The sequence below is a fragment of the Podarcis gaigeae genome (assembly GCF_964106915.1).
Source record: "Podarcis gaigeae genome assembly, chromosome: 16".
Taxonomy (NCBI): domain Eukaryota; kingdom Metazoa; phylum Chordata; class Lepidosauria; order Squamata; family Lacertidae; genus Podarcis; species Podarcis gaigeae.
Genome location: NC_139693.1, coordinates 3,479,882 through 3,549,224, shown reverse-complemented (window position 1 = coordinate 3,549,224; position 69,343 = coordinate 3,479,882). Strand labels below are relative to the sequence as shown.

The 69,343-nt window shown below is 44.7% G+C and overlaps 4 protein-coding genes and 1 long non-coding RNA gene across 24 annotated transcripts in view; 4 read left to right on the top strand and 1 right to left on the bottom strand.

Moving 5' to 3' along the window:
- CTSK (cathepsin K) overlaps positions 1–2,007 on the top strand; it is a 9,148-nt gene extending 7,141 nt beyond the window's left edge. For both annotated transcript variants that reach the window (XM_083716016.1, XM_083716017.1), the window contains exons 7-8: positions 434–539; positions 1,736–2,007. In XM_083716016.1, the coding sequence (XP_083572142.1) occupies positions 434–539; positions 1,736–1,835 (206 nt within the window). In that variant the 3' untranslated portion in view covers positions 1,836–2,007. The remainder of the gene's footprint in view (positions 1–433; positions 540–1,735) is intronic.
- Positions 1–15,169, bottom strand: part of LOC310833507 — a 25,902-nt gene extending 10,733 nt beyond the window's left edge. The window contains exons 1-4 of one of the 2 annotated variants that reach the window (XR_014558722.1): positions 14,822–15,169; positions 13,679–13,948; positions 11,546–11,650; positions 7,480–7,601 (exon numbers count right to left, since the gene is read on the bottom strand). This is a non-coding gene — a long non-coding RNA (uncharacterized lncRNA). Of the gene's footprint in view, positions 1–6,526; positions 6,714–7,479; positions 7,602–11,545; positions 11,651–13,678; positions 13,949–14,821 lie in introns of those variants that run through there. The other variant, XR_014558723.1, reaches the window with a different exon arrangement.
- CTSS (cathepsin S) lies at positions 6,625–15,650 on the top strand. The gene is made up of 8 exons (XM_083716018.1): positions 6,625–6,768; positions 7,505–7,640; positions 9,553–9,675; positions 10,725–10,874; positions 11,179–11,403; positions 11,941–12,106; positions 13,710–13,812; positions 15,176–15,650. The coding sequence occupies exons 2-8, from the start codon at positions 7,506–7,508 to the stop codon at positions 15,273–15,275; spliced, it is 1,002 nt and encodes a 333-aa protein (XP_083572144.1). The 5' UTR covers positions 6,625–6,768; position 7,505; the 3' UTR covers positions 15,276–15,650.
- Positions 15,651–16,907: 1,257 nt separating this feature from the next.
- On the top strand, positions 16,908–35,060 carry HORMAD1 (HORMA domain containing 1). Of its 8 annotated transcripts, none has more exons than XM_083715946.1 (14): positions 16,908–17,101; positions 20,846–20,901; positions 21,120–21,264; positions 21,683–21,746; positions 23,400–23,436; positions 23,700–23,726; positions 25,599–25,666; positions 26,356–26,507; positions 26,611–26,840; positions 27,000–27,066; positions 27,891–27,967; positions 28,264–28,347; positions 29,809–29,898; positions 33,967–35,060. In XM_083715946.1, the coding sequence occupies exons 2-14, from the start codon at positions 20,869–20,871 to the stop codon at positions 34,045–34,047; spliced, it is 1,155 nt and encodes a 384-aa protein (XP_083572072.1). In that variant the 5' UTR covers positions 16,908–17,101; positions 20,846–20,868; the 3' UTR covers positions 34,048–35,060. The 8 variants fall into 8 exon arrangements, with proteins under 8 accessions (XP_083572072.1, XP_083572073.1, XP_083572068.1 ...); XM_083715947.1 differs by lacking the exon at positions 16,908–17,101 and adding an exon at positions 17,414–17,509; XM_083715942.1 differs by lacking the exon at positions 16,908–17,101 and adding an exon at positions 17,772–17,994.
- Positions 35,061–38,589: 3,529 nt separating this feature from the next.
- Positions 38,590–60,030, top strand: GOLPH3L (golgi phosphoprotein 3 like). 11 transcript variants are annotated; one of them, XM_083716044.1, is made up of 5 exons: positions 38,590–38,689; positions 46,268–46,466; positions 55,459–55,590; positions 55,707–55,821; positions 58,998–60,030. In XM_083716044.1, the coding sequence occupies exons 2-5, from the start codon at positions 46,284–46,286 to the stop codon at positions 59,423–59,425; spliced, it is 858 nt and encodes a 285-aa protein (XP_083572170.1). In that variant the 5' UTR covers positions 38,590–38,689; positions 46,268–46,283; the 3' UTR covers positions 59,426–60,030. The 11 variants fall into 11 exon arrangements, with proteins under 11 accessions (XP_083572170.1, XP_083572173.1, XP_083572178.1 ...); XM_083716047.1 differs by lacking the exon at positions 38,590–38,689 and adding an exon at positions 39,378–39,409; XM_083716052.1 differs by lacking the exon at positions 38,590–38,689 and adding an exon at positions 39,435–39,558.
- Positions 60,031–69,343: the final 9,313 nt, after the last annotated feature.

The following is a 69,343-nucleotide window of genomic DNA, read 5'->3' as shown; positions in this document are numbered from 1 at the left end:
ACAAGTCCTTTGCTTTAAGTTATTTACAGAGAGGGAAGGCGAACTTCCTGTTTAGACCTTCCCTGATCGTGCCGAATTTAAAAATTTTCCTTTAAAATTCCAATTTCCGTACTACTCACGGGTTGTTGTTTAAAAATCCGAATGTTCACAAGAAGAGGTCAGCTGTCTCCGTTAACGGCTGTGCGGCATCGCTCCGCGGAAGAAGCAGTCGACTCTCAGCACCGCGCCGCTCCTTCGCAACTTGGGGGGGGGAGCAAATGGTGCCCGCCGAGTCCCCACGTTCACAGGCTTCACCCGCCTGTGATTTTTAAAGGGTCCCCGCTTTGCCGTAGCGGTAGGACCCGATCCCGCGGAGCTGGTCCCTCTGAGACTCAGAGGGAGTCCGCCATTAACGCTGGTGCTAACCCGGAAGTCCCCCTTCTGGTTTCCTTAGGTGTGTATTACGACGAGCAATGCGATGCCAGCAACATGAACCATGCTGTCCTGGCCGTGGGCTATGGGACTCAGAAAGGCACCAAGCACTGGATTGTTAAAAACAGGTACATATCTGAAGTTTTCTAAAAGTATCTCCAAGAATGGTGGGTTTGGGGAGCTCTAATAGGTGGCTAAGAGACTTTAACTGCGAGGCTGGAAGGAAGACAAACATCCACCATCTATCAGCCAGTGGCCTGAATATCCCCTTGCCCTTTCTATATTTAGACTTGTGGTTTGTTAAGGACTTGCTGGGAATTGTAACTCTGAGAGGGGTAAACTACAGTACCCAGAATCCTTTGGGTGAAAGAATGTGCTTCAAATGTGCTTTAAAGATACAGCGTGTACAGAGCCTCAGTATAAGGCAGATTCCTATGTTTCTTCGACAGTCAGAGGCAGATGCTTGTGGCTTTCCAAAAGGAATCTGGGTGGCCACTGTGAGAACAGGTTGCTGGACTAGATGGGCTCCCAGTGGCTTGATCCAGCTTTTTTGATATCATAGAATAAAAAAATTGGAGTTGGAAGGTACCCCAAGGTTCATTTAGTCCAACCCCTTGCAGTGCAGGGATCACAGCTAGTTCATACATCATGACAGATGGCCTCCCAACCTCTTTTTAAAAACCTCCAAGGAAGGAGAGTCCACCACCACCTTTCGTGGGAGTCTGTTCCGCTGTCAAACAGTTCTTACTGTCAGAAAGTTATTCCTGATGTGGAAGCCCTTTAGAAATTTGAAGATGGTTATCCCATCTCCTCTCAACCAGGCTAAACATAACCAACTCCCTCAGCCGTTCCTCATAAGACTTGGTTTCCAGAAGATCAGCCCTCCTCTGGACATGTTCCAGCTTGCCAGGTCCAGAGGCAGGCAGTCTAGATTCCAAGGTTCTTGGGGGCCTTCGGTCGCTGTGAACACAGCTTGCTGGACTAGATGGGCCCCTGATAGGCCTGATCCAGCACCCGGCTTCTTTCGTACTCATGGGCAACTCCTGCACATGAAAATTGCATCTCTACACTCCTGACGTTACTGGTCCCAGGCGATTTTGGCTTTTGAAAGCAGTCACCACCGCTTTAAGTAGAAGCAGGAAATGAATAGATACCCAGAGCAGATGAAACAAAACAGAAGTGACATCTCACCTGCCTGGTTAGCTGAATTTTCTAATGTGTTGGCTGACAGAGAATGTTCATCCATGTTCTTTCTTTCTTTCTTTCTTTCTTTCTTTCTTTCTTTCTTTCTTTCTTTCTTTCTTTCTCCCTCTCCTCCCTATAGCTGGGGGGAAGATTGGGGCAACAAGGGCTACATCCTGATGGCCCGGAATATGGACAACGCCTGCGGGATTGCCAACCTGGCCAGCTTCCCAAAGATGTGACCAGTCCATGCATGCACTGCCACACCAGAAGTGGCCCTCGTGTCAGCAAATGGCTGGCTTCCTGAGCTGACATTAAGGAGCACTAACAAGGGACTTCCGTGAAAGCTGTTTTGCTGCAATGATATAGGCAGTTGTCTGTGACAGAATATTAAAAAGCTTTCTTTCATTTTCATTTTTTAAAACACAAAATGTCTCTTGGTTCTTCCTCTGCAAGAAAAATGGGAAACTTGCTAATATTAGGAACACATTCTCTCTCTACCTCAGCTTCAATGCCAATACAAAATCCAGCATAGATTAATGCAGATCTTTTTATTGAGCCGATTCTTGGATCCCAGAATGAAAATTTTCCCAACGCGAAAGAGCCAGGGTCTCTACACATGGGTATTCCTCTCTTATCCAGGCAAGTGAGAAGCGTTTTCAGAGCGTAAGGACACATCCCAGCAGGGCAACAGCCTACAAGGGGAGGATGCAAAGCAGGGGCTGATGAGGGGTGTGTGACTTGGTCTTGAGGGCCAGATAGAGAGGGCTGAAGGGCCGCATTTGCTCACTGCATCGGAGCCTGAGGTTCCACATGCCTGGTGTGTGCAAATCAGGGCATCAGAACATCCTCAAGCAGAGAAAGCAGGAAGGAACACACAGAGTAGATCACTCAAGCAAGTGAGCCAAGCCACATCCTCCATGAATGACCAGTCCTGGTGAGGTGGAGCCCACAGGAGGGTGCAAGATCCAGCAGGCGTGCTAGGTCATATTTTGGGTATGAAGCAGCCCAGCAATCAAGTGAACAAAGGTGGTCAAGGACAGAATTGTAAGGGACTCAGAGAAAGCCCTAGGAGCAGGCAACTTGCTAAAAGCAAGTCTCAACGGAGTCCTTTTTATACTCCATGAATGCTTTTTGTGTGCATTATCTGCTTTGGCGAGCAGGGCTAGGGGGAGTGTGAGGCCTGGAGGTGAAGAGGTGGTGCTTCAAATCTTGAAGGGGGCAGTAGTCTCTTGGGGAGGGAGTAGGGGAGTGGTCTCAGGTTGACTCAGTTGCTGCCACTGGCTTTCTATGTCTGGATTGCTGCTACAGCTATAAGTTGGGATCATAATGACAAAGAGGAATTGGGGTCCAGTCCATCTAGCATCCTATTTCCAATTCAGGTCAGCCAGGTGCCCCTGGGAAGCCCCCAAAGCAGGGCACAAAGGGACCAGCTGTCACCTGCCATCTGCCTGGTATTCAGGGGTATAGTGCATCTGGACTTGGAGGCTTGATTTCAGTCTTGGCAACTGGCCATGGATTTCCATGAATTTGCTCAACCTTTTGGATTTTTGAAAAAGCCATGTGAAACAGTGGCCACCAACCATGGTGGGGTGGGGGGATTTCCCAAAACTAGCAATGCCTTGTGTCAAAGAGTTTTCTTTTGTTCTGGATTTACTAGCAATTAGCTCAGTAGCAGAGCTTCTGCTTTGCATGCAGAAGGTCCAATCCCTGGCATCTCTAGGTGGAGCCAGGGAAATGTCCCACCTGAAACCCCAGAAAGCTATTGCCTGTCACTGAAGACAATGCTGAGCTTGTGGGACAAACTGCCTGACTCAGCATAAGGCAACTTTCTCAGTTCCTATTCAAACTTGCCGTTTCTTCAAAACCATGAGGTTGTTGCTTTTAAAGGAAGGGCTGTAGCTCCGTGATAGAACACCAGCTTTTCATGCAGAAGGTTCCATATTCAAATCCTTAGGGCTGCGCTCCTAAGTGAGATTCAAGTACCAGTCCTGAACATGAGTGGGAAACAAGCATGCCATCCTGTCCTTCGCTGCAGGGAGCAAAACTTCTAGACTTGGTCCAACTTGGCCTGGCTTTTTGAAATGTTTGTTGTTGTTTAGTCGTTTAGTCGTGTCCGACTCTTCGTGACCCCATGGACCAGAGAACGCCAGGCACCTCTGTCCTCCACTGCCTCCCGCAGTTTGGTCAAACTCATGCTGGTAACCTCAAAAACACTATCCAACCATCTCGTCCTCTGTCGTCCCCTTCTCCTTGTGCCCTCCATCTTTCCCAACATCAGGGTCTTTTCCAGGGAGTCTTCTCTTCTCATGAGGTGGCCAAAGTACTGGAGTCTCAGCTCAGTAGCAGAGCTTCTGCTTTGCATGAAATGTTTACCATTTATTTATTTTTTTAAAAAATTCTATACCACTATGCCATTTAAAAAGAAATCAAAGAGGTTCACAGCAACGATACATGAAACCATAAAATAATTTTTTGTTTTGTTTTTTTTAAAAAGAGAGTTAAAAACAGGCATCAATTAACCATTGTGCAATGGCATATTCTTAATTTCCTGCAGAGGCCTGGCAGAATAGAAAAGTTTTCAGCTGGTGTTTAAAAGTTGGCACAGAAGACACCCTGGTTTCTTCTTGTTGTCAAATGAGCCTTGCCCACTTGGGGGATGACCAACAACATTCCTGCAGATGATCTTGGCGATTGAACTGGGATATATAAGGGTTCAGGTGGTCCCTGAGGTTTCCTGGACCTGAATTGTTCAGGCCTTTACAAGTTAAAACAAGGACTTTGAACCTTCGGAAAGGGTGCAGAAAGCATCAGTGAGCGCAGGAAGAGAAAACTGGCAGCAGCTGGGTCAAGTTTTGGTTCTCCTTTCTGGTGATTTCAGGAAGGGAACCAGCTGAATTTTGTTGAGTGCAGTGACTTGGGCCGCTTTCAACTCAAGAGTCAGGCCCCAGTGCATACGTGTGGGCGAAAGAGGACCTTTCGCTGTGGCAAGTGTCAAAAACCACTTGTTCCCTCAGCCCAGCTGCTTCTTGTACAGCAAAGCCAAATTCTTACAGTCTCTGGGTTCGACATGAGCCAGCTCCCTCCATGCCACACTAAAGTTAAACCAGTTTATATTTTCATGGCCCACCAAATTCTAGGGACTCCTTCCTGCTTCAGGTTTTTGAGAGGGGCTAGAGATCTTTTATGGGACACGGGTGGCGCTGTGGGTTAAACCACAGAGCCTAGGACTTGCTGATCGGAAGGTTGGCGGTTCGAATCCCCGCGACGGGGTGAGCTCCCGTTGCTCGGTCCCTGCTCCTGCCAACCTAGCAGTTCAAAAGCACGTCAAAGTGCAAGTAGATAAATAGGTACCACTCCGGCGGGAAGGTAAACGGTGTTTCCGTGCACTGCTCTGGTTCGCCAGAAGCGGCTTAGTCATGCTGGCCACATGACCCGGAAGCTGTACGCCGGCTCCCTCGGCCAGTAAAGCGAGATGAGCGCCGCAACCCCAGAGTCGGCCACGACTGGACCTAATGGTCAGGGGTCCTTAGAGATCTTTTATAAAGGCTTCTCCACATTCCAGCAAAGTCAATTGACTCCTTGCCTGACCTCCTGATTGGTTTCTTTAGCTGTGATTCCTGCACTGCAGGAGATTGGACAAGATGACCATTAGCGGTACCTTCCGACTCTACCATTCTGTGATTATAGGCTTGGGAAGCCTGGCTGGATCAGGCCAAAGTGGGTATATGTTACTCAGAATCCTGCTTCTCACAATGTCCGGTCAGATGCCTCCAGAAAGCTTACCAGTGTGGCTGGATGCCAACAACCTTTTCTCAATGTGTCTCTCCAGTAACTGGCATTCAGTGGTAGGCTGCCTCTAGACCTGGAGGCTTCACATAGCCATCATGACTCACAGCTTCTGAGAGATGTCTGCATCCTAAATTTGTGCCATCTGTTTACATCACAAATAGCAAACTGAAAGAAGGAAGGCCAAGGAAGAATCATGGCTCAGTGGAAATGCGCGTGGTTTACAAGCGAAGGTTTTGGGTTCGATCCTTGATGCCTCCAGAAAGGGCTGGGAAAACACCTCATCTGAAACCCTGGGGAGCTGCTGCCAGTCAGTGTTTACAGCACTGAGCTAGATGTGCCAAGGGTCTTATTCAGTATAAGGCAGCTTCCTCTGCCCCTAACAGATTGACTCAGGGAGGACAGATCTGTTACTGGTTACTTGTACAGTACTTTGTACAGTACAGTACAGTAACTTTACTTGCCTTACTTGGATTAGGGATGGGGGAAGAATTTGGATTGGGTCACATTTTTTGGTGAGCTCCCCAGGTCACACTTCCCAAACTTAGTACACAAACTGAAATGCACCTGTCTTTCAGAATCTGCCCATCTCCAAATTTTGCAGTGCAGTTCTCCAATCAAAACTGTGTGCATTAGGGGAAAGTATCTGCCTACAAATTCAAATATTAGTAGGAAATGACCAACAATGCATTGTATTATGGAAAATTGTATTTTAAAAATGTATGTATTAAGAAAAATGCTGACAGATATTATTAAAAAAACACCATTGCAATTGATGCAAATAATTACAAATAATTGTAAACTAAATTCAATACAGGGAAAAAGGAGAGACACTGAGAGGAACTGAAATTGACAGATTCATCCATTTCTAATCTGGCTTGATCCAGATCATCTATCCTTCAATGTGTTTCGCAACTAGTTTAAATCTTAATAATATAGACACACATCCAGCAGGGGAAAGCAGCCCAGGTACTGGTTGTGTGAGCACAATCTGTGAAGAGAGAGATGCAGATGCAGAAAACAAATGCAGGGCATCCTGTGAAGTGGGGAAGCAATCTAAACTTTCCTTGTTTCATAATCTCCTAGCAAGCCTGAAGATGTAACAAATCAATTCACAGTCATCTTGCATGCTCAGATTGCTCACCATTGTAATGAAAGCAAGGCACTTCCTTTATTGGGGTGGGGAGGCTCATGTGACATTGAGCATAAGAAATCGAAAGTAGCCTTTTTATCAACAGCATGCGGGTGAAGCAGGAGCACTGTTGTTGAAAGGTTCAGCCAGAGAAACGAAATAAGAAAGGGGCTCCTGGAACAGGAAGGTTTCTTACACTCTAAAGAAGAGGTCAAGAGAGAACACCCAGCCTCAGCTTGCTGAAAGGCATTCAGGTAGGTATTTATAAGGAGAGACTTGGAGAAAGAGATTTTTTTCTCACCTTTACTGATCTCTTTCGGAGCAATTGAGGAAGTAACTTTATTTTTTCTTTTAGAAAAGGGTGTAGGTCCATAAGAGGGGAGGGGACCCTCCAAAAGGCTGATACACACACACACACACACACACACACACACACACACAGGGGTTTAGAAATGCTTTTAAATAAGTAAAATAGGGGTAACTTTTATTAGGATCAACAACAACAAAAAACCCATAAACTGTGGCCAGCTTTTAGGCACTGCAGAACTCTTTATTGGGCAAAATGTTATGGAAAGGGGAAGACTATTCAGGTGAGGTAGGTAACAAAAGGAAAGTTGGAAAAGGAGGCTAGAGGTTGTTGTTAATTTTATTTAGTACCTGCCCTTTGCCCTAAGGTCCTATGGTTGCTCACAGCAATTTAAAATACAACAATTTATAGCATATTAATATTTGAGGAATAGGGTGGGTCCTAAAATATACACATAGCCACGAGGGCTGGATATAGACTGAGCTTACAATGAAGACTGCAAGCTATGTTTCTCCCAGGTGCTGAAATACCAGATTAAGAACAGAAGAATGGCATCCCAATCTCCAAGTGGTGAGAGATTCCAGGTGCTTACCCAGGGTTCACCTCACCCTGGAAGCCACCTGTCTTATTGCCATGACACCAGCAACCCCGTACTTACCAGCTTTCTGTGTCTGCCTCAGCAGGATGGAACTGTGGGCCTGTGTTTTCCTGGCATTTGCTGCTGCTGCTTCATCATCTGCATACTGGGAGAAGGACCCCACACTCAACAGGCACTGGGAGCTTTGGAAGAAAAAGTATGGCAAAACATACAAAAATGAGGTATGGGCACAAGCTGTCAGCATTGGAGCTTGGGTGTAGAAATTCCAGTCCACCTTGGAAGCCGAACGCCTTGCCAGTGGAACGTTTTGGCTCCCGAATGTTGCAAACCTGGAAGTGATTGTTCCTGTTTGTGAACATTCTTTGGAATCCCAACGTCCGTTGCAGCTTCTGATTGGCTGCAGGAGCTTCCTGCAGCCAATCGGAAGCCGCGCCTTGGTTTCCGAACGTTTTGTAAGTCTAACAGACTTCCAGAATGGATTCTGTTCGACTTCTGAGGTACCACTGTAGTTGTAGGCCCCACCAGTTCTAGGAGCAAGCAAGTAGCAGGAAATCAAGAGGTGTCAGAGGGTTGTCTCCAATGCTAGTTCTACTCAGGGCAGACCCACTGAAAGCAATGAACCTAAGTTTGTCATGTCCATTAATGAGTCTGAGTAGGACTAGCACTGGATACAACACAGAGATGGATGCCATCAAGGGCTAATTTAGAACTGCTATCCAGAGCCTTTTGAGGACTGAGTCTGAGGAAGATGCTTCAGCAGTTGTGGCCCTACAGGTGGGTAGAGTGAGGCAGTTACCTCTGGTAGCAGACAAAGAGGTGGTGATGGTGAGAAGCTGCTGCAAGGTGGTGGGAGGACACAGCTGTGTGTGCCACACAACCCACCTAAGAGAGCCTGCTGCTGTCAGTGTGATAAAGACTATGCAAGTCCAGGTGGCCTCTGTACATGGGGTGTAGTGAGGGAACCATCTTGTCCGTCTCCATAGACAGGAAAATGTGCTTAGCATAACCAAGTCTGGGTCAAATGACTGAGCCCACACAGAAGGCTTTGAAAGCCTTGAGACAGAATAATAATCCCAGGGGTATCAGGCCAGGTCTGCAGCAAGGCCAAGTAGTCAAGGCAGCTGGAGTGAGAGCCAAGATAGTCCTAATGCAAAGGCAGCCCGGTCTGATAATGGAGTAGGGGAGGCAGACTTGGGGCCCTTGAGATGTTGCTAGACCCCAGTTTTCACCAGCTCCAGCTGCTAATTCGGGGGGGGGGGGGGCAGGCACTTGAGTTCCCCATTCCTGTCCTAGAGAATACAAGCAGACACTAAGGAAATATAACAGTTCTTTGATCAGTTAGAAAACCGAAGCAGAGGTCAATAAACAGCACATATCACAATAATAAGTATAAACTTCTGCAACATCCTCCACCGTGGGCTGGCTGTGGGCAGAAACCAACAGACCCAAAGGACCGATTCTGTTTGTACAGATAGTAATCAGCAACTCTGATGTAGTGGGATACTTAGGACTCATCCATACTTACCTTTTGCCCTGTGCTTTTTTAGGCACAGGTCCACACTTTCCTATTACCTAGTCTGTGTCTGAGCGTTTTCCCTCACCTGCCACTGTTTTCCCCAGGAAAACCCCATCTTTAATGCTGAATCAGAGCAAATGGTAATTTGGGCTTTCTGTGGATTGACGTTTGTTGATTCAGCACTAAGTGTAGATGTGACCTTAGTTGCAGGCATTGGGATAAGTTTGGGTTGTTCGTATAGATATGGCAGTATTGACCCAAACTTTAAATTGAAGGGTGAAAACAGTCTTATGTTAGTTTAAATAATAAATACACTTTGGTATGTTTTAATTATTGATAGTTTGCCTTATGACAACCTTAAAATGTTATTATCTTCACATAATCAAACTCAAACTGAGTGATTTGTGTGATTGCCGTGTTATGCTTTGAAATGATGTAGCATTTGGTTCTTATTGGAATGATGTATAAATCAGCATTTTTGTTTTTCTGTCATGTGAGCCACTTCCAGCACATCTATATGAAAAAGTTGCATATAAATTTATAAAATGGTAATAATAATAGATAATTTTACCTTCATAAACAATGTGAGCTTCTGCATTTTTTATTTTTTTTTTAAGAAAGAGGAAGGTGGTCGACGTATGACTTGGGAAAGGAATCTGCAGTTTATCATGTTGCATAACTTCGAACATTCGCTGGGGTTACATTCCTATGAACTTGGCATGAATCATCTGGGAGATATGGTTAGTAAACAAATGTTTAACATGATTGATGGGTATGTTGGTAATTCTGTCATATTAGAACAAATATGCCACTGCTTGAAACCAAATAACTGGAACTGGTTGAATCAACTTCTTGCTGGGATTGAGGAAAACTACAGCAATGAAATTTTGAGAGAGGTGGAAAATTTTCATTTCTAGGGTTCCTCCTAAACATTACTTTTAAAATGTGAAATAGGGGAGGGGAGTCCAATTCATACGTAGATTTCAGTATTAACATTTTCATCTTACTGAAGGAGGGTGCTTTAGCTGTGTTACAGAGCTAGCACCAAGTAGTGGTGGGTTGAATTTAATGAACTTCAAAATCCCTTCCAACTGTGAAATATAGTATGACAGCAAAATTCTGCATATTACTAAGGATGGAGGAGAAATGCAATTCAGTATGCATTTAAGGGTGAATCTATGAAATTCACACCTTCCGAAATAATATGCTAACTAAAACAGCTATCCTCCAAAATCTGCACTTATGCGAATGTTGTCATATAGTTCTCCAACGAAACAATGTTTACAAAAATGCATATATCAGGGGTAAAATGTACTGAGAAAAGAAGATGTGAATGAAAATAACACCAGAGAAATTGTTTGCAAAAATGTGTACTGTAGTAAACAAAGCATATAAAAATGTGTTTATTAGGAGGAATTTGATCTAAAATACTAATGAATTTTTATGAGGATTTAAAAAATAAATAAATCACAAATTGCTTGCAAAATGTGGAGAACTGAATTTAATATTGGAAAAATGAGAAACTAAGAGAAACAAAATTGACAGGTCCTTCTATCCCTAGTCCTTACCCACGTGAGGGAATGAACCCTTTACAGAAAAAATGTGACTGATTCTTGCTTTTTATTAAGTGCATCTATGTTCCTTTTTGCATCTTATTGAAATCCATGAAAGTTTTTATGCCATACTAAAATTGGTAGTCTTTAAGTTTCCACAAGACTCTTGGTTGCTTTTGCTTCATGAAGCTATCACCTAACACAGCAACATCTCTGGAATATGTTCCTTCATGTAGACCAGCGAGGAGGTGACTGCTATGTTGACTGGGTTGAAAGTTCCTGACTCACGCATGCACAATTCAACATATTATGTGCGAAGTCTGGGAGTCCTCCCCAACACTGTAGACTGGAGGCAGAAAGGGTGTGTCACAAATGTTAAGAACCAGGTAAGAGAGCATCTTTCGGCATTTCCAGATCATCACTGTCTTTGGGTGGGATTCAACCACACCTCAGCAAATTCAAATTGTGCAATTAAAGCTGATTGCGAGGACTTGCACAACAACCAGCTTCCAGAAAAATCAGACTTTTTGCGATAAGGAAAGTGATTGGCAGGTGCACTGGAAAGTGTGGGGAAATGCCTGCTACAATGTTGTCTAATCTCGCCACAAGCAAATGAGAACGAAGGCTCAATGAACGGGTCATCTGGAACTTAGCAATTTCTTCCTTTGAAACTCATTCTCTCCATTTTAGGGTGCATGTGGTGCATGCTGGGCCTTTAGTGCTGTTGGGGCCCTGGAAGGCCAGCTAAAACTCAAAACAGGGAAACTGGTGTCTCTCAGTACACAAAACCTCGTTGACTGCTCCAGTAAGTATGGAAACCATGGGTGCAATGGAGGCTACATGGAGGCTGCCTTCCAGTATATCATAGACAACAAAGGCATTGATTCGGAAGCTTCCTACCCATATGAAGCCAAGGTTTGTATCATTTAATTTAGATTGAATGTAAGCATAAAACACTACAGAGTGCATCTGCAGATTTATTTCAGAATATATCCTGTCATGATTGCTAGCAATGCATTAGAGACTGCCGCAAATAAATTATATTTATTGTACTTACATACAAAGACGTACCTCTTCTAAGATGATATTTGCTTATTGTATGCGTGCATCATCTGAAACAAAGTTGTTCTTTTTTCTTCTTCAGGAACATGGTTGCCTTCACCTGAATATTTGTGTAAATTAAAACCAGTGCCTTAGTTGCCAAATCAGCTAAAATTATTTGACTTATTTAACTAAGATATAGATTAATATTGTTATAACAGCATTAAATAGGTCAGCGTAGATCCAGCCCTGGTGTCAGCAGTAGTCACTACTGCACACCTTTTAAAAACCTGCTACCCACAAGGCGGGCCCCTTTGATCTGATCCAGCTTCAGAATTCTTCTTAAGATCTTATACTGTTAGAGAAACCCATGGAGGCCAAAGAAGCAACTTTATCTTCTTTTTCTTTCAGAATGGAACGTGTCACTACGACCCCTCTGCACGAGCTGCTACCTGCTCTAAATATGTTACTCTCCCATATGGAGATGAAGCTGCCCTGATGGATGCCGTAGCCAATGTTGGCCCTGTATCGGTTGGTATAGATGCAAGTCTAATGTCATTCTTCCTATTTAAGCGAGGTGAGTTCTACCGTGCTTCCCTGCAAATATACTCTGGATAGACTCATTGGAAATCAAGGGACACAGAGAATTCTGGCGGAATAGGAGCACAAATAGCCAGCTGTTCACTTACTTGTTTCATGTCTGGAGTGGAAATCCATCCAGTAAATACAAACAGTATTAGCTGTTGTTGTTTTCAGTCTGTGAACAATATATACAGTAATCGATGACTCTCTCTTCTCCACTCCCCCCCCCCCATTTTTATTATATTTTGTTTGCACGGAAATGAATGGCCTTCACATTTACAAGTAAAGTCACTTTTTTTGGAAGCCGAACTGCAGTGGAACCGAAACAGCACTGCATAAGATGAACATGGGTGGGCACCAAAATCAGTGCTTTCTTTCGTGCCCATCAAAACTAGCTTAAGTCCACTAATTTCAATGGGTCTACTCTGAGTATGACTTAGTTGGATTCAACCCTCTTTGGCATGCAAAGAAGCAGACTCTTTTGCTATCCCAGTGAGGTCAACCATTTTGTGCAGGCAAGTTGTTCAGACAGGGCTGGTTGTGTGTGTGTGTGTGTGTGTGTGTCTGCATGCATGCACACAGATTAACGGTCTTCTGAAAGCCACAATTTTACCTTTCCTTCAAGAAATTATTCAATTGGGTGTGATCCTTGGCAATTCCTTGCTGTTCTCTCCATAGATACTTTTCAAGCTTTCCACAACCTTGACCCATTTTTAACCCCAAACAGCAATGCAGGACCCACTAAGAACAAATAAATTATGCCTTGTATTATTCTCACGTTTATTGTTGGCCTGTCTAGAACTATTCTTCCCTCTCTCTTGCTTTTGTGTACCAATCTCCTTTTCTCTCCAGTGCTGATGTGACCTACATTTAGTTGGTCCTGAACCCCACCAACTGAATACCAATAGGCTACATAACTTCCCAGGACATTACTAACATTTTCTCAAAACATTTCCCTTACCAAAACATCAATGCCAAACGTGGTATTGAGTTAGGTTACTACTCTAGTGTTATTACTTCCTCGCCTCCACCAATTAATATCACATTATGATTTTACCTTTGCATCTTTGATACCTGCGTAACAGTACAGCACCTGCTTTGTACGCAAAAGGTTCCAGGTGCAATCTCTGGTGTCTGCAGGTAGGACTGGGACAGACCCCTGCCTGAAGCCTTGGAAAGCTGCTGCCAGTCAGTCTAGATAATACTAAGCTGGATGGACCAATGGTCTGAATTGTTATGAGGCAGCAAAGGCTGGCTCTGCTATTTGGCAGAGTGATGCAGGTGCCAAGGGCAACAGCAACCCCCACTATTTCCCCTAGGTTTTCTGACTTAGCCTGCTCTGTGCCCACAAGGCTAGCCTGACACTATAGTGGAAGATGTTAACAGATAACCACTGCTGAGGTAAGATTCAGCTACCAACCTGATCAGATTCTGTACAGAAGGCAGCTTCCTGTATCCTCTTGGTGGAATATAGCACATTTTGTTGACCCTAAACTAGGAGGGCTATTTTTCAATAGCAACTTTCATTTGCTTCAGTTTCAAAAATGTACCATATGCTCATACACACCTGAAAGGGATTCTTTATCCTTTTTATGTAGGTGTATATGATGATCCAAAGTGTTCTCAGCATATAAATCATGGAGTCGTCGTAATTGGATATGGAACAGAAGAAGGCAAAGAATATTGGCTTGTGAAGAATAGGTAAGGATACCCTTTAGGGAACCAGCTGCTAAGCCAGCATTGTATATCAGTGAGTCCACTGCCAATCCATTTTGAGACACTTTAGTCTAAAACAGGCTTCCTCAAACTCGGCCCTCCAGATGTTTTGAGACTACAACTAATCCAGAATGCGGCAGCTAGACTGGTGACTGGGGGCAGCCACCGAGACCACATAACCCCAGTCTTGAAAGACCTACATTGGCTCCCAGGACCTTTCTGAGCACAATTCAAAGTGTTGGTGCTGACCTTGAAAGCCCTAAACGGCCTCAGCCCAGTACACCTGAAGGAGCGTCTCCACCCCCATCGTTCTGCCCAGACACTGAGGTCCAGCGCCAACGGCCTTCTGGCGGTTCCCTCACTGCAAGAAGCAAAGCTACAGGGAACCAGGCAGAGGGCCTTCTCGGTGGTGGCGCCCGCCCTGTGAAATGCCCTCCTGTCAGATGTCAAAGGGATAAACAACTACCTGACATTCAGAAGACAAACTTGAGGGAAGTTTTTAGTGTGTGACATTTTAATGTATTTTTAAACTTTGTTGGAGGCTGCCCAGAGTGGCTGGGGAAACCCAGCCAGATGGGTGGGGTACAAATAATAAAGGTAAAGGTACCCCTGCCCGTACGGGCCAGTCGTGTCCGACTCTAGGGTTGTGCGCTCATCTCACTTAAGTGGCTGGGAGCCAGCGCCGTCCGGAGACACTTCCAGGTCACGTGGCCAGCGTGACGAAGCTGCTCTGGCAAGCCAGCACCAGCGCAGCACACAGAAACGCCGTTTACCTTCCCGCTATAAAGCGGTACCTATTTATCTACTTGCACTTAGGGGTGCTTTCGAACTGCTAGGTGGGCAGGAGCTGGGACCGAAAGACGGGAGCTCACCCCTCCGCGGGGATTCGAACCGCCAACCATACAATAGGCAAGTCCTAGGCACTGAGGTTTTACCCACAGCGCCAACCCGCGTCCCTCTTACAAATAATAAATAATAATTATTATTATTACACTTCCCATCATCCCTGACCACGGGTCCTGCTAGCTAGGGATCATGGGAGTTGTAGGCCAAAAACATCTGGAGGGCCGAGTTTGAGGAAGCCTGGTCTAAAGCATTGTTCTTCAACCTTGGGTGTTCAGTTGTTGTCAGGACTCAGTGTTTAGCGAATGGGAGTTTTAGTCCAGCAACATATTGGGGCCCAAGTTTGGCCCATGTTACTGGAAGCATCCGTAACATGAGATATTAATGCTACATGATAATTATTTTTAGTTCCTTACTGAGAATCGTAAGACCCTTGAAAAGCCCCTTGTTCACAATGAAAGTGTTAATTATTCTCCTAATGTCTCATTCTCTCTTATTTCAACAGCTGGGGTCTAAGTTTTGGCGATGAAGGATTCATTAAAATTGCAAGGAATCATGGGAATCGCTGTGGCATCGCCAGCCAGTGCTCCTATCCACTAATCTAGAGAGGATTTCCAGCTCACAATGGATTGTTCGTCACTGAAAGAACAGCCCATTAGGCAACTAATCTTTAGAGTTTTTAAAAAATCAAACTGCTCTGTTTTAAGAAGAGTGATTGGTCTCCAAAGGCAAGGTCTTCCTGTCAGCTCCACCTGGTAGATCTGAGACAAGCAGCCAAAATGATGATTTATCCTGGTTTATCTTGGTATTTGCTAAGCATCCCTTGGGCCCTGTGGGGCTTAATCAGTTAATAATGTAATGTCTGTAGTCCTGCTCTGAACAGCCCAAGCTTTATGTAATTGCCGGATAGTATCACTGTTACAACCTCAAGGTATGTTGGAATAAAAGCTGTGTCAGGTAAACACAGAAACAATCAAAAACCTTCTGTGGCTCCAGAAATGGCAAGCAAGCCACTTTACAATGATGGATGGGGAATCCTTTTGTCAGCCCGAGGGTCACATTTCCTTCTGCATAACCATTAAAGGCCGTATACCAGTAGTGAGCACTGGCAAGAGACAAAAGTGGACAGGGCAACACATGCAAATGTTACCTTTGCACAGTAGACTACAGTTTCTACACTTACATTTCTCCATCCAAATAATCAAGAGGCATTTTTTCTGTTCAAAGACACATTTGCAGCCAGGCAAAAACACCCGAAGTGCAAAAACAGGGCCAATGCATGAGTGTGGCCTGAGGAAAGTTCTGAGGCCCAGAAAAAGGGTTATGGACTACTTCTGGAGACAATACAATAATACTAATAATTGATGATTAATTGTTTTTGATATGGGTTAAGGCCACTTTAGTTGGAACCATCTTGGTGGAAAAGGCAGAAATGTGGATTTATTACATAATTCTGGAGTGGGTGAATAAAATGCCAACTCAGCAGGAAAGGGTGGTGATGGTGATGATGATTTTGGTGGCATGCAAACAACCTTTCAACCTGGCTGGAATTTACGGTGAGTGAGTGGAGAAAAGAGGCAGGAAAGATTCCAGGGGTGTCCAAACTTTTTTCAAAGAGTGCCAGATTTGATGAAGTTGTTGAGCTTTTTTTGGGATTGAAGTGTGCCACAGGGGCCGGATTAAATCGACCAGCAGGCAAAAGTGGGTGGGACAGCACATGTAAATATTACTTTTGCAGAATAGACTTAATAGTGTCTACACTTAACACCTCTCTATCCTCCATCCAGGTAAGGAAGAGGCATTATTGCTGTTCAAAGACACATTTCCAGAAGCAAAAACACCCAAGGTGCAAAATCAGGGCTATCAAGTGTATGTGGCCTGGGGAAAGTTCTGAGGGCCAGATAGAGAGACTTGAAGGGCCACACCCCTAGCAAAAGTTCATGAAAGAACCTGGAATCAGGTACGGCTCTACCATTGGGTAAAGTGACTCAAAGTGTTAAGAAAGGACAACAAATTGTTGTTTATTATCCTGCATTGTAGGGTATTGGACTAGATGACCCTTGTGGTCCCTTCCAACCCTACAATTCTATTATTCTTGTGGGATTTTCTGCCCCAGGTACCAGAATATATTGGTCGGCCTTTGGGATCATGCACCTTGACTTGGTATGGAAGGTGCCATTGGCCATTCCACATCAGGCTGCAAAATATCATGGGCTGTTACTGCCTGGAATTGCAGAGGTCAAGCTATGTTTTCCAAGGACGTATATAGCTGTTGCCAGCTAATGCCATCACTTCATTCTGAACATACAACACATTTGCCAGGACATACTTTGAATTCCCAGATTTGGCCATTGCACAGTGTTAAGGAATAATAAAGTACATTTGAACACCACTGAATAATCACAACCACTCTGGACACATGGGATTCCAGGTTAAACTAACTTTTAAACAACTTTGAGCTCTAATGCCTCACAGTAAAGAAAACTGAGCACTCTCCTCTTCATTCAGTATCTCTGAGGAACAGTTATTGGATAAATTTCCCTCCTCACATCTACCATATGTCTCTCTACACACAAAAATACCCTAACACCCTTTTATACTCCCCTGGTTTAGACATTAACCCTGTTCCTTCAAAAATATGTGTGAAAAGACTTTCTTTGTGGAGGGCGTGCCATGAAAGAGCCGTATGTGACTTTGCCCTGTTTTCAATGTCAGTTTAGCAGAGGAGGTAAGAAGGTAATTGAGGAAATGTTCTCTGAGGATGCGCAGAGTGCTTTTTCCATTCACCAGTGGGAAACTGGCCAACTTGGACACACAGATACAAGGAAGGCCTTATAGGGTACTCAACCAGCACAGCCCATCTCCTATTCAACTACTCTTGACTTTATAAAATAATTGCTGTCTATATCTATATCAGACGTAAGGTAGGGTTGTCTTGAGCAGCAATCTGATCTGTAGCTAGGGCAATAATCATTTGAATTCCATGCCATGAAAAATTTGCTATATATATTTTTTTTCTGACCAGTTTGCAAACTTATTAGCCATGAAGGAGGTTGAGGGCAGTCCCTCTGAGTATGTGGGCATAAAGTGTACACATATATGTCCTTAAAAGTGTATTTTCCCTTGTCTAAGAGGGGGCTGCAGCGCCTCTCCACCAAAAAAATATTCTGTGTGCTTTTAAAACCATGCCTGGCATGAAATTTAAAAAAGGCTCCGCTTTTCCTGTCATGAAGATGTTAACTGGTTGGGGAAAGCTTCACCCGGAGAATTTCTGCCTGCCAGACAATTATAGAAAGGCATAGAGCTGAGGGTGGGGAGAAAAAGGTGATATTTCTTTTAAGTGAGACATGGTTTCAAAGAACAATGCCATTTTATACTTACACCCCACTTCTGTTAAGGAACTATTTTAAACAATAAGGGGTTGTAGCCAGCTCAAGTTCTACTCAGAGTAGAGCCATTGAAATTGATGGAAGCAAGTTAGGTCTATTAACTTCAATGGGCCTGCTCTGAAAAGAACTAGCATTGAATGCAACTCAGTAATAATTATTTTTTTGATTTTATGAGATTTATGTCGCTTGATTGTAAAAACGAATGAACCTCAAAGCAGTTTAGAAGAATAAGACAATGAAAGTTTCAGGTTTTTTTTAAAAAAAACCAACCTATTTAAAACCTTCCAAAAATAGTTAAGATCTATGATAAGGTAAAAACCACCAGATTACAATAGTGATTGGTGGCGATTTGCTTCTGATAGCGTTAAAAGTTACCATTTTGGTGGAAAAAACAGAAGTGTGGCTTTATTAAGTAACTCTGGAGAGGGTAAATAAAATGTCAGCTAAGGAAGGAAAGAATTATTGTTGTTTACAGTGTACACCCTTCAGTCTGAATAGGTTTTGCCCTGAGCGACTGAGTTGGGTCGCCTGAGGTGTAAAAAAGGCGGGAAAGTTCAGGCGGCGGAGCGGGAAGGGCGGCCGTCCGTTAAACCGTCGACGTCGGAGGAGCGAAAAAAGGCGGGAAAGCGGGAGGCGCGCGCGCGCGCGAGGAGCCTAAAAATCCCCGCTTTTTGCTGAGAGGAAAAAGGATTTTGAAAAGCGTGCGGGAATCGCCACGAAATAGTTAAAAATAAAACAAAATACTACAGTCTGTATATATGATGTAAGGGCGTCTGTTTTAAATAAATTAATATCCCAGAATGAATTTTATTTAATGTAATGAGAAATTTAATGTCTGTTTACAAGCACGGACGAGGGCAAAAAAGCCCCATCGTGCGCTACATGGCTTGGCTGTTTGGAATCGCCTCAAGTTAGACGTGGTCTCTCACGAGTACTTCTGCACCTGAACTTCCCCCCATTTTATATATTACACTCCATCGTAAACCTCAGGGCTGCTGCTGCCAACTTCCCAGCTGACATTTGCAGCTGGGCTCTTAATGCCCAGAGGTTGGTAGATAATATGCGGGGGGAGGCGAGCCTTCCCTCACCCTATACTTTTCTTTCAGATCTGTAATTTGCTCCCCTCGTCCCTCCCAAGCTTCAGTGTTGTTTTTCCTCCCTCAGTGGAGTAAATAGCTGGTGGAGGATGAGGGAAAACCGTAGGTTAGGCGTGGGGAAACTTTGGCTCGCTCGGTATTTTTGCTGGACTACAACTCCCATCACCCCTCGTCTTTGACCATGCTTGCTAGGGATGATGGGAGTTGTAGTTCATCGACATCTGGGGCCGGGCGCAGCTGCTCCCCAAACTAAATCAAGTAAATAAATTTTAAAAACCTTAACTAACGGAACAATTCCAGCATAGATAGCTTCGTTCTCTCCCCACCCAACATAAATCCTGGCTATGCACATGGCAGGGAGCAAAGCTTCCACATTCCTGATGTAAGAGGTAATATGAATGCCCAGATGGAAAAGAGGAGCCATGTTCCTTTTTCCAGGAAGCTACAGGGAGTGGGGTAGGGGGGTTCTAGCCATAGCTTGTCAACCTTCCCTTTTTTGCTGGAAATTCCCTTATTCCAGCGCTGCTTCCCGCTGCTATCCCAGATTGTTAGAGATCCCATATAGACTGTCCCCTGGACAGGTGAGGCTGGTGATCCCTTATTTTCAAATCTGAAAATAGCTATGAAAATAGCTATGGTTCTAGCTTTTTTGCCCTAGGTGCAGCTTCCAGAAGGGCACCAATGAGGCCCCCAGCCTGTGTGCATGCATGTGTACGTAAATCATAGCTGTCAACGTTTCCCCTTTTTTAAGGGACATTCCCGTCTTCCGAATAGGATTCCTCGCAAGAAAAGGGAAAAGTTGACAGCTATGATGTCAATGTGTGGGTTGTGTGTGCCAAACTGGGTCTTTGACCCGGGTGAAATAAAGCCTAGCTTTGCCCCTGCCAATAGCGGGTGGTGGGGCCAGAGGCAAACATGCAGCGGATCTGACTCTTGCCTTTGAGCAGTAGGGCAGTTTCTGCACACACACAAAAGACCAGAGTGTTCCTGCACAGACCCACACGTTTCTCCTTCCTTGGAGGTTTTTAAGCAGAAGTTGGGTGGCCGTCTGTCATGGAGGCTTTAGTTGAGATTTCTGCATTGCTGGGGGTTGGACTGGATGACCCTCGAGGTTCTTTCCCACTCTGATTCTCTATTTATTTATTCCATAAAATTTATATACTGCTGAATTGTTAAATGAAAAGCCTCGGTGATTTTATCGTTCACCCAGGCAAGCAAGAGGCATGCACGGTCGTCACAAGTCAAAAACACATTTCAGCCAGGCCAAGAGCACTCTGGGTTGTATCCTAACTCAGTTCTACTCAGAGTAGATGGAAATGAATACATTGAAGCTAGTCATGGTCATTAATTTCAACAAACTCTGGTTACTACCCTCAAGGAGCGGGCAGAGCAGGGCAGAAGAGGTATGATCCTGGCTGGAGGAAAAATACAACCAATAAAATATAGTCTAAAACTATTAAAACTCTTCATCTGTGATATTAGAGGCAACATAAAGCGTTTTAATAATATATAAATACATAATAAATAAATAATGAGTTCATTTTAAACCAAGTGGGGCATTTTATAAAAAGAGAGTCTACTCCCAGGAGCAACAAATCTTTTTACATGATCAGTCATATGTTAAATTTAGAAACTGGAATTTCTCACCAAAACACTGTATATACTAACACAACATTTTTTAATCAACAGGTGACTGAGAAAGAACAGGAAATATGGCAACTGCTCAGAAGCAAAGAACCTCTCTGGTATAGTTCCATTTCAAAAATTTAATTTCTCTTACCCTTTAATAAGTTTTTTTTTTTACAGTAATTATATGTTTATGGTAACCATTGTGTTTAGATCAACTCAGTATGATGCACAGAAGGTTGAAGTGAGTTAGGCATTTGCATATTTATTGACATAATAATGTGTAGAGCTATTCTGAATCCACGCTCTTCTTAATTCTTTCTTCTTTACCTTTTAGAGTGCAATAATATTTCCCAACAAAATATCAACTGAGCAGCAATCTCTAGTATTAGTGAAAAGACTTCTGGCAATAGCTGTATCCTGCATTACCTACCTAAGAGGGATATTTCCAGAAAGTGCATATGGAACAAGATATATTGATGGTAACGGCTTTTCCAAAAAGAGGAAACTTTCTCTGTAGTGTAGCTGATAAACACACCAGACTGTGATCTTCAGAAGTTACTACATAGTGATACCCCAGAAAAAGTACCTGAGCTTTAAGCTATTATTATGTATTTACTTATAAACATTTGTGACCTGCTTTCCAGCAGAATATCCCAAAGCAGGGTGCAATCTCAAAAAACAATAAAACCATGCAATCAATATAGGACCATCCTTAAAATATGCAAAAACATGTAATCAAATAATGATTTGAAAGTGCAGGGTTATTGTTGCAAACTGCTGTTGAGTGATTCACCCTTTCCATTCTGTGCTTGTGTAAAGAACAGAAAAAGTTGTCAATAATAGCGTCATCAATGTTGCAATTAAGATTTATCAAATGTATTTTGATTGTCTTTTAAGACCTCTGTGTGAAAATACTGCGGGAGGATAAAAACTGCCCTGGCTCCAGTCAGCTGGTGAAATGGTAGGTTTTTTGTGGTTTCCACTTTGCAAATAATTAGAGAATAGGTCCTTACCGCGGGGAGCTTACAGTCTGTAATTCAACATGAGAAAACAGATGAAGGGAAATGGAGTCAGGTTTGAACAAGGGAACAAGAGGTGACATATATGTACTTAGGTTTGGTACTATGTGCTGCCCCTATCTGCACTATACCAGTGTTCAAAACTCCCGCTGTTCTAGGCACATTTTGCGACAGGGAATTTCATTAGCGTGAGCAGTTTCTGAGCTCTGGGCGCAGTGCTGTGCCTAAGATTTCATATTAAAACGGCAGAGTGGAAGGAAAGGAGGACCTTTTCCTCCCCACTTCCAGCCGCTCTCTGAAGACTGGAGATGAGACCCTCTTAAGAATAATAGGGGTGTGGGCAGGAGGACTAGACCATGTGAAAAATGAACATAATGTTTTAGCTGCAGTTCATTTCCAGCTTTGTATTCTTGTTATATTTTAAAAAAGCATGCCTAGACTTTCCATTGTTGCACCCATAACCTAGATTTAAGGTGCCATATAGCTCCTAGCTTTCTTATCTCAGTTTCTAACGCTGCACTATATATTTAAAGCAGTATCTTACCACTTGAGACAGTCATAGCTTCACCCAAAATATCCTTGGAACTGTAGTTAAGGTAATTAAGGGTGCTGAGAATTGTTAGGAGACTCCCTGTCCCGCCATACCCCTCACAGAGATTCCTAGAGTTCCCTGGCCTGGAAAGAGGGATTGATATTTAAACCACTCTGGAAATTGTAGCTCTGTGATGTGAACTTTTCACTGGACTCTTTGAAAGAATCAAAGACTGTTTAAAATGGTATGATACAGCGCCTGCCAACCAAGCAGTTCGAAAGCACCTCCGGGTGCAAGTAGATAAATAGGGACCGCTTACCAGCGGGAAGGTAAATGGCGTTTCCGTGTGCGGCTCTGGCTCGCCAGATGCAGCTTTGTCACGCTGGCCACGTGACCCGGAAGTGTCTCCGGACAGCGCTGGCCCCTGGCCTCTTAGGTGAGATGGGCGCACAACCCCAGAGTCTGTCAAGACTGGCCCGTACGGGCAGGGGTACCTTTACCTTTACCTTTACAGATGAGGGGATGGAAAGGCTAGAATTTAAAGGAAGTAAGAGAGGTGGCACGATGGGAAACAGTTTCAGGCTTCAGAAGGACTAAGAGAAGAACAAAAATGTCATTTGAGAGAGCAGAAGAACTTCAGACATTTCAGAGTGATAGAGCTGGAGGATAAATGGTTATACTGTAGGTGGGGATTTTTCTGGGGAGAAGAGTGGAATGATAAAGGGGCTTGTGCAGGATTCAGGAGTGGAGAGGAAGGCATTTCAGAGATTTAAGGGACAGTGGTGTGGCCAAAGCAGATTTTGGCTTCAGGGTGCTGGCTAGAGATGAAAGTTGTGTGTGTGTGTGTGTGTGTGTGTGTGTGTGTGTGTGTAGTTGAGGATTTCACTCAGTGTAAATAGGAATCCAATTGCTGTCTTTGTCAGGCCCATAAAATAATGCTAAGCATTTAATGAATAAAAGCAGGATTGAAAAATTGCACAATAGATACATACAGATGAATGGGATTAAAAAACCCAAAATGCATATATTTGTGTGAAGCAGTAGCATTTTATGATTTTTACAGGATGCTGGGATGCTATGATGCACTGCAGAAAAAATATGTAAGTTAAATATGGTTTTCTCTTTAATGAGTAACTGCGTTCACAGATTCATTATAGCAATTTTCATTTTAGTAAACACACTCTAATGCTTTAATTTCTAATTTATTTTCTTTATTGTTTTGGGTAAATAGCTCAGATTAATTGTCTTAGCGGTAAGTTTAATATATATTTATACACGTCCACATTTCAAAATTAATTAATAGTTCATATGCTGTATTGTATTTGATATTGTCCTGATTATATTGTTTATCTTTTAAATACAGGTCTACACCAACCAGGAAGATCCTCAGGTAAGTTTATGATATTGCATTCATAAATGCACATTTTATATTGCAGATGTTTTGTCCTGGATCAGTACATTTTTGTGAAGAGACTTGCTGAAAGAGACACATGTCGACAAACGTGGATTGTAAGATCATTCAGTGCATCTGACAGTGACCACTATGAAAGATCAAAGGACACCTCTAATAGAAATCATTAAACAGCCATTTGAAGGGAATGGTTTCTGAAATTTACTGTAATTGGACTATTTTCTCACCATCTCTACATTCCAACACCACCTCCTTTTTCAAACACTAATCTGCAACCAGCTTTATAAAAGTGGTGGATTCAGACTGGGAATACATTGGGGGGAAACCAGTGGCTGCGGTCCTCATCTAATTCATCCCCTTGGCTAAAGGGGTAGGGTGGGGAGGAAACTTCAGGAGAGCCAATCACTTCTTGTCGAGTTTGACTCTTCCTTTCTTTGGGAACAAGAGAAGAGTGTATCAAGTGTATATTGCTGAGGTGGGGAACCTGTGGCAGTCCAGGTGTTGCTGGACTACAACTCCCATCATCACAGATGTTTTTCCAGGCTGGCTGAGGCTGATGGGAGCTGGGAGTCCAACAGCATCTGGAGATCCGCAAGTTCTCTTCCCCAGGCATATCCCTTGCCACAGAAAAGGATAAAAAAATCCAGCCACTAGGTGTCACTCTTTTTCTATTTGATGTGATACAGTGGTACCTCGGGTTAAGTACTTAATTCATTCCGGAGGTCCGTTCTTAACCTGAAACTGTTCTTAACCTGAAGCACCACTTTAGCTAATGGGGCCTCCCGCTGCCGCCGCACTGCCGGAGCATGATTTCTGTTCTTATCCTGAAGCAAAGTTCTTAACCTGAAGCACTATTTCTGGGTTAGCGGAGTCTGTAACCTGAAGCGTATGTAACCTGAAGCGTATGTAACCTGAGGTACCACTGTAATTAGAATAATATTAAAGAAGATGAATTCTACATATTAAATGTTGCAGCCCAAACTTTATGGCAGTCTTTTCTCTTATTATTTGCTTCTGCTGACCCTAATTCCATTAGAAAAGTGTGCATTGTTTTTTGAAAAAGAATATCCAAATGATCACAAAGGAACGCTGGTAATGAAAAAGGGATTAAAACTGGATTGCAGTACTTAGGCCAGCATCAAATCAAACTCCATGATGAAGGACAGTCCATCTTTTAATACTGATGTTGTTTAAAGAAAGTGGATCTTTCCTCCATGAAAGTGAATGGTGCAGGGAAGCCTTGAAACAAATTGCTGCTTTGGCTTGTGAATTGACAGTTTGGGTGGCCTGGAAGCTATCATTAACATCCACTCTGGATGAAGTCTATTTAAAGGAGTCAAACCCAGCCTTTCTGTCATCAAAGGCTCTAAAAGAGATTTCAGTCCAATGAGTGGTATCCAGCTAGGTTGAAATTGATATACATAAGTTAGTCATGTTGATTAATTTCAGTGGGTCTAGGACCAACACCAGATGCAACCCATTGCGTTCAGTAGTGCAGTTAAGTATCCATATTGCTTGTTCACTTTAGATACAATGAGTTTAAAAGTATTCACTATCAGTATACATTACTACTATGAGCCGAAGTGCTTAGATTCAGATTGTGGAGACCTGGATTCAACACCTCACTCAACCATGAAACTCACTTCAGGACCTGTCACTCTTGTTCTGCCTAACGTACCTCACTGGGTTGTTATGACAATAAAACGGGAAAGAGAGCCCATGTCCTCCACTCTCAGCTTACTGGAGGACATTCAAAGGCGGAGGATTTGTTAGACTTGGTGCTGCCTTCTACTTGCTGTTTCCAATTTTAGGCACTTGATACGTAACTACAGTACTATGTTTTGTGTTTAGACTGTTACAGAGTGCTACCAATTTAAGTTCAAATACAGCGATCAAGGACCATCTATGGATTTCACAAGGTATTCTCTCCTCTCCTACCCCACTGTTTTCATCAGGCAGTTATACAAGACATTTCTCTGCCAGGCTGTTTTAGCAAGCTGAGAAAAGCCAACATGTATTCTTTGATTCTAAAAACTGGATGTTAATATGTCCCTGTGTTCACCAAAGAGAAGGCATTTAATTGCTGCAGAGCAAATGCTCAATAACAATCAGCCCTCAATTGGTTTCTAGTCACATTTATTAGAAAGGCTCAGGAAATATTATCAAATAGCAAATATGCAATTTTATCGGTTCCCAATTTCTCCTGTACCTAATGGATTTGACTTCTAGAATATAGATACGGTATTTTAAACAATTGTCTTCAGCGTTTTCAGCCCATGACCTACCTTTAACCCAAACATGCATTTTAAAATTTCTTAAATACTTTATCATGTGTTTGTATGTGGGGAGTGTAATGCTACCATTGTTATCTAGTTTAGATAACAGGCTCAGAGTCAATAGTGGGTCCTGACTGCTTTAAACCATGGTGGGCTGGGACATGTTGCTTAGAGAGATCAGGAGAGTGGAGGATGGGAAGAAGGAGAGTAAAGCCACTCTTTGTGGGTAAGGGCTAGGGATGTAAGAAGGCTCCTGTTTCCATTTCCTGTATTGCTAGTAGAGGCACCAGCTGCCCTTGCTTTCAAATAAGGGATTTTTTTTCTTCTTCTAGTAAAAACAATGGAAGTAATTCCAACAACACATGTACAAATACTAAGAAAGCTAGTATCCTGATGCTACGAAAGATTTATGTCCTGATGCAGAACCTGGGCCCTCTGCCTGGTGATGTCTGTCTGACGATGAAGCTGTTCTATTATGATGAAGGTACCATTTCAAATTTTAATTCTGTTCAACATCAATATTTCAGAATAATTGCTGATGAAACAAATGTTTCCCATTATGGAATATCACCAACTTTCCTTTTTAGTTACGCCTCCTGATTACCACCCTCCAGGATTCAAAGAGGGTCATTGTGAAGCAGTGGCATTCGAGGGGGAGCCTATGTACCTAAGTGTTGGTGAGGTTCCAACCCCTTTTCATACGATGAAAGTTAAAGTGACAACGGAAAAAGATCGAATGGAGTGCGTCGATGCAGACTTAATAAGGCAAGGGAAGGCACTGACTTCCACAAAGCCACAGCATCTTGATAAAATGGATGTAAGGGTTTGAAATTTATTTTTATAGTTTTGTAATGATGTATGGAGTTATTATTATTTGAAATTTTGACAGTATTTGCATTGCCTATCCTTAACAAAATGCTTTTACAGGTACATTTCAGCTTTGTTGAAGATGTTCTTGTTTGTGTTCTTTACACAGGAAGATTTTATTGCAGAAAACAGAATGAGGGAGCAGAAAAACACACACAGGGTTCCTCATACTAAAGGTACACAGAGCATATGTTATCTAGGAGTGTTTTGCTTTCATATTGGCACACAGTGATGTGTTCTCCATGGCGACACCTTTTCTGCACACCTCTTTAATTTTATGAAACTGTGCCTGACACCCTGCTCAGGGCTTGGGTTAGAAGATAGGAACACAGGAAGCTGTTAAATACCAAGACAGACCATTGGTCCATCTAGCTCAGTATTGCCTACACCGACTGCCAATGACTTTTCAGGGTTTCAGGCAAGAGGTCATTTCCAGCTCTTCTTGGAGATGCCAGAGATTGAACCTGGACATCAGATGCTCTACCACTGAGCTACAACCCTTGCTTTATAGAAACATAGGAAGCTGCCTTAGACTAAGTCACATTTATTGGTTCATCTAGCTTAGTACTGTCTAGACCAATGGGCAGTGGCTCCACAGGATTTCAGGCAGAAATTGTTCCCATGCTTACCTGGAGATGCCAAAGATTGAACCTGGGACCTTCTGCATGCAATATGTGTGCTCTACCACTTAGTGATGTCCTTTCCCCCAAGAATGAACCTTCCCACATGTTTAGACTACTTTTACATCCTGAACTTGCAATGACAGCAGGGGAGGAAGGACCACATTCCTCACAGTTAATATCTCCAGCAGTTTTTGTCTCCTTAGCAACTGCCTGCACCTTCTGGAGGAGGCTGCCTCTCACTCAGAGAAGACTAGAGCCTTGTCAATGTATCTGTCAATCCTCTTTTAAGAACATTCTACTTATGTACAGAAATATAAACTCTTTGTTTATTCAGTGTTCTGAGAATTTGTACAATTTTCTTCCAATGCCATTCCCAGAACTTAATTTAGTGTGTGAAGAAGATGAAGACATGAGGATAGAAGATAGCCAAACTTTCTCCATCAATAGTTCTCAGGTATAAAGCTGCCTTTTTATTCTGTACCAATGTTTTGTTCTCATTTAGTTTTTTAGGCTTACTTTTTTGTGGCTGGATAAATGTTTACTAGATTTAACAAGTGCAACACAATCTGACAATTAGCGGAAGAGTTCCTGCAAAATCTATGTAGATATTGTTTGTATGGGTGTATATTTGGCAGAATCACATACAAAACTGTGTAAGTATGTTTGTCCTCATTCCAAGAGCCCAAACCAAAGCTTTTAAAAAGCTCTCTTTTAAAAAGCTGTTCTCTTTGTTTGTTTAACTGTTTTTAGGTGGAACATCTAATTAATAAGACATCAGAACTTGAAGTAGCTGAGGGAAAGACCCGAAGTGGAAGGAAGTTTAAAGGCAACACAGTTAGTGTCATTTTTAAAATAATTAACAAACTATTCTGTTGCATGATCTGAATGAGATAAAAAATTTAAGGGATGCATAACTTAGATTTTTACAACACAAACCCTGTTCTTTAAGGCTTAGCTCATTTTTCAGGTTACCTCAATTTTGCTACTGTTGCGCAAGTTGGAGTCAGGATGATTATAAATTGTATTATTTTTAATAATGTATTCTTTTATTTCCATAGCATTTCCCCTGCAATAGTACTCCAAATGCAGTGCCTTAGTTATCCTCCCAGGAAGCTTGTGATTTTCGTAAGGCCACATGATAAGCTGCACAGCTGAACCCAGGTGCTCAGCATCACAGCCCAGATTTCTTCTCACAGCTTCATATTGAGCTCTTGGAAAATATTTGATTTAGGCTCCAGTGCCAATGCCATGCCATTGCCGTGTTCATGTCCAGCATGTTTGGGCACTAACTAAGGCTCCTTCAGATGCCCTGTTTATTGAGCATTTATCCTGATTTGTTTGCAGGGAGGTTATATACCTCTTCCCATCAAATGATCATTCATCCCACACTTTTTTCGTGCATTTCCCCATCATGTTCCTTACCACAAAGGGTCTGCTGTCTTTTTAAAGTGGATTTGTTGTTCCGGAGTGCTTTAAATCAACTTAAATTGCATAAAGCTAAATTCCTGATATGCCATTGAATCCATCCCACAAAATAATAACAGTCTGGAGGTAACCTAAACATTTATTATAAATAGTAGTAGCACCAGTAGGGCAGCATATTCATTAGTTTATTTTCAACAATAAAATACCAGAGCTTAGCCTTTGTGAAAGATAGACAAAGCTATTGTTGTCCATAGCAAGATTTCGAGGGAGGTATTGTTAAAAATGTAAGAAGCTGAGTTTTGTACAAGCTGCAGGACTAGATTACTACAAGTTTTTGATAGTTTGTGCTTCTAAGGAGGCCTTGGACTCTGAAACCTAGGAAGAAAGTTGCATGAAACCATACAACCCAGAAGGTCCTGCGTTTGAGCTGAAAAAGTTTTGTAAAGATTTCAGCTCATCTCTTTTACAGACACTGTGAGGGACCATCCCCACGCTCTGTCCATCAGACTAAGTTTCTTTCTACCCTCACTCCTCTCCTAGTTTCGCTCTGTTCAGTACAGAAACATACCTTTGTAGGCACCTGCCAGTTGCTTTACTGACAATTTCACCTTATAGACATTGTGGGGGAAGATTCCACCAGAATCAGCATCTTAGGAAATGCCCTTCAGATGTACAGCGGTCAAAGTAAATCATAATGTTGTCATGACCAAGCTAAGACTTGCCCTTACTGTCGCCACTCTTAAAGAGTCCTTCATTAATTTTTTAACACACGTTGAGGAAGAGTAACAGCCTACGGATGCACAGCACGCTTCTTAATAGCCATCTGCAGACCTCTCTCCTGGAGCTAACGGTTCTTCTGTCTCTGTCAAGGGTGACAAGGGAGGCAGCAACAAAATTCAGTTAGCAGCAAAGTGTCCCAGAGAAACCCAGAAGAGAAGAAACTCAGAATCGGGCAAGCCAGTAAGTTCTTTCCATGCATTATGAGGGAAGTAACAAGAGTTCTTGCTGTGGGTGCCCCCATCTCCAGTCTTTATCAATCCAACATTTCTATGCAAAACCAGAAGCCTTGGTTTGCCAGTTTTTTGTTTAGGGGCAATTACAGTATTTGAAAATTAGGTGATTTTATAGGGCTGTCGTCCACTGTGTTTTCACTCATGTCAGTCCTGTTTGAGTGAGACCTGCTGTGCAACCTTGCCCTAGGCATGTTTACTTGGTGAAGTCCCACTGTGCTTCATTGGGTTCAAACGGTGCCTAGGACTGTGGCCTTAAGTGGACAAAATGATGCCTTCAATTGCAGCCATTATAGTGAACAAATGAGGCTGCACAGAACAAAATGTGGTTTGTGGAGGTGGGATGTGTTTCTTTCTTCTGGATTCTCCCTCCCAGCTGGAGCCTCAGAAGGTGCTGGCTGTCACCCAGTCTGCATCTTGAGAGCTTCCGTTTCACAGGCAGGGAGGCTGACCAGAGCCGAAACAGCAGTTCCCAAAGTGAGAGAGAGGCAAATAACCCAGGGATGCCCAAACAATTGCTGAGAGACAGACAGTTTAAAACATACGGTATGTCTCTTCAATACAACTTGTGCAATGAGGACCCTCAACAACCGCTTACGTTGCAAGACAGCTCCTGGAACCAGTATGGTGACATCCCTTTCCTACACACAAGTTTTTGCTTTTTCTGGATTTGCTGTTTTTGGCTCTGCTAGTTAAAGTTTGGTTGGAGCTAAGGTATTCCTGGCAGGTAGTGAGTTCTATGGTCTGCTTTTTCATAACCTGTTTACCCTGAGATCTAGGACAATGGTGAGTATTACCTGCTGTTAGGGATGGGCAAGTCTGACAGTTTTGGTTTCCCTCAATTCCCCTCATTTTTTCCAGCCTTCAGTTGATTTCTCCACATTTCTACATCTCCAAAGACTGAATGGAGAGGTGGTCGGCTGGAGCCTGCACTACCGGGTCTTTGCTCTGCCCCCCAGCCAGCAGCCGATTGGGTAGCCGGGGAGGGGGTGGAGCAACAGCCAGCAACCAAAGGGGGTGTCACCCTGGCACGGGAAGCCCATGCCGAGTCGCAAACCCCGCCCACTGCTTGGAAGAGTGAGCGTTAATTGTGAAATTCTTTTTTAAAGTCCTCATGAAAATTTATCTGCATTTCAGTGCCAATTTCCATTTTTTTTTAAATGAATTTTTATAAAAAATTTAAAGGTTACAGAAAAAATAATAATAATAACAATCGAAAATAGAAACAAGAAAAAACAGTACATATAAAAAGAGAAGAAAAAGAAAAAACATCCTCAAAAAACAGAAAAAAGAAATAAAAAACAAATCAAACCTTTAGCTCACTTAGTTACATTCACTTGTTTCCTTGACTTCCTCATGCCTCCCATCTTTGTATTCTAATTCAATTAAATATTCCAGCAAATCCTTCCAACTTTGTTTTTAGCCTAATAATTTAACTTAACATACTATAATTTCCCTCTTCATTCTTTCTTTCACCAAATAACCATCCACTTTTGCTTTATTTAATCTTATTTCTCATTAAAACTTGTATATCTGTACTTATTCTTAAAACGTTTCCCCTAGGGTCAAAAAAGATTCCATTCCACGATTTTCCCATCTCTCATTAAAAGAGAAAAAAACAAATTATATTATATACACTTTAAATTCCCAATTTTCTTCTGCCAGATCCCCTCCCCGGTTTCGGCCCCTGACAATAGTTCCATCAATCTCGAAAAACCATCAACCCGGAGATCTTAAGTCTGAGGCTCTTAAATCTCTTTCATGTCCCCTCTGCCGGTCTTTTTGATAATCTTTAGTGTTGAAAAACAGATCTCGGGGGAGCTCCAATCCAACGGTAACCATATTCCTTCCATAGTTGAAAATAGGGCCTATAGGGTATTCCAAATCTTGTTTCACACTCCTTTCAAATCCAAAGGCCCCCAAAGCTCCAACCTCCACCTGGCTCAGATTTGTATCCCAAAGGTCATTTGATCTCCACATAGGGTGATCTCTCCATCTTTCATTTTCCAAACCAAGCCAGGCTTCCATCTCCAAAAATTTACTTCTCTTAGTTGCCATCATGTAAGGCCTCAAATTGTAGTCCACCAGTTTTGGTTTCCCTCAATTCCCCTCATTTTTTCCAGCCTTCAGTTGATTTCTCCACATTTCTACATCTCCAAAGACTGAATGGAGAGATGGTCGGCTGGAGCCTGCACTACCGGGTCTTTGCTCTGCCCCCCAGCCGGCAGCCGATTGGGTAGCCGGGGAGGGGGTGGAGCAACAGCCAGCAACCAAAGGGAGTGTCACCCTGGCACGGGAAGCCCATGCCGAGTCGCAAATCCCGCCCACTGCTTGAAAGAGTGAGCGTTAATTGTGAAATTCTTTTTTAAAGTCCTCATGAAAATTTATTTCCATTTCAGTGCCAATTTCTTCTAATATACACATTTGGGTGGCGCTGTGGTCTAAACCACAGAGACTAGGGCTTGCTGATCGGAAGGTCGGCGGTTCGAATCCCCGTGATGGGGTGAGCTCCCATTGCTCGATCCTAACTCCTGCCAACCTAGCAGTTCGAAAGCACATCAAAGTGCAAGTAGATAAATAGGTACCACTCCGGTGGGAAGGTAAACAGCATTTCCGTGTGCTGCTCTGGTTTCGCCAGAATCGGCTTAGTCATGCTGGCCACATGACCCAGAAAAACTGTCTGCGGACAAACGTCGGCTCCCTCGGCCAGTAAAGCGAGATGAGTGCCGCAACCCCAAAGTCGTCCCTGACTGGACTTAACTGTCAGGGGTCCTTTACCTTTTTATACACATTTGCAGAATATACACATTTTTGCAAAGCAATTTTTCCTAACATAATGCTCTTTTGTATGTTCTTTTCACTAATTTGTGCACTTTTATGCACTTTGTCCCAGTGTATCTATTTTTGTGTATACTGGGGAATACCTGTGCATAATATGTGCACTTTGACACAGTGTACACAGTTTTGTACACAATACTTGGCTGGAGAACAGCACTGCAAAATCTAGAAGAGGTGGGGGAAATGTCAGGCTGGATGGATGCAAGGCAGGGTTAAGCCTGTGCTCTGGGGAACACGGAGCTCTGAGGTTTCTCCAGCAAGGTACAAGCTGAAACTGAGACCTTATACAGTGGTACCTCTGGTTACGTACTCAATTCATTCCGGAGGTCTGTTCTTAACCTGAAACTGTTCTTAACCTGAAGCACTACTTTAGCTAATGGGGCCTCCCTCTGCTGCTGTGCCGCCGCCGTGCGATTTCTGATCTCATCCTGAAGCAAAGTTCTTAACCCGAGGTACTATTTCTGGGTTAGTGGAGTCTGTAACCTGAAGCGTATGTAACCCGAGATACCACTGTATAGCAGTAGTAGCAGCAGCAGCAATAGCAGTGGCAGGGACAGTCTAATTGTTATAGCCATCTGTGCTGCAAGATGCTGCTCTACTTACAGGACCCGGCCTTCAGCACTGGTCTCCTACTGTGATAAGCTACAGGCCTTTCTGAGTCTTCTGCAGGGGAGTCCTCTGAGACCGAATGGCAGTGCCACATCCTCAGGCTGGGGCAGGAGCGCACTGGTCCAGCAGGTTCATCTGAGAGTGCTTCTGGGGCTGGCCCTGCATGCCCTTTCCCCTTCTGCTTCAGAGTCCTTGTTCTCATCCCCTGCAGATAAGGAATCTGACACCAGGGTCAACATGACAGTCTGGTGCTGGTGTCAGGCTTTGGGGCGGGGGGAGGCTGATTTACAATTATGCTCAGTTAAAGTGCATAGTTCCTATTTGATCAGATAGAATTGAAATTCCCATTTGATCAGTGACATATCACAGATGCATGGTTTATAGGGCAATTGTAGCAAACCCTTCACTGAAAAACCAGCAGAGAGGACACAAAGTTCTTTGTTCTCTGTAGCTCAGCATCATTGGGCTCTACCTGACAATATTTAAGTGCATTAGAGTAAGTCAGTATGTTGATTTTAATGGTTCTACTCTGAGTTTGACTAAATAATACTTCATTGTCTTTTTAAAAAAGGTTTATCATCTTGAGTTCTTTTCTGGTGAAGACTCAGTTCCCAAACGGAGAAAAATCAGTGAACCAAAAGAGCGGATTTAGATATTGGCTTCCAAATGTTTATTATTTCCCGTTTCCCCCCCTCCCTAGAATGTTTTTCTCATTATACCCAGTATTTTGATGTTTTAGAGGGGTTATAGTTTAACCTGTTAAAGCCACCCAACATTTTTCAGTGCTTTTATTTGCAGTTAAGAGTGCAGGCTTTTAACTCAGGTACATGTAAAATCTAGTCTTGTAAAATTTCATTTGTCAACGTGGATAGAGAGCTGCTGCTTTATCTGAGGCCTGATTTAAATGTAATATTGGGCGTGCAAGAAAATATACCCATGTGGCATTTCATGTAGTCAGGCTCACATTAAATTTGGGGCTCTGAGCTGTTACCTGTACAGTGTGCCCAGGTAATGAATCTCAAGCGTGCTTAATGTTGCATGCACAGGTGAAATGAGACCCAACAGCAGTTTAAATTGGGCCAGAGGGAAATGTCCTTAAGAACAAACTATAATAAATTGATTCCAAATGGAAAAAAATCAGGCAATATTAATACTGCCATGCGAATTAAAAGAAGGAAAAAGCTAAAGGTTTGTGACTCAACCTCCTAGATTTTGGGACTGCAACTCCCATCAGTCCCAGGGCTGATAGGAGTTGTAGTCCAAAAAATGGGGGGGATGGGACACCAGCTTGGGGAAGGATGTTGTAACCAGTAGCCTCATCCACAGAAAAAGTTAATCACATCTAAATACTGTGGAATGAGATGCCACAAAATTGACTTAAGCCCCATGGATTCCAACAGTTCTTAGGCACATCTTACTTTCTCTGGAGCTAGCAATTAACTTTTAAAGCATTTGTTACTTTGTTTTCTGTTACTAGAAGTGTTATAAAAAATGTAGAGTAAATGTTTAAAAATTTTATGCTATATAATTCTTGAAACATAATGGAAGTATGACTCGAGAACATATTGATTTCTGATTAAATGTTTATAGAGGTCTGCAGTGCATGTGCTTTGTTTTAGACCTTCCAATTTTATAGCCACAATAAAATATTTACAACTTGAACAAGCTGCCTCTTTTCAGAATGTTTGTTTTAAATGTTGATTCCTGCCTCATCACTGGGTGTTCCCAATCTTTCTGTGATTGCCACGTTCATTTTCAGAATGCTGTAAAGAAATAACTGATATTTTCGCAATAACTCTTTGGAACCTTACTCCACAGGAAGCAAAATTATATGGCATCCAAAGATGATTGTAGTAAGCGGTGGCGTCTGGTGCCACAGTCATCTTCCAATAATTTATTCTCTGGATGCCACAAACCTCATACAAAATGATTCATTGGTTATTTGGGTGGGGGCACCATGGCTGACAGACAGCATCCTCAAAAATAACACCAGGAGTCCTGGTTGGTTGGTTTTTATTGGGTTTTGATATTGTTTCTTGGATTTTATATTGTTAGCCAATGTGGATGGAAATGCAGGATATGCATTTGCTTAAATAAGTGGGGAGGAGGGGCTTTCCTTCAGCTTCCAGGACTGGCTTAACCCGATAAGCAGGGAAAAGACTTCTGGCTTTGTACGGTCTGCCATTTTGAATGCCATGGTGAAGTAGGAATGGGGTAGAAACTCAGTTTGGTTCACATTTTACTGTGAACATACCTAACACTTTCTAAAATAATAGCTGCGTTTTGGCTCACTTACCTTTTGAAATTCCCACTCCTCCTAATTTTGCAATGCAGTTCTGCATCTGTGCACACAAATGTGTATATTAGTGAAAATAACCTAGAAAAATCTGCAGTTGGAAAAATTGCTTCCAAAGATGTGCATTTTGGAAAACTGCATACAAAACAGTTGGGAGAAATGCAAAGTAAAATGTTGGCATATCTTAAGGGGCTTCTTTTAAAAAAACAAAAAACCACACACACACAAGCTGAAGGAGAAATATGGATAACTAAATTTAGGATTGGGAAAAATAAACTGAAATAGATAGATTGCAATTCTTTAGCCAATGAATCAAAGCTGGAGGGAGACTTCTAGGCATCTAGTCTCTCCTGCTCAGCGCACAAAATCCAGATAGCTGCCCAGCATCTGTTCCCTCCAGCAAGGGAAAGCCCAATCTCTGCAAGTTGTAGCAAAATTTCAGGGGGTTCCAGGCACTCAGCCATTGTTGCATTTCCGTTGGGAAAATCAAGGCACAGCGGAGGCTAGTGTCTTGTAAGAAATACGGTTTATTTTACACATTTTTACACCTGGAGTCTATGATGCGCTGCAGAATATCATATCCTAATAGTGTCTCTCGTTGCACCTCAAAGCATCAGCAAGCATGGGTCCAATGCAACAGTCAGTCATGCCCCCCCCCCCCCCCCAGTCTATCGGTGCAGCCTCCTCCAGCCAATTGCTGCATGGAGTTCTGGCCCATCCTTTCCAAAAGCTGCTGCTCAAGATCTCATTTTAAAAGACACTTTTTTCCCTGTCAACCTTCCCCTTCCTTGTCTGCTGCTGAATGTCTTACCTGTTGTTAGGGTACTGACTGTTCTATGTTTATTAATGGCTGCACATAGCCTGCCTTGCCAGGCTGGTCTGGCTCCCCAGCATAGGCCAAGTACAGGAATTTCCATGTTTGGCAGAGTTTAATCAAACCATCATTAATTCTAACTTTTGCTAATTCTACCAGAATCTATAACGGTATAAATGGAGAATTCCTGGATGCCAAGATCCAAGTTGGGGGTCAAGTGCTCTTTGGTGAGAGAACCCCAGCAGAGATTTAAAGTCACAAAATATGCTGCAAAGTAAAGCGTGGAAATATAGACTGTTAGACCTTTAAAAATATGGCCTTGTGAGTTCCAAAATAGTCCCATCTTCCCCCAGCAAAAAAAACAACAACAAAAAACCACCACACGCGAGGTAAGTTAAAAACAGTTTACTTGCAAGCTCTCCAAAGGACAGATTCATGTGCTTTTCCACACAGCATTCAGAAAAAATTGCATAGGCTGTGTAAAACTTGGCTTCGTTATAGTGATGAAAGTTCCTAAATTATGGACATAGGAACATAATAATAGTTTGTAAGAGCCAAGCGGTCTGAACTTGCAGCCACCAACTCAGACCTCTTTACATGCTGAGCTCAGGTAAAAGTAGTATTGTTTTATCTTGACAGGGACTCAAAGTCTTCATTGAGAGTGAAAGTGCATAAATCTGTTTGTGTATTATATTTGGCTTAATAAAGAAATATATTAAATCAATTAAGTGTGTATATTAAATAAGATTAACTATATTGAGAACACTTTAATTTACGATATACGATATCTTTATTGCAACCAAAGTGAGCCAAGCGTGCCAGGACAGCTTATTTCATGGTCTTCCCCCTTCATGCATTAATTCAACTTAAGTATGTTGGTTACAGGAGGCTGGTTATTCCACACATTGTTTCTTTAGGCCAGTGATGGTGGCCCTTAAGGGATCTCTATCCGGCCCTTGGGACTCACCCCAGGCCACACACCATAGCTGTCAACCGTCCCTTATTTGGTGGGAAACTCCCTTATACCAGCGCCCTGTCCCGCTGCTGTCCCTTAAATTTCCCAGGTTTCATGCTCGCCCTCCAACCAGTGCAGCATCTTAATGTTGTCATTTCCCCCTCTGCATCCCTTTCATAACTCATTTTTTATAAATCATCAGTCCATCCATAGTTCAATTTTTTACAAGTTTTCTGTCAATCCTACCAATGTATGTAACTCTTCACAATAGCTTTTCAACTAAATTATAAACTTTCCCCATTCTTTATGAAAGAGGTCCTCTTTCTGGTTTCTAATTCTGCCTGTAAGCTTTGCCATCTCGACGTCGTTCATCAGTTTTGTCTGCCACTCCTCTTTGGTCGGAGTTGTAGACCCTTAGGATCATCTAGTCCAACCCCCTGTGAAACACAGTCAGTCGCAGTAAATGCAGCATGGCTCCATCAGTGCCGGATTTCTGTATAAGCTAAGCCAAAATCCCTTATTTTGGCTACTGATCCCTTATTTTTGAGGTTGCTGGTCCCATATTTTTGAGGTTGCTGGTCCCATATTTTTGAGGTTGCTGGTCCCTTATTTTTGAGGTTGCTGGTCCCTTATTTTTGAGGTTGCTGGTCCCTTATTTTTGAGGTTGCTGGTCCCATATTTTTGAGGTTGCTGGTCCCATATTTTTGAGGTTGCTGGTCCCTTATTTTTGAGGTTGCTGGTCCCTTATTTTTGAGGTTGCTGGTCCCTTATTTTTGAGGTTGCTGGTCCCTTATTTTCGAGGTTGCTGGTCCCTTATTTTCAAATCTGTAAGCTGACAGCTATGCCACACACCATTCCCACACCTCATGCACAAGCTTGCAAGCTTTTCCTCAACCTGAATGTGCACCTGTCCTCTTGATAATGCCCTTTGCTTGCCTGGAAACCTGCCTGCAGAAACTAGCCTCTGGTATACAAAGGTTTAAAAAATCAGCATTCGTTACTCTGCCCAGTTTTGCCTCTGGCTCCATCAACAAATATGTGGCCCCCAGAAGGTTGCTCAGACCTGAATGCGGCCCTCGGACCCCACTTTCAAACTGTTCTTCCTGTTCATACAATTCTCCCAGTGTTTAACTGCAGTTAATCCTTCCTATAACTTCAGCCCATTATATGTCATTTTCTGCAGCAGCGGAAAACGAGATTTGGTCCTCATCTTTGTGACATCCTTTCTGGTAACCTGAAGCATCCTATTGCCAATTTATCCATGGACCCTGCGTCTTCTCTGGGATGAATGTTCCTTCAGCCTTTCCTCAGTCTCCCTTGTCCCCTCACAGAGCTACCATTTCCAGAGTTCCCTGGGAAGAGGGATTGGTAGTTAAACCACTCTGTAAATTGTAGTTCTGTGAGGGGAATTGGGGCGGATTTTCTCCTATCAACTCTCAGCACCCTTAATAAACTACAATTCCCAGGAATATTTGGCTGGTGAAAGCCACAACTTCTATAGATAGTGGTGCCCACACTGTGGAACACCCATCAAATATCAAAGAAATAAACAACTATCTGACATTTAGAAGACATCTGAAGACAGCCCTGTTTAGGGAAGTTTTTTTATGACTGATGTTTTAGTGTATTTTTAATCTTCTGTTGGAAGAGTGGCTGGGGAAACCCAGCCAGATGGGCAGGATATAAAAAATTATTATTATTATTATTTAGTATAATAGGGCTTTATATGTACGGCACAGTTGTGGTCAATTTGGAGGGCCAGTGCCATCTTTGTCATCTCCTCAGCGGCCACAAAATTATTATAATTGTTACCCGCCCTTCCCCAGCAAGTCCCAGGGCAGGTTGTGACAAATAAAAATTATGAAATTAAAAACAGTTCAGCCAAATTAAGGTCACAGGGATAAGGTGGGTCCTGAAAAACATGCGTCTCAAATGTGCCAACGGCCTTGGTAAAGATGGCTTCCAGCAGCGACCAAGGGGTTGTCAATTAAGACCCTGGAAGCCTTTCTTATTTTCCCGCCTTTTAAAAAATAAACCTTATCAGGGTTACAGGCTGTTCCTTCTCCTCACAGTGACAGCCCAGGCAGGCTGAAGGAAGGTGGCCAGTTCCCCTCTTTCTCTTTTATCAGGCCGTAATGTGGCAAGAAGCCTATTTTGGTTTTAAGCGGTATATAAATTAATAAGCCACAAAACTGTAAAAGCCAAAAGGGCTGCGCTGAGGGGCTGGCGCCGGAAGCACAGAAACAAAATGGAGAAGGGACAATGGCTCCCTGTCTCTTGACCCGAGCAAGCAGCTCCTGAGACTAGGGGCCATTCCTCTCAGGAATAGTTATCTTCTTCTTCTTTTGTAAATATTATTTTATTTCATTTTATGACGTACATCAATCGGAGAGAATATTTCTAATAACAGATGTAAACCAAACCAAAACCATAGAACAGGCATGTAGAAGAATTGCAGTCACATATGGATTAAGTAACAAAGTCCAGGTCGTGAAAGGAAAATAAAATAATGGTCTTCGCATAAAGAAAGAAATACGGTTTTGCACTATTTGGCTGCCAAGTCTAGTTCCAGATTTGCCAGGCTTGTGTGACAATGGTTGTCTTTGAAAATGATGGTTCTGCAGTATTAGTGATAAAGGAACGTCAAATCGTACAAAAAGTGCTAGTCCTTGTCAAAATCTCAACCGTTCATGAACCATTTGAGGAACAAAGCATAAAGCGGGGGTCTCTGGATCATTAGACACCACACAATATCTTATTTATTATATTTATATATTATATATTAATAAATATATATAGATTTATATTTATTTATATCCTGCCTTTCCTCCAAGGAACTCAAAATGGGCATACATTTTGTCTCTCTCTCCCCTCTTTTTCCTCCACAACAACCCTGTCAGCTAGTTATCTTTATGGCCAGGTGGGGATTTGAACCCAGATCTCCCAGGCCCTAGTCAAAAAAGAAGGAAGGCTGCCCTGTTAGCATATCAAAAAGCAGTTTCAGAGGGACTGCCATGTCTGCTCCTCCTCAGACATGACAACTTAGGCTCTCAGGCCCAGCAGAAGTTCCTGAGGAGAAAAATTCGGCCACATTTCTGTATCCACTTATTGAGTGTTTTCTGTTGCGGGTGACCTCAAAGTGATTCACATTTATAACAAACAACTTCTATACAGTACTGCGTAAAAATAATAAAATGGGAATATTGCCTCTCAAAGAAGCTCATGTCAGTATAAACGAAAGAGCCTCACCAGAAGCCTTTAAAATTCAAAAGGCTCTAATGGAGGAGAGGGAGAAGGAAGAGCAAATTATGGCTTGTTTGTGTGTGTGTGTATATACACACATACATATACATAGATATATGTATAAGACGCCCCCTATTTTTGGGGACTCCAAATTAAGAAAACACCCCCTCAGCACTACCCGTGTATAAGACGAGCCCCAATTTTAAACCTAATTTTTTGGTAAAAAAGCCCTAGTCTTATACACGGAAAAATACGACACACACACTCACACATGTGTGTGCAAGAAAAAACAAAGTACAGGGCTTGCTAATTTGTCGTTTTAACTGCCGCTGTTTCACCTATGCCTTGTGAGATGGCTACTGTTTTATGCTTCAACATGTTTTAACACTTTCCATTCTGAATTACTTTGGGCCGGACAGGCAATATAAAAATACCAAAATCCGTTTAAAAAAGAAAAGGAGACCCGAGTTCCAATTCTCCACTCCAGCTAAGAAATCCACTGGTTGAGCTTGACCTCCCATTTTATTACTGCATTGCAGGCTGTTCTGAGAGGAAAGGGGGATCCCTGAAGCAGCAGAGAGCCAGCGGGTTCTCCAAGACGGATGAACGGGCATGAGAATAGCAAATGAGGAGGCAAAAAATCAGGAAATCTTAATTTAACATATAATAGCGTTGTTCTTGTTTGCAGTTTTTAAAGTGGGCGCTGGAAAAGATGCTTTCCTAGGGACACAGCTGTCAGCCCAGAACAAGCATATTATCTTGGGGAAATGTATCTCTGCGGCAGAAAACGGATCAGGATCTACTGCGAGATCTCGTGGCCGCCCGTGGGTCGATCTGCAAGGGTCGCTGGCTGACCCCCAAATGGCTCAACAAAAGCTTTTTTAAAACGGGTGCTTTCAATTGTTCCACCCCACGCGGAACCCTGAGTGGTGCGAGAGGCAGGATATAAATTTTATTATCAGTGGAATAAATAAGGCAAGAAGGAAGAGACACCCACGCTTGCCCCAATTAGGTGGCTTTAAATAAAGCAGAGAAGCGGTTAAACTGGGATTGCGAGATCCATTCTCCCATTTTGCATCCCAGAAGTCGGAAGGGCACCCCAAAGGTCATCCAGTCCAACCCTGTACAATGCAGGAATCCTGGCTGAAAGAATCCCTGACAGGTGGCTTTAGCTGCTGGATCTTGAGGTTCAGGTGGAAGCAAAAGGAGATCTGTCGAGTCCAGAAGTCTGCCCTCTCCCGCCTTAACGCCTTCAGGGGATTTTGTTTTCAAAAGTTATGTCTGAATATAAACAGGGAAGGTTTATAAGGGAAGCATAATTGGTAGCTGATTCGCCATCATCCCCAGGTGGGCTGGGAATGTCTCCAAATTTGAAACCCCGAAACCAGCCCTTCATCAGAAGTGAAAATTTACATTATTTTTTTAAGGGAAGGACCAAAATTCAGTGGGACACTGGTCCTGGGTCCAATCACTTCTCTGCATACGGCTAGGAGAAAACCACTTCCTTAAACCCTGGAAATCCACTGCCAGTCAGTGTAGATCATATGGAGCTGGACACAACCATATGGTCTGACACGATACACAGCCTAGGACCCTCGTACCTACGGGACCGCCTCTCCCGGTATGCCCCACGGAGGTCCATAAATAGCAACACCCTAGAGGTCCCAGAGAGGGACGCGGATGGCGCTGTGGGTTAAACCACAGAGCCTAGGACTTGCCGATCAGAAGGCCGGTGGTTCGAATCCCTGCGACGGGGTGAGCTCCCGTTGCTCAGTCCCTGCTCCTGCCAACCTAGCAGTTCGAAAGCACGTCAAAGTGCAAGTAGATAAATAGGTACCACTCTGGCAGGAAGGTAAACAGCGTTTCCGTGCCCTGCTCTGGTTCGCCAGAAGCAGCTTAGTCCTGCTGGCCACATGACCCGGAAGCTGTATGCCAGCTCCCTTGGCCAGTAAAGCGAGATGAGCGCTGCAATCCCATAGTCGGCCACGACTGGACCTGATGGTCAGGGGTCCCTTTACCTTTTTAGAGGTCCCAGGCCCTAAGGAAGTCAGATTAGCCTCAACCAGAGCCAGGGCCTTTTCAACACTGGCTCCAGCCTGGTGGAACGCTCTGCCTCATGAGACCAGGGCCCTGCAGGATCTGATTTTTTTCCGCACGGCCTGTAAGACAGACTTGTTCCACCTGGCCTTTGGCTTGGAATCAGTTTGATTCCCTCTCCCTCTTTCTTTTTCCTTTCTCCTCCTGTGAAGAGGCTGCATCCTAATGTTTTAATTTTAATCTTTTGAAATTGTATTTTAATCAACTTGTTTTTATTATTGGTTGTTAGCCGCCCTGAGCCCGGTCTTGGCTGGGGAGGGCGGGGTATAAATAAATTTTATTATTATTATTATTATTATTATTATACAAAAGGAAAACAGGGGCGGGGAGGGTAGAGAAAAGGTGGACACAACATGCACTGGGCGCAGCCTGCAAAACCTTCCATCCCATGCAAACTTGATGAAGAGGGAAAAAGAGGGAAGGAGGGAGAAGCCCTGCATTGCATTCGGGGAGAGGGATTTACTCCCGAGTAACCTGGCGCAGGACCGAGATGCAAAACCCCACCCCCCAAAAAATCTTGCAATCCCTAACCCGGCGTGCAAACATCCGCGCAGGCGCCTTAACACCTTTGCTTGGACACAGTTCCTTCTTTCCCGTGGTGCACACCAATGTTGTGCATGTGTGTTCAAAAAGACCATTGGTTCCTGGGCCTTGGAAAGCCAGCCGCGCTTTCCTCCTCTCCATTGGTTCTCTCTGCTGTCAATCCCACTAGCTCCTCCCATCCTTTTTTTACTTAATTAATCGTGCCCCCCTCTTTTTTTCCAAGTTTGTCTGTTGAAACAAAGAGAGGCGTAAAACCCGCCTTCCCAAGGAGCCCATTGGTGAATTCCTTTGCAGCAGGTCTTTTCATTTGCCCTTTGCATACACACCAGGGTAGGTTTCCCAGGGAAACCAGGAAGCTGATGTGCTGGGGGTGTATATTTTTTCTCCTCCTTTCCCTTTCTCCTCCTCCCCCTTCCTTTTTGCCGATGAACCAGGAAGTAAAGTTTGCTCAGCTTAGGATTCCCCAGTTTTCCCATTAAGAAGCAAGCGAGCAACTTGAGCAATAGGTGGAGGAGGAGGAGGAGGGAAGAACAGGGCAGTATTACAGGTGAGTCTGGGAAAGGACTTTCTAGGCGCGATGAAAGCCTTGGCACCCTTGGGTGCATAAAGGAACACCCCCCCGCTTCGTTTTAATGTGTACATTTTAAGAGGTGGGCGAAGGCAGTGGGTTTCTGCCCCACATCTAGGAATTAAGAGGGAGAACCGTAATCCTGATTGGGTTGGTGCACTTGATAAATCTTGATTATGCTGCTGTGTTTGCTTCGTTGTTTAGGCTACAAGCCGCTCTGAGTTTAATCTTAACACTCTATTTTAAAGAGGGTATAAAATGTAATCTTATAGCTGCGTCTCTTCTTAAAATGACTTGTTTGCAACGTGTTCGAGAGGTGGCTGCTTACGGTTCCAATCCCTTCCTTGCTTCTTCGGCCCCACGCCTCTGTTCCTTTTAAATTTTTATTTAGTTAAGTGATTGTATTGGTTCTCATAAATGCATACTGAAATATAACCAGACAGCTAAATATAATCTGTACCTGTTTAACTGCAGTTTGAAACAGTAGAGGTTTGAGTCCTAGGCTAGGGCCTAGGGGAGGTCCCCAACACACAGTTGTGAAGCTCCCTGGGCAATCCTGGGCAAAGTTGCCACCTCTCAGCGTGGCCTACTTTGCAGGGTTGTTGTCACAGTAATACAGAGCGCGGGGAGCGCTGTGTAGGCCAGCTTGAGCATCTTGAAGGCAAAGGTGATACCTCAATGCAGTAAAACTGAATATATTTTTTTAGCATTATTATTCCAGCAGGGTTTTTGATTGGATTTTGATTTTGTGATTAAGTGGTATGCAAATTGTTGCAATAAGTGACGTGTTAAAAGTGTGAAGTTACACATGCACCACTCAGTTTAATTTGTGGGTCAGGAAAAGCTACATTTCTTTAGAGGCACAGGATGTGGCGTTACCTACCCACCTTGTGTCTAGTTTGTGCCAAGCAGAAGCAGTGGTTTTATGGTGAAATGGAAAGAAAAAACAGGCATGTGTGCAACCTTATGCTATCTATGTTTACTCAGCAGTAGACGTCAGTATATACTTCTCTCAGAAAGTTTGCAACACTAACCCAACTTACCTGAGAATAAGCCCCCTTCACTTCAGTAGATGTTCTGAATAGGCATGGTTGTTCATTTATTTTATTTATTAATTGCATTTATGTCCCACCTTATTCCTCCAAGGAGCTCAAGGCTCCTCCCTCCGCCCGCATGAATCTCTATAACAACCCTTTGAGGCAGGTTAGGCTGAGAAACAGTACCTGTCCCCCAAGGTCACACGCAGCTTCATGGCCGAGTGGAGATTTGAACCCTGGTCTCTTCCAAGCCCTAGTCCAAGACTCTAACCACTATACCACACTGGCTTGGTTAGGAGGGCAGCTTCGGCGTTTGTAAAATTGCTGCTTTAGATTATTTTTATTTTATATTGCCTGTCTTAATAATTGCATATCCTTATGTTATCTTTGAAGGGACGCGGGTGGCGCTGTGGGTAAAAGCCTCAGCACCTAGGACTTGCCGATCGAAAGGTCGACGGTTCGAATCCCCGCGGCGGGGTGCGCTCCCGTCGCTCAGTCCCAGCGCCTGCCAACCTAGCAGTTCGAAAGCACCCCTGGGTGCAAGTAGATAAATAGGGACCGCTTACTAGCGGGAAGGTAAACAGCGTTCCGTGTGCTGCTCTGGCTCGCCAGATGCAGCTTGTCACGCTGGCCACGTGACCCGGAAGTGTCTGCGGACAGCGCTGGCTCCCGGCCTCTAGAGTGAGATGAGCGCACAACCCTAGAGTCTGTCAAGACTGGCCCGTACGGGCAGGGGTACCTTTACCTTTACCTATGTTATCTTTGCTGCAGACAGTTAGGAATGCTGAAAAACGAGGGGTTTGCCTGAGGATGTTTTGCAAGACGGTGGTTTAGTATGAACGCTAGTCCTGTGTCTGTTATTTGCTTTCATTCGCTTTTGATATTGAATTTTAAATTTAGCTCATTTCAGCATAGACTGGCCACAACTCTCCAGGGTTGTGGACACTGTCAGCTGTACTTTTCCATTGGTTGAACCTGGGACCTTCTGCACACAAGTCAAATCTTCTGGCTTTGAGCTGCAGCCCTTCCCCTTACCGTGCAGTGAGATCCCAGCCCTCCTAGTTCTGAATACCTAAATACATAGGAATCTTTCTTATGCCTAGTCCATCCAGCTCATTATTGTCTACACTGACTGGCAGCGTGGGGTTTCAGAGAGAGAGTGTTTTCCAGCCCTGCCTGGAGATGTTGGTTTTCTGTTGGCAGAGCAGTTCCTCTGACCCCGAACTGTGGCCCTTCCCCTAGAAACCAGGATCATCACAAAGAACTATTTGCAGGAGATACATATATATCTTTTCCCCCTCTTCTCTCTCTGTTCCTAGGCACGACAGAGAGACCATGACGACGTTAATTCACCGGGGGCGGCGTGCAGATGTCGGGCGAAACGTTGACAAGCGGCTGGAAGGTGAGGAGGACTCCATACCAGACAAGAATTTGGGCGAGGAAGACCCCGGAGACTCCAAAGACATCCGCCTCACCCTCATGGAGGAGGTGCTGCTCCTTGGCTTGAAGGATAAAGAGGTACAAAAGCCTTGTTGCTGCATTGATTAACCACCCATCAGCAGCAGCTCTCAAGGAGGGGTACAACAATTTAAAATTCAGAATTAAAAACAGAGCAGATTGCAGTTGCAGGAACAGGGCAGGCACATATCAGGGGTCAAAGAGCTGCATCTTCAGCATTTGTTGAAAGCTGCATCGTGAAGATGCCAGGTGCACCCCGTTTTACCCTTGCAACCGCCCTGCAAGGAAGGCCAGGTCGCAAGACAGTCAGCAGCCTAGGGTTGCCCAGTGAGCCTTCTGGCTCAGTCAGAATTTGAACCCTGATCTCCCAGGTCCTAGTCAAGCACACCTAACTGCTATTGACTGGCAGAAGGTATCTCAGTGACTCCTTAACTGCACAGTCAGCTGGGGATCTAGAGGAGAAGAAATCTGAGATTCCCTGGGGAAAGCAACCCAGCATGTATGTCCTGAGAAGGTTTTTATTACTATTTATCTTATTTGTGAGATTTCTTACCCACCCATTCACCATAAGGTCCCAGCGTGGTTTACAGCAATATGGTGTGCAATTATAAAGACAAATAAAACCACACCATCCTAAACAGGACAGTAGAAATTAAGCAAGACAGCTTGCCTGTCAAGGGTCAGGGTGGAGAGTTGTGTCTTCAGTATGTGCCGCTTTCTCTTCTGCATGAGATTATTTATGGGAGAAGGGTTGTAGTTTAGTGGTACAGCTTCTGCTTGCATGTGAAAGGTCCCTGCTTCCATCCCTGGCATCTTCAGGTAGGGCTGGGAGAGACTTCCTTTCTGAAACCTTGGAGAACTGCTGCCAGTCAGTGTAGACAATGCTGAGGTAGGCAAACCAATAGCCTGACCCTGGATTAAGGCAGCTCCTTTTTAAAATTAGCCCTTTCTTCAGAACCATGAGGACCAGAACCTTACTGTTCAGGGCAGTGGTAGAGGATCTGCTTTGAAGGCAAAACATCTGCTTTGCTCACAGAAGAATCCAGGTCCAATCCTGGCTAAACAGACCAGCGGCCTGACATGGTATAAGGCAGTTCCTTATCTATTACATTTATATCCGACTTTTCCTTCAATTAGCTCCCTCCTGTTTTTACCCACACTGCACCCTATGAGGTAGGTTAGGATGAGAGATGCTGATGGACCCTGTGCTGAGTGTGGTGTTAGAATCTGCATCTTCCCAATTCTAGCCTGATACTCTGACCACTACACTGCACTGCCGTAGTGGTTAAGATAAGCCAGAGACATGTGGGCAGTTCTTGTATGAAATTTGAGGAGCCAGAGCGCAGGCGGTGGAGGTGTGTGGTGAGAGCCAGATTGCCAGTGTTTACCGGTGGTGGGATTCAGTTAATTTGAGCCTGTCTCTTGTTGTGAACTGAAAAGGCTGGGCATAATAAGTGTCTGTATGCACGTTGGCAAACATTTTGTTAGATTCTCTCCCCTTGTTCTGGCCCAGAATGTTGGATATCCTTAAGTCCCCTGCTCCATTATATCCCACCAGAAAAAGAGAGTTTCTTGATAGTTTTTAATGGCTCCCCATTTATTATGGCATTAGATTTTGTGAGGTGCATGAAGCTGGCAAAATATATGCACAGTGTGTGTGAAAAGGCCATAAAATGTGATCCGTTCAATCTGAAAAATTTACATATCTATAGGGTAAGCATAGTGGCCATCGATTCCAGTAGTTATTGGTGACAGAACAGAATCTCTTCATATTTATGTATTTGTGGTTGTTGATTTTAAAATAAATATCCTGTGTTATCTTGCCAAAACGACAATCTTGGGCAGCTGTCAAAATACAAATGAAATAAATAACATTGTGAAGCAGAAATTCAAAACGGTAACTAATAAAACTCCAGAAGGTTGCCAAACAGCCCAAGGAGACAACCAGCTCCGCTCAATTAATATCTGTTGCAAGTCAGAGAAGCTTGGTTTCAGGAGTGTCCGTAAACTAATCGAATCAAGCTTGTGGACAGATTCTAGTTCTGACAACATAGCTGTGATTTGTGCATTACAAGGGATTGGAATAGATGACCTTTGGGATCCCTTCCAGCTCTACCATTCTATGACTCTTTGATTTTTCACAAAGGTTATCACTGACTTTGCCAGGACTCTTTATTTTCTTTCTTTCTTTTAGCAGAAATTTATTAGAGGGCAGTGTCCATGATGGAGTAGGAGGAGTGCATTTTAAAACCCGTTCCGGACTGATCCAACTGGTATCTTTACCATTTATACATTGGTTTCAGTGCTCTTCCTTTTTTGCAGAAAATCCTCTGTCCAAAGGTGTGTCAGACCTGCACCTGGGCAGTCCTTGGTTAGTAATTACTGAGGTAAACCGGTTTGGAATTGCTCATTTGCACAGCTTTTCTATAGACACATGTTGAAGCTTTTGCCACTGATCAGGTCTAGTGACCTACACCTCCCACCTCAAAAGAGGGTGGAAGTTGCGAGTCATATCACAGGATCGCTGCTGCCCAGGGCTACTCTTCAGAACTGCTAGACCATTGGAGCTCTTGTCATGCAGTTGCCAACCTTCTGTTATATTGTACTGAGACATTTGTAGCGAGCGAGACAGAACCTTTGTCTTGACTGAGTCCACAATAAATAAAAGTCGGTTTGGCGAGAAACCAGTAAATGTTAGGTTTTTAGAGCCTGCCAGAAACTAAGAAGAGCCCTGCAGCTGGATGAGGCCAGAGGGGCCCATCTAGTCCAGCATCCTGATCTCACAGCGGCCAATACCGCAAAGAACCTAGGAATCTAGATAGACTGCCCTTGGACCTGGAGGTTCCATAAGCACTCTGAAAGAGACCTACTGGATCCGGTCAATGCCCCATCTAGTCCAGCATCCTGTTCTATAGAGAGGCCAGCAAGCAGGACCTGAGTGCAACAGCAACTCTTTCCACTTGTGTTTCCCTGTGGAACGCCCTCCCATCAGATGTCAAAAAAATGAACAACTATATGACATTTAAAAGACATCTGAAAGCAGCCCTGTTTAGGGAAGTTTTTAATGCCTGATGTTTTAATGTATTTTTAATCTTTTGTTGGAAGCCGCCCAGAGTGGCTGGGGAGGCCCAGCCAGATGGGCGGGATAGAAATAATAAATTATTATTGTTTCCCAGCAACTGGTATTCAGAAGCCTGCTGCCTCCAACCCTGGCACAGAGCAAAGCCAGTGTGTCCAGTAGCCTGCTGATAGCCTTCTCCTCCAGGAATCTCTTTAACCCTCTTTTAAAGCCATCCAAGTTGGTGGCTGTCACTGCTGCTTGTGACACCATGTAGACCTTGCTGGTTCATGCCTTGGCTGCACGCGATTTGACTTCCCCTCCCTTGTCCTGCTTAGAAGGATGGTCACATTGTTCTGATTTTTTTAAAAGATGCATCCCTGTCTTTGGAGTCCCTGTCTTGGCGTGCAGACATAGGGTGCAATATAAGCACTGCAAGGAGAAGGGGGAGGGAATAAGCTCTGTCAGGGAGAGCTGCATTTGCTTGCTAGTCCATCACTAGCCTAGATTACAATAGTATCCTGATGCATTACTGTAAGTGACTCCTTGTCCTTTAGGGCAGTGTTTCCCAACCTTGTGCCTCCAGATGTTTTTGGCCTACAACTCCCATCATCCCTGACCACTGGTCTTGCTAGCTAGGGATGATGGGAGTTGTAGGCCAAAAACATCTGGAGGCACAAGGTTGGGAAACACTGCTTTAGGGAACCCTTTTAAATGAAGTTGTGGCATCAAGACTCCAGCTGCACCTGTCTTGTGACTCTCTTTGCCCCCAGGGCATGAACTGTAGGAACTGATTTGCATGCTCATGCTGCATTTATATCTTAGGTTGTTGACTTCTGCTGTGGGGAAGGGCCATAGTTTAGTGATAGAGGATCTGCCTTCAAGCAGAAGGTCCCAGGCGGCATTTCCAGGTAGGGCTGGGAGGGACTCCTGCCAGAAATCCTGGAGGGCTGTTTGCGTAGAAATATTTAGCTGGATGGACCAACAGTCTGACTCAGAATAAGGCACCTTCCTCTGTTCCTAGGAGCTGGCCCAGGTTGTCTTACAACAGCATATTTAACAGCATCAACCCCCCACTACTTTTTTGCAATGGTGCAGGGACAGTAGCCCAGGGCACCCATCACACTTAAGCATAGTTAGCATTAGCCACAGTTGGATGTCTTTTAATCTTGGTTAATCCAGACATGGAGCCATGGGAGCCGACACAACCGTGGCTTGTTTAGTACAAATTAATTCCTAACCTGGTTTGCAAGTTTGCTCCAGGCCCATTTCACCAGCTGGTTTGTGGCCAGTCCTTAATTCTCAGTGTAGGTATATTGACACAACATTTCCCCATGGTTAGTGAAACAAACCATGGGCAACATTTCACCGTGGTTAGTAAAACAAACCATGGTTTTAAGTGTTAATGGTCTGATTTCTCACAAAGCACTGAGCCTAAACTGTGGCTTAGCAAGGGTGCATAGGGAGAAATTTGTGGCAGATAGGCTTCCTAACCACCCCTGTTACTGCCACGCCACCAGGAGCAACTGAAATGAAGGTTCCCGGCTAAATCCCAAATGCTTGAGGGAGTGCAAACATCTTTATTGTCCTCTCAAACAGGTTCAAGGAGGAACACAGATAGTTTTGTGGCTCCAGCCAAAAGGGCTTTGGGTGATCTCCAAAGCTGCCTCCTTAGATTTGACAGGCACCCTCCTTGCTGAACTTCAGGCACGAACAAAAACTTCCTTATTTCAGCAGGCATCTTGAAGTTTTGTAGCTTTTAGGATGAGTTTTAATTGTTCTTATTCTCTTTTTTATTATCTACACTGCTTAGAGATTCTTAATGTTAAGTTGTATATACATATCTGAAATAAATACATAAACTAAGTTGTACGCTAGGTGGACCCTGAGTGTAACTGACATCATAGTAGAAGTTTTATCTTCTAGGGTCACAGATCAGTGTTTACCCCCTTTCCTATACTTTCAACAACCCTTTGAGGTAGACTGGGCACCAAGATAGTGACTTAGCCTGAGGATTAAGGCAAGATGTGCTTATTCACTGCACCTGCATGAGCTGTGGGACAACTGAAATGTGTTATGCCAGGGTCCGCCAATGTTGTTGCTGAGCCACATCCCGCTTCGGCTGCATCAGCCAGGGATGATGGGAGCTGTAGTCCAGCATAACCTAGAGGGCCCCTTGTTGGCTACCCCCGTGTTAAGCAATCATTGATCCATTTTGACTGGGCTGCAGACACGCATTCATTTAAAGTGCATGACTTTCCCCCAAAGAAACCTGGAAACTGTGGTTTGTTAATGATGATGGGAATTGTAGCTCAGTCAGGGGTAAACTATCGTTCCCCCAATTCTTTTTTTTGGGGGGGCAGAGCCATATTGGGGCTACACAGCCTAAATGTGATTCCCTTTGGAGCTGCAGCTGGAGAGAGAAGTGGGGCTCAGGCACCCCTAGAAGGGCTGAAGCGATTTGGAAATGTGGCACTTCTGCATTTGATTTGAAGTCCTGGTCTTGCCGGAACTCTTGATCCGTGTTTGTTTTTCCCGTTCAGTGGTTTGACTCAGACTGGTTCTTCAACTTCATTTCCTTTGCTGGGGCGAGGCATCATTCCGAGAGTTTAACTTACTGACTTTACATCTAAGAGTTGAAGCCCCAGTACCGGTGCTGCTGGGGGCCTTTTTTTTAAAAAAAAAGGTTTTGGAATTATCCTTGGTCCACTCTGTTTGCTGTCCGAGTCTGTGGTCCTTAGCATGCATACTTGTAGGTACACTCCAATAAAATTAACAGGTTTCATGGCCAAAGTAAAATAGATTTGGGTAGAGTGCAATTTCATTTTTGTGCTTTTCAGGCCTATTCTGAACCGGTCTGGTGCAAGAATGCAGGTTGTAAAGTTGTAATTTGAACTATCGTTCTTGAAATTTAGAATGCCAGTGTCAGAATTAATATCTCAAATTCCAAAGCTTTTTTTTTTTTTAGGTTTTTGATTTCCACAATAAATCTTTAATTGAGGCATACCTTTCAGGTCTTTAGTAACATGATATTGAGTTTTTTGTGGTGGTGCACAACCACAGAGTAGAACCGTTGAAATTAATGGACATGACTAGCTTGTTTCATTGATTTCACTGGGTCTTTTCTGAATAGTTGGATGCAGCCCATCATTATTCCTTATAGCCCACCTTTATAAAGAGTCCAGGACAGCCAGCAGCATCTAAAAATGCAAAATTTTTAAAAAAGAAAAGTCATAATCTAAAATACATTGGTGAGACAATTATATCCATAGTGCCACTTTTACTATGTCCCCAAACAGCTGCAAAAATAAATAGGTCTTGAGGGGACAGCTGAATTTGTACAGAGACATGTATGGGTGGCATTTGCCTAGTTTTTTACTAGAAATCTGGATTTTAGCTTTACAATTGAGGCACCAAGTTCCATTAAGAAAACCACAACCAGAGTGACTCCTTGGCAATGAGGACTAGAATCTTGCTCTGACCCCAGAATGGAAGCTGAGCCTGTCACGGTCAAAAATTCTGCACTGACATTGAACATATACAGCCTCCCTCTCTGAAAAGATACTCGAAAAGGTTTCTTTTGATACCTTGAACTCTTAAAATCCAGCCTAACCCGCAGCCACTGATGTCACAGAATTTGTTTGCATAAGAAATAAAACTTCTGAACTTCAGGCTGCTGTCTGTATCCTTGTGAAACGTCAAGAAAGGTCATGGGTGGAAAAGAGACTTTCTTTGGTCTTTCCAATTAGACTCTTATCCAGCATGTTCTGCTATGAGGAAGTGGAGGGTTGTTTTTTTAAAGGTAAATAAAGGCCTGATTCTAGCTGTTAAATGGTTGTGAAGGCAGGGTGTCTTACGTAAGCTTAACCATATTGAAGAGAATAGGCTTTTAAAATGCCACACTTTTTTTTTTTTTTGCTTGCTTTTTGCCTAGGCTGAAACAAGCAGTGTAGCTGTTGAAATAATGGGCTGGGTGTTTGCGCAGGAAGCGCTGCCTTCCATCTGGCAGGCTGCAGCTCCTTTTGGCTCAGCACCTCCTCTCCTTTTTCTATAAAGGAAGACTTGAGTTGTTCTTCAACTTGGAACAGCTTCGTCAAAAGTTAATCCCTAACTGGTAGAAGTTTGGATTGGAGCAGTGTGTGTGTGTGTGTGTGTGTAAGTGTAAGTGTGTAAGTCCTCCCTTCCCCCAGCCCACACCTGGGTGATCAAAAGACTTTTTAGCTTAGAAAGAGGTAGCTTGATAGAAGTGTATAAAATTATACATGGAATTCCCCCCCCCCCTCTTGTTACAATAAGAACATCCAATGAAGCTGTATGTTGGAGGATATAGGACAGATTAACGGAAGGACTTCTTCACACAGTTAAAGCATGGAACTCACTTATACAGGAAGCTGTGACAACCACCAACTTAGATGGCTTAAAAAAAGGATTAGAATTCAGCGTTTCTCAACCTGTGTGTCTCCCCAGATGTTGTTGAGCTACAACTCCCATCACCCCTAGCTAGCAAGGCCAGAGCTCAGGGATGATGGGAGTTGTAGTCCAACAACATCTGGGAACCCACAGGTTGAGAACCGCTGGATTAGATAGATTCCTGGAGGAGAACAAGGCTATCAGTGGCTACTGTCCACAGTGACTGTACTCTCCCTCCAGTGCTGGAGGCATTGATGCTTCTGAAAACCAGTTGCTGGAAGCCATAGGAGGGGAGAGAGTGCTCTTGCGCTTGAATCCTGCTTGCTGGTTTCCCTTTGGGGCATCTGGTTGGCCACTGTGAGAACAGGAGGCTGGACTAGATGGGCCCTTGGCCAGATCCAGCACACGCTTCTTATGCTCCTGGAATACTCTTTGAAATAGACCTAAGTTAGCTACAGTGGTGCCCCGCAAGGTGAATGCCTCGCAAGACGGAAAACTCGCTAGACGAAAGAGTTTTCCGTTTTGGAGGTGCTTTGCAAAACGAATTTCCTATGGGCTTGCTTTGCAAGACGAAAATGTCTTGCGAGTTCCTGCGGGGTTTTTTTCCTTTCCTCCCCCTTTTTCTAAGCCGCTAAAAGCTGATAATAGCGCTAATCCGCTAATCCGTCAATGGGCTTGCTTCGCAAGACGAAAAAACCACTAGACGAAGAGACTCGCAGAACGGATTCTTTTCGTCTTGCGAGGCACCACTGTATATCTGATGCTTTTTGGTGGGTCTGCTCTGTTTAACTTTGGATACAGCCCAAAACTTTTATCCCATCTGTTTCGTGAAAGAGACAAAACAGCAGCATAAAACAAGCATCACCATTGCTACCCCTCCAAAAAAAAACCAAAAAAACTCCACTCAAATTAGTTAATGACAGCCTTGACTAATAATCCTGTCTTTGGTCACCTCTAAAATCTGTGACTTGCCTCGGACCCGGTCTCTGAGACCAGGGAGAAGAATTGGTGGAAGAAGACTGGAAAAAGTTTAAAGACTATTTACAGAAATACTGTAAAATCAATGAATGTTAGACAAATGTTGGAATGAAGTTACATGGCTTTAGTAGAAATGTTATAAGGAATTAAGTACAAATAGATTATTAGTGTATTAAAGGGAAAAAATAAGTTTAGAACATGTTAAGATAAATTACAGGACAGAAAACAGAGGAAGATGGAAAGGAATTGCTGAAACAGTTAATTGAAGTGGAATACAAAAAGGGAGGTGTGAGGAGGTTGCTGAAACAAGTGAATGAAATATAAGATATTGAAATTATTGGATGTGTTTTAAATTGGTTTTGTTTTGTTCTATTAGTTTAATGTTTTAGCGTTAGTGTTATGTAGTATCTTTGTTTTTGTATTGTATTGTTTTCTTTAATTCTTTTTTTCTTTTGTAGTGTCTAAACTGTTAATAAATATTATTTAAATAAAATAAAATAAAATCTGTGACTTGCACCAAACCCCGAACTATTTATGGCCCGATCATGCAGTTTTTTGCGTGACTCTTCCTGGGTCTTCGCTGATGTCCATTCCTGATCTCCTCAGGGCTACACGTCCTTCTGGAACGACTGCATCTCCTCCGGCCTCCGGGGCGGCATCCTCATTGAGCTGGCAATGAGGGGAAGGATACAGCTGGAGCCACAGACTATGAGGAAAAAACGACTGCTAGACCGGAAGGTGAGAGGGTTTTTCTGTTCCCTGGCCTCCCTGAGGCTGTTTGCTAGGGCCTATTTCAATGCGCCTTGGAGAGCCTGGCAGAAGTCTTTGTCTCTCGCTTTCTTTCTGCCTTCTAGGTCCTCCTAAAGTCAGATGCCCCGACAGGAGACGTCCTCCTAGACGAGACGCTGCGGCACCTCAAAGCCACCGAACCTGCCGAGACAGTGCAGACGTGGATTGAGTTGCTGACAGGTGAGGGCGGAAGTGTTTCTGAGCCCTGCAGGGCTGCTACGCCTTTGTTTTTTTTTTAAATATAATTTTTATTAACAGGCCAGTCAAATCACATCAATTCCAAATGACATTAGTTCCAAATTATACAGCCAAATTTTTAAAATTTTGTTGGAGGTACCCATACTTCAAGCTCCGAAAGGGATCCAAACTTCACTCTTGCTGCTGCTGTAATTAAACAGTTCTATCCAGTTCTGTCCAGATAGTCTCTTTGTTATTTCCCTCATCTTCTTGTTGTTATCATATATTCCTTTCTTTGTGATCTCTGATAACCTTCACAAGCGGGTTGAAAAAGGCTGCTACGCCTTTGGGGCTTCTACAGATTCTTTCTCATTTTAAGAACTTACGTGCCTCTTATAACGGAATCTCTAAGTGGTTGACATTGTATATATCAGTAAAATCACAAACAAAAAAAGTCAGTACATGGTACCCGGGTAAATAGGAATCCAGTAAAACATTAAGCAAAATACAGTGGTGCCCCGCAAGACGAATGCCTCGCTAAACGAAAAACCCGCAAGACGAAAGGGTTTTCCGATTTTTTAGCGGCTTCGCAAGACGAATTTCCCTATGGGCTTGCTTCGCAAGACGAAAGCCCATAGGGAAATCTCCGGAGACAGCGGGGAAGCACAGCGCGCCTTCTCCTCTGTTCCCGGACCTGTCCTAAGGCTTGCGGTGGGAGGTCCGGGAACAGAGGGGAAGGCGCGAAGGGCTTCTCCTCTGTTCCCGGGGCTTGCGGTGGGAGGAGGGTTTTTCCTCCCCACCGCCAACATTCAGAACAGCATTCTGAATGTTGGCGGTGGGGAGGAAAGCCCTCCTCCCACCGCAAGCCTTCAGGACAGGTCCGGGAACAGAGGGGAAGGTGCGCAGCGCTTCTCCTCTGTTCCCGGGGCTTGCGGTGGGAGGAGGGTTTTTCCTCCCCACCGCCAACATTCAGAACAGCATTCTGAATGTTGGCAGTGGGGAGGAAAGCCCTCCTCCCACCGCAAGCCTTCAGGACAGGTCCGGGAACAGAGGGGCAGGTGCGCAGCGCTTCTCCTCTGTTCCCGGGGCTTGCGGTGGGAGGAGGGTTTTTCCTCCCCACCGCCAACATTCAGAACAGCATTCTGAATGTTGGCGGTGGGGAGGAAAGCCCTCCTCCCACCGCAAGCCTTCAGGACAGGTCCGGGAACAGAGGGGAAGGTGCGCAGCGCTTCTCCTCTGTTCCCGGGGCTTGCGGTGGGAGGAGGGTTTTTCCTCCCCACCGCCAACGTTCAGAACAGCATTCTGAATGTTGGCGGTGGGGAGGAAAGCCCTCCTCCCACCGCAAGCCTTCAGGACAGGTCCGGGAACAGAGGGGCAGGTGCGCAGCGCTTCTCCTCTGTTCCCAGACCTGTCTTGAAGACTTGCGGTGGGAGGAAGGTTTTCCTCCCCACCGCCAACATTCAGAAGGCTGTTCTGAAGGCTGGCGGTGGGAAGAAAAGCCCTTCTCCCCCCAGCCTTCAGAAGAGTTCCCGCCTAGGCTGCAGATAGCAGCCTGCTGCCCCGCGCGAGGGGCGCTCTTAAGCAGAGCGCCCCTCGCGCGGAGCAGACATTCGCCGCTTGGGGAGCCCTGCAGGGGAAGTCTTGCAGGGCTCCCCAAGCTGCGAATGTCTGCCCCTCGCGCGGGGCAGCAGGCTGCTATCCGCAGCTTGGAGAGCCCTCTGGACCTCTTCTGAAGGCGGGCGGGGGGCAAAAGTCTTTGTCCCCCCTGCCTGCCTTCCCGGGGGATTTTAAAATGCTGGCGGGCAGCAGATCGCCCCGGACAGTCTCCGCTGTCCTGGGAAGGGGGGGGAAGCAAAGACTTTCGCCCCCCCCCCCCGTCGGCCTTCAGAAGAGGTCGGGGGACAGACTGTCCCCAGACCTGGTCTGAAGGCGGTTTCCATAGGAACGCATTGATTGATTTTCAATGCATTCCTATGGGAAACCGTGCTTCGCAAGACGAAAAACTCGCAAGACGAAAAGACTTGCGGAACGAATTAATTTAGTCTTGCGAGGCACCACTGTATTAGGAACACTGAAATTATGCCTGTGGACTGCTACAGTGCTCTGAAGAAAAAAGCATAGTGACCTGTGTTCAAACCCTAAACTGTGGTTAATCCCCTAAGTATTACCTTTTGAAACAAGCCAGCTTCACAACCCATCGCATTCTTCCCCCTCCCTCCAATAATGTGGAGGTGGGGAACCTTTTTTTTTTGCAGGCTGAGGGTGGGTGTACTGTAGGCTACATTCCAGTCTCTTCCTCCAGGTGAGCAAGAGACCCTGTCACATCCCGAGCAAAAGCACTCGAGGACGTGAAGCAAGGGCAGTGACGGGTTTGGTCTGGGGATAGTCCCACGGGCCAGAATAGAGAAGCCTCAGGGGCCACAGTCAGCCCCCAGACAACACGTTCCACTACCACCACTGCCGCTGCCAAATTTGGATGGGCATAAGGTGTTAGTGCAAAATTCTGTAGCTAAAGTACAACCACCTCTCAACCAAGTTTGTATTATAGGTCATCTTTTGTAGATTATGTAATATGAACCTGAGCAAATCATAGGTTGAAAGACGTTCCCATACCTATAATAATAAATAATAATAATAAAATTTATTTATACCTTCCTCTCCCCGGCCAGAGCCGGGCTCAGGGCAACTAACACCAATAAAATCACAGTAAAAACATACTGGTTGGGGGGGGGGACGATAAAAAACAAAACAATTTAAAATACAGGTTAAAATACAATTTAAAATGCAGCCTCATTTTAAAAGTAGCCGATAGATCAAGACCATGAGGGGAGGGAAACAAAAGGGTCAGGCTGAGTCCAAACCAAAGGCCATGAAAACTTCCAAAATTAAATAAATGAATTTGTTTGTTTTAGAAAACAACAATCTGTAGCTGGAGTGAGCTAAAACAGTGAGGACTAGAATCTTTGTTTATTTTTAAGGTAACATATGTAGCACAGTAAATGAGCATCTGCTTTGCACAGAGAAGGGCCCAGCTCAATCTCTGGCTTCTCTTGGTGCAGCTGGGAGACACTCCCTCTTGAAACCTAGCAGGCCACTGCCAGCCAGAGTAGACTGCACCGAGCTAGATGGGCCCTCAAGGTCCTGACCTTGTTGCTGACCCTCTTCCTCGCCTCCCGCAGGTGAGACCTGGAACCCCTTCAAGCTGCAGTACCAGCTCCGCAACGTCCGGGAGCGCATCGCCAAGAACCTAGTGGAGAAGGGGATCCTGACGACCGAGAAGCAGAACTTCCTCCTCTTCGACATGACCACCCACCCAGTCACCAACACCACGGAGAAGCAGCGCTTGGTGAAGAAGCTGCAAGAGAGCGTCCTGGACCGGTGGGTCAATGACCCCCACCGCATGGACAGGCGGACCTTAGCCCTGCTGGTCCTGGCCCACGCCTCTGACGTGCTGGAGAACGTCTTCACCAGCCTGGTCGACGAGAAATACGACGTGGCCATGAACCGGTCCAAGGACCTCATGGACAGAGACCCTGAGGCGGAAGCGGCCAAGGCGGGGGGCTCAGAGATGATCTGGGCTGTGTTGGCAGCCTTCAACAAGTCCTAAAAGCCTCCCGAGTCGGGCGAGGCTGTTCTGAGTGGTTTTGGCCCTCGTTTCCTCTTTAGGACTGAACCTTTTCTGTTCTGTGGAATCTTCCCATGCTCCTTAGCAGTGGGCATTGGTGACTTGCCGCGCCCGAAGCCGCCACCACAGATGTTGGGCATGGCAGGCGACATTCTGTTACAGGAACGCCTATATCTTCACCACCATCTCTTCTTCCTCGGATTCGGGGACTTGTTAGGTTGCAAGAACGAGCAAAGAAGTTTGTGCGCCGTTTTCTCCTCCCCCCCTGGGAACACCCCTCCGTTCCGTTGTCCCCCCCCCCCAGTTTAAAATGAAGGTCTGTGTCTGCTAGAAGTGGAGTGAGCCGCCTCTTTCGTTTATTTCAAACTCTTCCCCCCCCCCCAACTGTTTTAGGGAGGAACAAATTACAATGTGCATTTGGGATTTTTGTTTTGTTTTGTTCCGTTTTTTTTCTCTGTGTGTTAAATCTTACAACCCCAACCTCTGTTTTGCCCTGTCTCGTTTTTTCGACCCAGTTTTCCCCTTGTGCTGTTTATTCCTTGTGTTCTGCTGGAAAAAAAACCATTACAGCACAAATCTCTATGCAATCTCTTGTGTGTTATTTTTTCCCACGCTTTTGATTCTTGGGGTTCCACTTCCTTCCCAGTGGCAATTTGTTTATAAAGTAGGCAGAGAGTGCCCATAAACTGGTGATGTTCTGTGTGTTCTGGGCTAATGAAAAGCCAAGTGTTGGATCAAGACTTAGTTGCATTGATTGAAATCAATGAAATTTTAATTTAAAGTCATAAAAACATCAGAAGAGCTCTGCTGGATCAGGACAATGGCTCATCTGTTCCGGCATCCTGTTCTCACAGTGGCTGGCCAGGTGCCCCAATGGGAAACCCAGTAGCAGGATCCAAGCACAAGAGCACTGTTTCCTCCTGCGGTTGCCAGCAGTTGGCATTCAGAAGCATTGCTGCCTCTCGGTTGCGTTAAAATCATTATTTTACTTTTCACAAACATTTCGGTGCTGCTCATCTTATTCTGGATCCAGCCCTGAATTTCTGCACCCACAGCCAACCGCTAAATTCTTGGGACCTGCGCAGATTATGCGAACAGGGCAGATTTGCATGATTTCTTTATATAATTTTATTCTGCTTTTGATTGTTACATAATGGAGCCCCTTCCCTTAACCAGCCTTCCCCAAGCCAGGCCCCCTTCAGATATTTGGATCTCCCGCAATCCCTGACTCGGCTGTCTTTGCTGGGTGCGAGCTGTAGTTCAAAACACCTAGAGAGGGACCATGCTGGCAAACCATGACCTATGCTCTTAAAAACTTCTTCCATCATCTTCCTGGCTCCTGAGACTTTTAGGTGTTGCCCATACGCTATAGGTCATGTTTTCATGTTCATAAGATCTAGAAGCTTGGTTTTGTTTTTTAAACGAAACCAGACATTCCAGCCAACTGAACTCCATACTCTGATTTGGCAACACAGCATGATACGTGCAGCGTTGCTGATATTGCATCTCATGTTGGCTAAGTACTGTAAGAATTGTATTGGACTAAACGGACCTTTGTTCTGATCCTGCAGTACTTTTATGGAATCATAGAATCATAGTCCAACCCCCTGCAATGCAGAATCTTTTGGGAGAGCTCTGTATTCAGAAGTGTGGGTTTAGGAGCCTTGAACCACTTGTTGGAATTAAGTGTGCGAAGCTGCTTCAGGCGGAGTGAAGCTGCTGGTCTGCCTTTCCCAGAGTCCTTTCTGAATTGCCACAGGTCTCTGGGGTCCTGGGCACACCCTTCCCAAGATCCTTTCATCTGCAGTGTGTGTCCTGCACCCAATGAGCTGTGACCTTTTCCCCAAAGTTGGGGAAACTTTCCTCCACCGCTGGAGGAAGCAATTTTGCTTGCGAAGCCCAGTTGCTGGAAACCGCAGGACGAGAGTGTGCTCTTGCGCTTGGGTCCTGCTTACAGGTTCCCAACGGGTGTCTGGCTGGCCGCTGTGAGAACAGGATGCTGGCCTAGGTGGGCCACGGGCCTCATCCTGCAGGCTCTCCTTAGGATGAACCAAAAGTAGCTGCCTGAATAGAGAATCCAACCATTGTTCTATCTTCCATGGCCTGGGATGTGGCTCTTGAACAGAGGAGCTATTTCCTGGTCTAGCTAACAGAGATCCTTTTTATTAGGCCATGCCTAGGAGCCTTCTGCAATCCAAGCATGTGCTCTGCTACGGAGCTGTGCTTTCCCACACCCTGCTAGTGTAGAGAGAGGGCCGACCATCACGTAAAGAAGGCTGCTCCAAGCTTTAGTTGAGTTGCCAAAATAACCCATTAATGTTCCAAGCCTAGGCTGCTATTTTGGTTGGGTATATTGTGATGGGTGTAGTGGGCACTCCATGCCAAGATTAGCCAAGGAGGTGACGTCTGGATGGTTTGGACTCCAATTCCCATCAGCCCCAGCTAGCATGGCCAGTACCCTGGGATGATGGGAGTTGTAGTTTAGCATCACCTGGAGGTACCTCATTGGCTACCCCAGCTCTGTGCAATGGCATTGCTTGCTGGGCATGTATTATGCCAGTTCTTGAGGACCAGCACAGGTTGCCTGTATGCTTCTGAGTTCAGTTACAGATGCTTCCACCGACATATGGAGAGCCCTGAATGACGTGGCCCCCAAATACCTGAATGAGCACCTCCTCTTAGGTTCACCTGCCCAGGTGTTGAGTCGCCAGCAAGGCCTCCACTGCTTTGTGAAGTTTGTGGGGTGGCAGGGCGTGAGATGGTCTTTACGGTGGTGGCTCCCTAGATTGTGGAATGCCCTTCCCTCTGGCCCCATCACTTCTTGTACTTTTTGACGTTGGGCTGAGGTTTTCACCTTTCTGCTCCTTTGAAACAATGGAAGGTGAGACACGATGCAATTGTAGTGTATCATGGGGCAGCATGGTGAACGACAGGCCATAAATATATATAATAAATGGCTGTGCTTTGAGTCTTTCAGTGGGACTCGAGAACTTGTGGCACCCTCAGATACAGTAGGACTTCATCTCTGCTCAGGCTAGGGGATTGCAAATTAGGTGAGTTTGTTGGTGGAGATTTGCTGTTGGAAATTCCACCTAGCAGTTTGACTGCCTTTCTAAAGGAATTTTCTTTTTGAGATTTTATAAGGATGCATTTTTTTAAATGCAGATGCTTCTGTCAAGGAAACACACACACACACACACACACACACACACACACACACACACTTTCCCCCTCTGCCCATTAAATGTAAAGCACTGCATTGTATTTCAATTCAGGACGTTTACTTTTTGTGAATTAACATTTCACCACAAACAGGTACAGGATGAGGTATCCAAGAAGAAGGAAAAGAAAAGAAAAACCTTTGGTATAAAATGTACAGCTTCTTCCTTTTTTTTTCCTTTTCATTTTCTCGTTTACAGGCCAAAAAAGCGACTTTGGTTTTCTCTCTTTTTAAGTTAGCTCGGTCGACAAACAAAGAATAAACATTCAATTTATTAATATATAGTAATGCACTGCTTTGATTAAAAACATGACCACGTCACTCAGCTTACACCGGCCAGGGAGCGGGGAGGGGAGGGGAGGGGAGAAGAAGAAAGGGCTTGTGGGAAATGTATCGGTGTTTGTTAGGTTGCCATCTTTTTCCTTCCTTCTGACAAACTTCTAACTTCTCTGTACCTTTCTGAAAGAAAACCTGGAACTCCGAAATCGAGGCAGGTGAAATTTCTCCTTGTCTGGAAAAGCTGCTCTGGTGCTTTGTCTGCCTGTTAGTAAAGGCACAGGAGCAATTGCCAAATTTGGAAAAGATGGCAAAACGATTTGCAGGGTTGCCATTTATTAAACAAAACTTCATTTTTTCTCTTTTTTTGCCAAGTCGGGGCTCTTTTCTTCTTCTTTAAAATGAAGACATTATTGTGCAGGGTCTGGATTTTTAAAATATATATAAGTAAGGTCTCCTGGTTTGCAGCTGTTTTGGAAGCAGGGAGAGATTATCGAAAGAGATTATCAAAGCCAGAAGGCACCTTCTGAGGACCCAGAGCTCAGAACCAGGGTCAGGCTATAGGAAACTTTGATGTGGAGGAGAATTAACTAGTGGAGCAGTCAAACGATGGAAAAAAAACTGGTTTCGAGAAAGTGTCCTTTTGCCATTTCAAAGTCTGACTCTCAGAGCTGTGTCTCTTAAGAATTGCGGGAATCGGAATTGTGGAGTTGGGAAGGGGTCCTGAGGGTCATCTAGCCCAACCCCCTGAAGTGCAGAAATCACAGCTAAAGAGTCCCTGCTGGATGGCCGCCCAACCTCTTGCCTTGATGTGGCAATGCTTGGTTTCTCTGACTAGGCCAGCGTCACACCCGTCTCGAGCACTCCAGGTGTCGTGCACAAAGCGCAACTGTAAGTTTTCCAAAACGCCACAGGTATTGAACTGTCTCCAGAATGCACCTTGCCACCCAGTGTGCCTTGTGTTTTGAAGGTAATTCTGGTGTGTGGTAGGAGGGGAGGGGGGCAGCTTTGCATCATTGGTGAGACGTCAAAGAAAATCTCCTCCTGCCTGTATCCGCTCCCTTATCTGCCGCATTGTAAAAGTTGTTTTTATTGCAGTCACCTGTCAATGCAGGTCTGCACGCCAAATTCCACTGGCTCACCCACAACCTAAAACCAATACGGTGTTTGTGTATTCTACTGTAGTGCTTTGTTAGCAAAGGCTACATTCGCATGCATTTAAAGCACTCTCGATACCGTTTTAAAGTGTCATGGCTTCCCCCCAAAGAATCTTGGGAACTGTAGTTTAAGCGTGCGGGAGAGCTGTTAGGAGAAATCCCGGAGCTGCAATTCTCAGGGGGGTTGAATGATCAATCCCTCTTCACAGGGAACTCAGGGAATTGTAGCTCTCTGAGGTGAAAGGAGGGGAGGTTTCCCTAGCAACTATCTGTATGCTTAAAACTACAGCTCCCAGGATCCTCTGGGCGCAGCAGCGGCTGTTTCAAGTTTCGCCATAGTGCTTTCAACATGTGGTGTGACTGTGGCCTTGCCTGATTTGGTAGATGTTGTCAGTGCAGCTGGTTTGGGAGCTGGAGGCAGGACCAGCTCAAGACTTTTCCTTTTTGGTGCCTGAGCTGATGGGTCAGGAGGGCCACCTGGACTCAGGCCTCCTCCATCACACCTGAGGACACACGCAACTCTGTCCCCCGTTGCCTTGCTGCTGCTTCCCCCTCCATCCTACCCCCTGCAATTGCCAACTGAGGCCTCTGCCCCATGATAGGATCGGGAAAGCCAGTACGTTTTCTCACACACAATAAAACCCCCAAACTGACACAAAGTGGAAAGTGTGCAGATTGCATAAACATCTTTCGACGGGATGACCTGGGCTGCGCTCTGTTTCTTCCTATTTCTTCCTAAGCCACAGAGCTGCTAAATTTTGGAACAGGGACGGGTGGACAAAACGTCGCTGTGGCTTGCTTTTTTTTTCCAAAAAAGGAAAACTTTGTGGCTCAGCATCTGTTCAGAAGCCCCTTCCAGCTCCTAACCCTGTGGCATAAATACTAAAGTGCATTTATTTCTTCTTGAGAGCACCTGCACGGATCGTGGTAGCGGGGAAAGGGGGTTTGGGTTGTGTCGTGGCAAATTTGGGGATGTGGTCGTTCCCTCGCAGCAGGAAAGTCCGTCTCCCTCTCTGCCCGGCGCAAGCTGAGAGTTTCTGACACGAAACAGAGTAACGTTTTTTTCCCTTTTTTTTCTTTTTTGAGAAGCCATGCAAAAAATAGATAGAAATATATCTATGTCACGACACTCGCGCCCACCTTACCCACGCATCCTCAAAACACATGCTCACCCACGCGGACGCACAAAATACTTCCTTTGCAAAACGAAACAAACAAACAAAATTCATCTTTGGTATCGTTTTCGGTGCAAGAGACAAAGTGAGGTAGAAGTTTCTTTTCGTTCCCCCCGCCCCCCGCCAGCAAAGTTTGTCAAATTTCGGACAGTGGGAACACCCAATAGGGAAACAGGGAGGAGGAGGCAGTGACCAGTGGCGCGATGTTCTGGCAGGAAGGGGAGGAGCTATCCTTGCACCCACCCACCCAGGAATATGTTGTCATGACAGCAGCCAATCAGAGAAAAGCAAAAGCCGGTTATGGCAATTTCACCTAGGAGGGCTTCCAAAGCTAAAATAAGTTTCATTTGGTGTGGCCCAAGAGAAGGGTTGAAAATGCACCCCCTACATTATTTGAGGAATCTTTAAGACGGATAGGAGGCCTTTTACCACCTGAGGGGCCGCATTCTACTCTTGCTGACCTTCCGGGGGCCGCTTGCCAATAGTGTCCAGAAACAAAAGTGGATGTAAATAGCTTTGTACAACTGGCTAGTTTCTGCACACCCTTTCCCAGCCCTCTCTAGAGAGCAGGGGTGGCCTGGAGAGGCGTCTGAGGGCCACATAGAGAGGCCTGGAGGGCCTGAGGTTTCTCACCCTGCCTTACAGATAAAGGCAGGTGGGACTTGGGTGTCAGCTTCTGGAAGAACTTGGGGAAATCGCTCTCAGAATGTGCCGAGGCGTATTGTGAGAGAGAACAGCTCTTGTTGTGCGTAAAATAATGGAACAAAAGTTCCTTCGCCTGCAGTGGGGCAGGCACACCTGGAAACTTCAGGTCAGCCCTGGAGGTCTGGCCACCTGACCATCGACGGAAGCCCCCCAAGATTGTAAACAAGGCCTAAGTCAAAACAGAGAAGAACCAGACATTCTGGTTTGCGGCGGGAGGTGGGTCTGGTGCTACAAACACAAATAATCCATTTCAACTACCGTAGATTCTGGTGTATTAGGCAACTGGGTGTATAAGGTAAAGGTAAAGAGACCCCTGACCATTAGGTCCAGTCGTGACCAACTCTGGGGTTGCGGCGCTCATCTCGCTCTATGGTCGAGGAGCCGGCGTTTGTCCGCAGACAGCTTCCGGGTCATGTGGCCAGCATGACTAAGCCGCTTCTGGCGAACCAGAGCAGTGCACGGAAACGTCGTTTACCTTCCCGCCGGAGTGGTACCTACTTATCTACTTGCACTTTGATGTGCTTTTGAACTGCTAGGTGGGCAGGAGCAGGGACCGAGCAACAGGAGCTCACTCCATTGGGGGGATTCGAACCGCCAACCTTCTGATCGGCAAGTCCTAGGCTCTGTGGTTTAACCCACAGCGCCACCCGCGTCCCTTGGGTGTATAAGATGACCCCCCCCAAATTGGTAGCTGCCAATTTGGGGGGTCAACTTAAATGCCCAGTCTTATACACGGCAGTTTCGCTGGGCAGCAGCAGTGGGCCCACCACCCACTGTTGCTGCCCAGCGAACCCATACCCGGCATATAAGACGACCCCCAACTTTTTAGAGGATTTCCCAGGGTTAAAAAGTTGTCTTATACGGCGGAATGCAGGAAGTTGCAATGCAGGAATCACAGCTGAAGAATCGCTGGCAGTCCTCAGCTTGCCAATCCACGAGTTTACTTTTGAAATCACCTGAAGAAGGGGGGGGGGGACACCTTTTCTGTGTAAGTTACAAACTGCCGGTATTTGCTTGCCTCCTGCTGGTCCAAAGAGGGAAAAGCCAGACCCCTGACTTGCCCAGGGATGCTACAGACGGGCATCAGACGCCTCCAAGGCTGTTCTCTCTCAACACAGCATCTGGGAACGAGCACTTTGAACATGCTTTGTGTTATGTCCTGAGTTGAATAGGATCCAAAATGCAGCAGTCTGATTGGTCCTAGAACAATAGGATTCAGAATGCAGCACTCTGGTTGGTCCTAGAACAATAGGATTCAGAATGCAGCACTCTGGTTGGTCCTAGAACAATAGGATTCAGAATGCAGCACTCTGGTTGGTCCTAGAACAATAGGATTCAGAATGCAGCACTCTGATTGGTCCTAGAACAATAGGATTCAGAATGCAGCAGTCTGATTGGTCCTAGAACAATAGGATCCAAAATGCAGCAGTCTGATTGGTCCTAGAACAATAGGATCCAGAATGCAGCAGTCTGGTTGGTCCTAGAACAATAGGATCCAGAATGCAGCAGTCTGGTTGCTCCTAGAACAATAGGATTCAGAATGCAGCAGCCTGATTGGTCCTAGAACAATAGGATCCAGAATGCAGCAGTCTGGTTGGTCCTAGAACAATAGGATTCAGAATGCAGCACTCTGGTTGGTCCTAGAACAATAGGATTCAGAATGCAGCAATCTGGTTGGTCCGAGAACAATAGGATTCAGAATGCAGCACTCTGGTTGGTCCGAGAACAATAGGATTCAGAATGCAGCAGTCTGGTTGGTCCTAGAACAATAGGATTCAGAATGCAGCACTCTGGTTGGTCCTAGAACAATAGGATTCAGAATGCAGCACTCTGGTTGGTCCTAGAACAATAGGATTCAGAATGCAGCACTCTGATTGGTCCTAGAACAATAGGATTCAGAATGCAGCAGTCTGATTGGTCCTAGAACAATAGGATCCAAAATGCAGCAGTCTGATTGGTCCTAGAACAATAGGATCCAGAATGCAGCAGTCTGGTTGGTCCTAGAACAATAGGATCCAGAATGCAGCAGTCTGATTGGTCCTAGAACAATGGGATCCAGAATGCAGCATCCTGATTGGTCCTAGAACAATAGGATCCAGAATGCAGCAGTCTGGTTGGTCCTAGAACAGCAGGATCCAGACTGCAGCAGTATGATTGGTCCGCGGGAGCCACCCAATCCAGCTCCAGATGGAAGTGAATCCACAACCTGATTGGCCTACAGGAGAATTCTGGAATTAGCCAATCACGTGGGGCCCATTGTGTAAATAATGTATATAAAGCAGATACTTTGGGGGAACTTTCACTCCTCCTCACCACTATGAGCTGAATAAAGAGCATGAAATCCACACTCGACTCCGAGTATATTTCACTTTGAATCAGAAAAGCTTCAGCAGGGCCTGTATCAAAGTGGATCATTGGTACGGCTCTCCATTTTTATCACCCCCTCCTGCCCCAGTTTGCCCATATTAGTAGCAGCTATGCTAATTTCCACACCTTGATGTATTTTGCTGGCAGACTGAGCTGCTCTTCAAAGGCACAGGCGTGGGCAGGGTAGAGCTGCCGTATTTCAAAAAGTGGAAACCCGGACACAAAAGTTGTTGAGGGTTTTTTGTGTTTTGAGATTTGCAAAATCTCAAAACAAAGGACATTACAGTGATTTCCATCCGGACATTGTTTCTGGCTATGTCCAGGAAATTCTGGACACTGAGGTCCAGCGCCGAGGGCCTTCTGGCAGTTCCCTCGCTGTGAGAAGCCAAGTTACAGGGAACCAGGCAGAGGGCCTTCTCGGTAGTGGCACCCGCCCTGTGGAACACCCTCCCACCAGATGCCAAAGAGAAAAATAACTACCAAACTTTTAGAAGACATCTGAAGGCAGCCCTGTTTTGGGAAGCTTTTAATGTTTAATAGGTTACTGTATTTTAGTATTCTGTTGGAAGCCGCCCAGAGTGGCTGGGGAAACCCAGCCAGATGGGTGGGGTATAAATAATAAATTATTATTTATTATTATTATTATATATGGCAACCCTAAGGCTTTCCCTGGTCAGTGGATGGCCTTTATCACCAGCCTGACAAAACTGGGAGGAAGGCACCTCATTTTCTGTGCCGTGAAGTGCCCTGCCCATTTTGGGTGCTGGCTCTGCCCACTCCTGGCAGCAGCCCCGCCCACTGCAAGCATGAGGCCCCCGAGAGATCACCCCAGAGGCAATGTGGCCCTCGACCGAAAACATTGGTTCTCTCCCCTTGTATTGAGAGGGAGGCTTTCAATTCAACCCCTCTTGGTTAGCCTGGGATTTGGTATGTGTTATTTCTACTCCTCCTCCAGATGTGCAACATATTAGATGGGTTTCCTGGTTTGCTTTCCCAACCA

What these genes read in the sequence shown, in the direction of transcription:
- CTSS (XM_083716018.1), top strand. Translation starts at nt 7,506, where the DNA reads ATGGAACTGTGGGCCTGTGTTTTCCTGGCATTTGCTGCTGCTGCTTCA. An exon ending in GCAAAACATACAAAAATGAG is followed by an intron (nt 7,641 to 9,552) that starts GTATGGGCACAA and finishes TTTTTTTTTAAG; the next exon opens with AAAGAGGAAGGTGGTCGACG. An exon ending in CCTACCCATATGAAGCCAAG is followed by an intron (nt 11,404 to 11,940) that starts GTTTGTATCATT and finishes TTTTTCTTTCAG; the next exon opens with AATGGAACGTGTCACTACGA.
- HORMAD1 (XM_083715946.1), top strand. Translation starts at nt 20,869, where the DNA reads ATGGCAACTGCTCAGAAGCAAAGAACCTCTCTG. An exon ending in TCCAGTCAGCTGGTGAAATG is followed by an intron (nt 21,747 to 23,399) that starts GTAGGTTTTTTG and finishes TGATTTTTACAG; the next exon opens with GATGCTGGGATGCTATGATG. An exon ending in GGAAGTTTAAAGGCAACACA is followed by an intron (nt 28,348 to 29,808) that starts GTTAGTGTCATT and finishes GTCTCTGTCAAG; the next exon opens with GGTGACAAGGGAGGCAGCAA.
- GOLPH3L (XM_083716045.1), top strand. Translation starts at nt 41,044, where the DNA reads ATGCCTTGTGAGATGGCTACTGTTTTATGCTTCAACAT. An exon ending in ACTGTTTTATGCTTCAACAT is followed by an intron (nt 41,082 to 46,267) that starts GTTTTAACACTT and finishes CTCTGTTCCTAG; the next exon opens with GCACGACAGAGAGACCATGA. An exon ending in GTGGATTGAGTTGCTGACAG is followed by an intron (nt 55,822 to 58,997) that starts GTGAGGGCGGAA and finishes CGCCTCCCGCAG; the next exon opens with GTGAGACCTGGAACCCCTTC.